Here is a 72,089-nt window from a genome sequence, read left to right on the forward strand (position 1 = left end):
ATTTTCTACAATGAGGTTTTCCAAAATATCATTTTGACTTGATACACAAACACTAATAGTGAGTAGGTCTTAGTTAGTTGTTCTAATGAAAAAAGTCATGATTTAATAACCTGTGCAACGCACGGGACACGTTCAAGCTTTCAAAGAGCAGATTCACTAGCAAAGCTCTACTTCTTTCTCGTGCCAAGGTTCGTGGTAGGCTTAGGAGCTGGGCGAAGTGGTAAATCCACCGTTAGTCTATGCCAGGTGGCTGCAAAGTATTATGTTTCATCAACAAATAGACTTTTCCACCTTGCTGGTGCAGGCTATCGGGTTCGGGCCCGTCTTCACTCTACAACATCTAAAAGGTGGTGCAGATTGAAGGCGGTTGCGGGTAAACCTTTCAGGTCAGGACAACTACCTTTAGAATTTTGGCTTGGTAGGGGAAACCCTCTCAATCCATATCTAAAGGCAAAGATGGTTGTCTATCTCCAGAAGGAGTTAAAGCCCAAGGAGATCAGGCTCTTCCCTCAAGAGCTTCTGTTTGATGGTGAGCGAGAAAGACTTTTTCGTACTGTTTTGTTCAATTGGATGAAGCAGTGGTTTAAGTGGGCCTCGTGGTACCATACTGTGGCATTGTCTCCAGAGGTGTCCATCGACTCTCTGTTTGATGCACCTATTTTTTATATGGGACTTATTTATAGACTTTATAATGATAGAATATATTAAATAAATATTGAATTGATATTGAGAACAATTAAATTTTAAAAATGATATTTCAAAATACAGAAACATACTAATAGAACAATATAACAATAACTATTAGTTTTATCTCCCGTCTTATTTATAAGCTTTAAATTTAAAAAAATATGTGGTTTATATTATAAGTTTCAATTTGAGTTTATCTTAATCTTTAAAATAGCGATGCTAACCATAAATATTTTTAATGATAGAGAGTAATATTACTATGATTTTAAATTTTTAGAAAAAATTTATGCCCAAAGAAACTTTTGAATGCATAAGGCTTCTGAATGAAAACTATATTAACATAGTAACTCTTTTCAAAACTGATTTTGATTAAACATGGGTTTGGTTGGCCGTAATTTTTGTCTAACATGTTTTTCTTAAAAAGTGATTGCAACTAAGGGTATAACTTTTAATAGTTTGTTAAAATCTACGTTTGGTCTTTTAAATTTATATTAAGTTTTAGTTTAGTCTCTTTTGTGTAAAGAGTATATTTTTAATCTCTTAAACTTAAAATCATTAATCTCACTAATGAAAAATGCTAATTTAACGATTTTAAAAATGAAGACCCGTTGTTTAAATGCTAGCATATTATTTTTAAGGGTTAACATAATTATAATTTTTTGTTCATCATGTATGCTCTCATTTTCATTTTCGTCCCTCAATTTTTTTATTTAAAATATTAACCCCTATGATTCTTTTTTTTTTTTTGGTAAGAACGAGGGCTGAGCCCAAAATTAAATTAAAGAGTCAAAAGGGGGATTAAATCCCATACAATCATTGGACAGCAAAGTTCCCAAATAAGAAGGACAAGAGTCTAAGATAGAATTAGAGGAAAGTCCTTGCTTAGCTAGAGCATCAGCTAGCTGATTTTGTTCCCTGAAAACGTGAGTCACCTGCACCTCCCACATGAGATTGAGCAATTTCCAAATCTGAAAGAGAGGAAGGCTGCTACTATTGATTGTATCTTTGGTTTGCACCTTTTCCACCAAGATTTTTGAATCTGATTCTAAAATGATTCTTCTGAACCCGAAATCCCAAGCCAATTCCAAACCTCTTAACATAGCCCATTCTTCCGCAGCAAGGATGTCACAATTGCCCAAAGTGCGTGTGAAACCCACAATCCAAGAACCATTATGATCTCTAATTATTCGACCACAACCAGCTTTAGATCTAGTTGATGAGACAGCACCATCTACGTTCAATTTCAACCAACCAGGTTGGGGGGTAGCCACCTTGTGCAAGCCCGTTGAGAAAGGGGTTGTTGTGTACAAGGTATGTCATTACTCTGCACAAAACTCTTCCAACAGTTTGTAACAACAGCAGCTGGGTTCTCTGGTTTTGCAAAATTAGCTTAAAAAATAAAGCTGTTTCTCCATCTCCATAAGTGCCAAGTAGCAACTCCCCACATCAAATTCCAGGGAGGTGTGGAATTTAGGCCAAGTTCTTTTTGAAGATTCATGGCAAACCAATCTTTACTAGAGGCAGCAAAAAATTGTGAATGAAAGTTTGGGTTTAATAAATTCATCCATAATTTTCTAGCATAATTACAATCTCTAAGGATATGCATCATATCTTCTACTTCAACTTGGCAAAAAGAGCACATTGGTGATGATTGAGACCATCTACTTCTCCACTGGTTTGTAGGAAGTCTATTTTGAAAAGAAATCCATAAGAAAACTCTGATTCTTTCAGCTCCTTTCCATTTCCAAATAGCCTTATAGATAGGGCTATGGAGATTGGTTGGAAGCTGCTATAGCATATGGTAAGTACTTTTCACAGTGAAGTTACCATGGGAGTGAGCATTCCATAACATGACATCATTTCCTGCTTCTGTGATAGGTGGAAGAGTTGCAATTAACTGCTGCATTACTTCTCTATTGACAATAGTGGCTAGCCGGGTAAAATCCCAAGCACCATGAGAAACCCAATCAGCGACCGTACTGATTTCCTCTTCCGGTGATAGCTCTCGAAGACAAAGATCTTTAATTTTTCTTTCCTTAAAGAGCCAGTAGTGGTTAAAGAAGTTTACGAACTGACCATTTCGAATTTGCCATTTGGTGCCTTGATCAATGATGTCTTTTTGTTGACAGATAAACTTCCAAAGCTTAGAGTCTCCTTGCTGTACATTTAAAAGAGTATCCTCACTCCTCATCATGTATTTATGCTGCAGAATTTGAGCCCACAAGCTGTTTGATCTAGCCACCAAGTTCCAAGCTAACTTTGCTCCGAAGGCTTTATTCATAAGGGACAGCCTTTTAAAACCAAGTCCTCCATAGTTCCTTGGCAAAACAATTTGCTCCCACCCTATTGGATGAAATTTTCTGTGCTCCTGAGTACTTCCCCAAATGAAATTGCGTTGTATAGCTTCTATGTCATTACAAATGCTTGCAGGAATCTTGGCAACTTGCATTGGATAGAAGGGAATAGTATTCAAAACTGATTTAGCTAAAGTGATCCTCCCTGCTGTAGAAAGACAATCAGCTTTCCAAGAAGACAGTTTAGATTTGACTCTATCCACAATGTACTGAAAATTTTCTTTATTCCTCCTATTTTCAGTAAGAGGAAATCCGAGATATCTCCCAATTTCAGAGGAAATTTTCATTCCTGTAATTTCCTTCACTCTTCCCCTCATCGAAGCAGTCACTTTGGGAGAGAAGAAAACCGAAGACTTCACCTTGCTAACTTTCTCACCTGACACAGCACAAAAACGGTCTAAGCAGTCCATCATACAGATTGCTTGGTGTTCCGTAGCTTCTCCAAAGAGTAGCAAGTCATCAGCGAACATCAAGTGCGAGATGTTAGGCCCATTCTTAGTAACTCTGATGGGTCGCCATCTACTTTGATTGACAGCATCATTGATTAGATGTGATAACCTGTCCATACACAGCACAAACAAAAATGGTGAAATGGGGTCTCCTTGGCGGAGACCTCTTTGAGGTACAAAAAAGTCTGTTTTAGCTCCATTCCACAAAACATTATAAGAAGTGCTAGAAACACAGTGCATAATAAGATTAACAAATTTATCATCCATTCCTGTATCTTGAAGAACTTGCTGTAGGAACTTCCAGCTGAGTCTATCATAGGCTTTTTCTAGATCGATTTTTAGAGCCATGAGTCCTCTTCTTCCTCTTGCTTTTCGCATTGTATGAAGGATCTCCTGCCCCACTATAATGTTGTCTTGTATATGTCGACCCGGAATAAACCCAGCTTGAAAAGGAGAAATGAGATCATCCAGAAGACTCTTTAATCTAAGAGTAATCACCTTAGAGATACACTTGTAATGAACAGAGCATAAAGATATAGGTCTGAAGTGCTCTACTATTTGTGGTTGATCCCTCTTAGGAATGAGAGATATCAAGGTCTTGTTAGCTTCCTCCACTGTCTGTTTCCCAGCAAAAACCCCTTGGACAAATTGACATAAGGATGGTCCCACAACTGACCAGTTAGCTTGAAAGAAAATAGGGGAGAAACCATCAACCCTTGGTGCCTTATACGGGCCCATAGAAAAGAGAGCATCATGAATTTCTTGACCTGTTGGAACAGCACATAAATTTCTCATTCTAGCAGAATCAATCCTGGTAAAAGTTGTCTCAGTCTGTAAATTTATCTGACTCTGCCCCTCCGACTGAAAGAGTTTCTTGAAATAATCGGTCACAAGATTCTTCAAAAGTAGTTCATCTTCAACCCAACTACCAGAATTATCCTTCAAGGTCAGAACCTTATTTCGCCTTCTTCTCATAGTTGTCTTAAGATGATAGTATCTAGTGTTTCTATCACCTTTAGCAACCCAATCCGTTCTAGATTTTTGGAACCATTTTAATTCCTCTAATTTCATAACTTCATCTAATTCTTGTTGAAGATTAACCTCCAATTGGCACAAAAAACTAGAGAAAGGATAAGACGAAGAGTTTTGAATTCCATTAAGTCTAGCCATGATATTCCTCTTCCTCTTTTCTACCATACTGAACACTTCCTTATTCCAACTCTGCACCTCCTTACTAAAATGTTCCAGATTATCACTAATATCGCCTAAGGGGGTCCAATTACCTTTCAAGAGATCAGAGAAAGAATTATGCGATAACCACATCGCTTCAAACCGAAATGGGCGATTCACCGTAACAGTAGAAGAAAGAAAACCCAAGGATAAAACAAGAGGATTATGATCAGAGAATTGGGTTCTTGGCAATACCTTGACAGAGCAGCTCGTGAAGGAGGATATGAAGTCCGTATTAGCAAGCGCCCTATCCAATCGTTCATAGAGACGCAAACACCCATTAAATTTCGGCCCTTTCCATGTAAACTTTGGACTATTAGCGCCAAGATCAGACAATCCACAGCCATGAATCTGTTCCTGGAACCAACGAATTCTAGATAAATTAATTTGGACTCCTCCAATTCGTTCAGTTGGGTGCAGGATGTCGTTGAAATCCCCATAAACAACCCAAGGCTTTGGATTCTGAATAGAGAAGAGACGCAGTTTGCCCCACAGAAGCTGTCGAAAATTCGAATGGGGAAGAGCATATATGGCGGTAAGAAGAAAAGTCGGAGATCCTTCAAGAGAACATTCAATATGCAGGAATTGACGATCTTCCTCTAAAATGGTAATTTTCGCAGAGCTACTTCTCCAAGTTGCAACGATGCCCCCAGAACGACCCTCACTAGGAATTATTTTGAGGCAATCATAACCCATACCATGGAAATGATGGAAACGAAACTGGTCTGTGCAGTGCGTTTCAGCAAGAATTACCATAGCAGGCTTTGGTCCATTCAACAAGGTTTTAAGATTTCTAAAGAGGCCCGGTCCACTGGATCCTCTTGTGTTCCAATAAAAAATTTTATCTATAAAAGGATTGGGCAAAAAAGAAAAGGAGCTCATTCATGGCCCAAAGACCATTTGGGTCTCAGGCACAATGATATCACCGCTTTGCTCACTAGATTGGGACGAAATTGTATATGGGCTGTTATCCACCGGCCCAATTCTAATATCCCCTTCTTCTGCTATTTCCATTTCACCCGGGTCAATTGGAATGTTGGAGTGGGAATTTTTTGTCTTTTCCCCACTCCTTGTCTCCATTTCACCAGCCGAATCAACATCGTTTCTCTCAAATTCCATATCTTCATTTTGTCCGTCCGTATTATTCTCACCCATGGTAATCATCAACACTTCATCGTTCTGCCTCGGAAGAGCCTCATCAGCATCTCTTGTTCTTTTCTCCACTCTTTTTGCTCTGCTACTCTGAGGCACGTCTGTTAGTAGTGGCCTCGCTACTCCTTCGCTCTCCTTCTTTTTGTCATATTTTGTAACAGTGGTCCCTTTTTTCTCTTTTCCTGCTCTCGTTTTTAGTGGACGTTGCTGCCTCGTACTCATCAGCTTTGTTACAGTCATATCATCTTCCGTACTCATCTGGTGCGTCTCGCCATTATCCTTTTTCTCCTCTTGATTATCTTCCTCATTAATCAAGATATTAAATCTTGACCCAGAATTAGCGTGATTAGATGCTTCTCCTTGTTTCTCCTTTGGTTTCCTCTGTCTGCGTGTTTTCTGGACAACCTTCCATTGATCTTGCATACATGAAGTCTCTTTAGCTCCTTGATCATTCGAACTGGGATTTTGAACCGCCTGGTTATTCATCACAGCATCAGTGTTGATTCTCTTTAGAGGACAAGAGTCATGTCGATGCCCATAGTTTCCACAATTTGTACAGAGCAAGTGTAATCCCTCATATTCAAGAAAGTACTCTTCACCGTCCAGACAAAAACCTTGCATGAATTGTTTACCCAGTTCAACTAGCACACAAATTCTGGCAAAGTGCCCTCTAAGTTGACATGAAGTATTCATATCCACTTTTAGAGTCGTCCCAATCCTGTTACCAATGAAAGTCAGTGCTTCCTCATCATAATATTCCAGAAAAACCTTCGGTAGTCTCACCCACACCGCCACCTTGTCAATGGTAGCTCTATCTGGTCTAAAATTTGGTTCCCAAGGTTTTACAGTCAAGTAATGATCATATATCATCCAGGGACCCCCTGTCAAGGCATTGAAATAGTCCTCTTTGTTAGAGAGTTTTACCACAAAATACCCGTAACCAATGTTGATCAGTTTGGTGATTCCCCATTTTGCCCACATTGTTTGTATCCTTGATTCCAAAGCTTTAAAACCAATGTGTCTATCTAGCAGCTTGACAATCACCGCTTTACTCCACACCCTATAGAGCCTTTTCTTCATTTTGTTGGAGAAGGTGAAGGTGGGGAAATTTCTCTTCAGATCTTCCGTTGTTCTGCATATAGGCTCCTCCCTACCATTCGGTTGTGAGTCATCTGAAATATCATCATCTGATAAACTGTCATTTCCTCTATCACCTTCTTCAGTAAAATGGTTCAGAGGCTTATCTATTCCTTTTAGCTTGTCTGCAAAGGAAGGACCTCCTGTTTCATAGGTAGAAGGTTTCGTTCCCAGTTTAGGCCAATGCTGCATATCTCCTTCTACCTCTCCTTTCCCGTTCTTAATTTTCTTTGAGCTCCTGGCTAGCAGATCTTCTTCTTCTTCATTAGGCAAGGAAAAACGTTGAGCGCTCTTTCCCTAAGTAGAGAGCACGAGAGCCATTTTTCCCCCTCAAGAGTTACTTCTTCCTGTTGGGAAATACCCCTATGATTCAATAAAAAGAGAATTTCAATAAAAGACCATTGTAGCATCTTATTTTAAGGACCAATAAATTTTAAAACCTCAGTTCAACTTAAGTATTGAAATGAAAATAAGTTTGAGTATGGAATGACAAAAATAGCCTCAGCGTGAAATAAAGAGAAAATAAAATAAACACGAGGCGAGGAGAGTGAATGCTACGAAGAGAAGGAGGTTTTTTTCAATAAGCAAAGAAGGAGTATCTCATGGACAAAAAACTCCGTATATATTGTATTGGTTCTTAATATAAAACTCAATTAATTTATTTAGTGAGATTCAGAAAGTTAATAAATTATTTTAAAGTATTTATATTTATTATTTTTTCAAATTAATTTATTACCTATATAAGTTGACATATAATCTAATAATACACGTAATTATTTTAAAAAGATCACGTAATACATACATTAATGAGATATTATTAATTGGGTGACTAATATCCGAATATTTTTTTATGGTGTATATTAATAAGGTTAGATTGTCAAATATTATTATTTAGGGGAAAAAAAGAGCTCATCATCTGGAATTCATTATTTTTCAATTATGAATTTTTTAGAATTAACTGGGGTGTTAATATTAACGCCACGCTGATATCTTAAATAGTAATCGTGTCAAAAAGAAAATAAAAAAAAGCATAAAAAAGAAAAAACGGAAAGAAATGTGCTGTAGGCAATGCAAAGTAAGTCTTAATGGGGGGAAAAAAATGTGTAACCGATTGTCACATTTGATAAATCTTTCAAAGAAATTTTTAAAAAAAATCATATTAGCATAAATCACTAAACTTATAAAATGTTTTCAGAAATATTAAAAAAGGAAGTTGTTGGTATATTATGAATTGGGATATAATATCCTTCAGGCAAAAAAAAAAAAAGGAATATAATATCCTAATAATTTGGTGTGTGTTTTGTTGACCTTAATAATTTGGTGTTTATAAATATATATAAACTACTTGTGTGTGTCTCTATATATATATATATATATATATATATATATATATATATATGAGAGAATAGATGATATCTTTAACCACACAACCGTTGCATCCAAGGTATTTTCTTCACATGCTTATTTTTTGTTTTGTTCAATAGCAATCGTATTTGAAATCTTGCATTAGCCCATAGATAAATGGATCGGGTTGCTGGATCTTTCGAATCTCATTTCACTTTATTTTTGTATTTTTTGAAGCCGACGTTACGTTCTCAATTTCTCACGTTCATTTCTCAATTTTTTAGCCGACTTTTATGGGAAAGATCTTTCTCTCCTCACGAGGGGAAAGTACTCCACCGTTATGGGGGCACATTTGATTTTGTGGGCTTCCATTCTTGTCTGATTTCTCCCTTTTTTTTTTTTAAAGCGTCTCAATGAGATGACTCTATATTTGAGTATTTTGTCGTAGTTTTTTTTTTCTACAAAAAAGTTCAGGTAAATTGGGGGCATGTCTTTAGCTTAGATATCACTTACTGAGGTATCTACAAATCACTCACCAACAAGATTTTTATATGGATTCAAACTCACAACTTTATGGATTATGAGTCGAATCTTTATCAATTAGATCAATTCTTATTGGTTATCTTGTGGTAGCATTTGGTTTCTTTCTTAAAATGCATTTTAAACTTAATTCTGATTTTTGCTATTTTGATTTTTACGATGGTGTTTCCGATGGCTTAGAGTGGAGCTCCTTCAATTGGAAAAGAAAGAAAGAAGCAAAAGCAAACTTGGCAGCACCAATTGGGCATGATGCCAACAGTTTTGGATACAAGGATATCGATGGGAGGAAGATACAGAAGGCATTGGAATGATTTCTTTCTACTATCATGTTTCTTTTCTGCAATAAATTAATGCGCTAAGAAATTCTTTTGTTGATTTGTGATAGACTATTGATAGGCTATTGATGTCAAAATGAAGAACATCTGAATGAGAAGGTATGTGTTTCTGATATACTTGTTAAGGATAGACATTATAATAACTTGGATCTTTATGTATTGTACACCATCCAAATATAGCTATTAATAACAATAATGATCTACTAATTTATGTACTATCTCCAGTTCTAATTATAAGAGCCAGTTGACTAATTTGAGGAGATTAAGGAAATAAGTTGAGTTAGTTATTTATTCTAAATAGGTGTTGTCTTTCCTAAAATATCTTTACTAATCAAGTATATTGACTAGAACTATCATTGTTAGAAGGACTATTTAGAAAAAAATGTATAAATATGAGAGACAAAGTGGATTGGGGTTTTATATTTAGGACCAAAATAAAAGTTAAACAAGGTCTTATATTAAGGACCAGAGGTAGTATTAATTTACTGATTTGTAAACAAGAATATATGTATTGTAGTAATTTAATAATGTATGTTGTGCCATATGTTCTGTTATATTGAGCTAAAAAAAAAAAAAAAAAGAAGCTGATTTATCAATAGCATGAATTTTACTTGTTTGCCAACTCAAATCTCTGTACTTGATGTAAGCGTATTTGCACACCAACCAAATAGCTATTAGAGTCATTGTGGCCACAAGAAATTTTCTTGATAAATTATAAAACAACGAAATTTTGAATTTCTTTTTTGTTAGTAAATTTCAGTGTAGATTTTTCACTTGAAAGACATTTAAGTTATTCATAAATAGGGCATGAATCACTTAAAAGCACCTGTATGAAACTCCTGCAGGCCATCCAAACTCAGTAACCAAATTATTCTACAGATGAATGTGGGATAATAATCTCTTCTCCCACGAATTCTTTTTGCAGGAGTCCTCTCATTTTAATTATCAGATTTACTTATTACTCCTCTGGTCCTATTTATAGGATAGAAAGAAGATATTTTTTAATCTTATTTATAGGGCACTAAGAGAAATGTTTTGTATGAATATACAATTTACTCTTTTATTTATTATTGTGTATGAAATAATCTGTATGAAATAAAGTTGAAAAGTTATTAAATTTTAAATGAGAGTTAATAAAATTTAAGATTTTTCTTAGTCTGCATGAAACATGTTAAAAGTGACTTATAAATAAGATCAAAGAATTATATATCAAAATTGGTTTTGTAAAATTGATTGGATGATAAAATCATTATGGCATTCCACTGATCGATCATCTTGCACATGGAGTTGTTGCTTTTGCATGTATTTTTTATTTTAAATTACCAACAATTTAACATTTTTCCTTCATGTTATTGTACTTTATCCACAGTACCAAAATAGTTTTGGACGTCTTCCCTTCCTGTTAAACAAATGGATTAATAACTTTGGTTCATAGTTAAATCTCACAAATTTACGAGCCCCAAAATTACGTGTGTTCATTAGGCCACCCATTTATATCTTTCTCCGAATTTATTATAATAACATTAAAATATATCCTTTTTTTTAATGTGGTGCTAAATTTCCTTAGAATTATACAAATGAATGCATTATTGTCATATTAAAATAATTCTACCATATAACATTTTCATGTTGCACAGGAGAAGTTTCTAGTTATTAACAAAAGTTGTAATATAACATATCTAGTAATATTACATATAATTAAAACTAAAATTACAATAAAAACGGAGCAAAATCATCTGAGGGGAAAATAGGCATGAAATTGTTAGCTAACTTTCAATAGAAATTTTTTTCTTTATCTTTCGTGCAAAATATGGTTTTTTTAATACTTGTATGAAATATTACCTTTGCTCATTAATATAAGAGCTATATAATTAATTTGAGAAGATTTAAAAAAACTAGTTAAATTGATTATTTGTATGAAATGTGTGTTGATTTTCCTAAATTACCCTTATTTTTTTGCCAAAATAAATTACTCTTATTTAATTATGCATATTAAAACTACTTTTTCATGAATGAAAACACTTAACTATCAAGAGGGATCTTTTGGATAAAGCATTATAAATTTGGTAGACAAAGTTGATTGAGATCTTATATTTAGTATCAAATCCAACATCATAGTTAGCTCTTATATTTAGAACTGGAAGTAATATTTTTGTTTAATAGTTAATTATAGGGTTAATATAATTTTTGATCCTTCAAATTTGTTCTTATTTTGATTTTGATCCCTCAAATTTAAAATCATAGGTTTTAACCTCTCAAATTTCTTTTCATTTAAAACTTTGGTCTTCATAATTTAATAAAAACTTAGATCATTTTGTCTTGACAAGCTAAAAATTATATTAACCCTTAATTATATACTATCTCCGGTCCTAATTATAAGAGCCAGTTGACTAATTTGAGGAGATTAAGGAAGTAAGTTGAGTTAGTTATTTCTCCTAAATAGGTGTTGTCTTTCCTAAAATATCCTTGCTAATCAAATGTATTGATTAGAACTACAATTATTAAAAGGACTATCTTGAAAAAATTGAGTAAAGATGAGAGACAAAGTGGATTGGGATCTTATATTTAGGACCAAAATAAAAATCAAATATAGTCTTATATTAAGGACCGGAGGTAGTATATTACCATTAATGAATACGATGTGATATAATAAAAAATGCTCATTACTATGTATCTCTTTTAGCTCCAACTATATTTGGCAAGATATAAATGTTGATTTATTCAATTAAATACCTTTTTCGTTTATCAAGTGAAATCTAAGAAGTAAATCATACTTTTTTATGAATAATACAAATTGTTATAAGTTTTATATTTTATACTGAGGGAAAGGACACTGGCCACTCTGACAAGATAAAAACAAAGAAAGAAGGAACATGAATGAATATGATGATGTTACGACATATTTTGATTATATGGGAATATATGATTTTGGGAGAATTACTGTGAGATCCCAAGAAAAGAAAATAATTACCAACAAATTTTGATGACGAGCGAGCAATTATTATTTACTATCCCAAAAACTTGTCATTGTAGGCAGTTTTGCTATCACAAAGATTTTTTAGTAATTATTTTTTTTAATTAGGACTTCATAGTAATTTTCCTATGGTTTTTTAAAAGTTGAGAGTTGAGAGCTTGACTTGGGAAAAAGGAGGCCAATCGCTACTTTGGTAAGCCTAAGGACTTCTAGTTCGAATTTGGAACCAAGGTTTTGTACCCTCCAAGGATATCCCAAGCTTTTTCTAATAAAACTTAACTGCCTCATTTGAATGAGTATATGTAACAAGATACTACCTAGATTTACTTGATGATTGAATTTGATTTTAAATATAAGATCTCAATTTGTTTTGTCCCTCATGTTTATCATTATTTTCCTAAACTATCCTTATTGTTTACACTTGCTAAGGAGCTTGCATCAAGAGATAGTTTCAATACAAATAATTTGAGAGGATATTATGAAGAAACCCATACACATTTTTAACAAGTAACTAATTCAACTAATTTTTTTAAACTACCCTTTGACCCCAAAAAAAATTCTTAATATATCCAAATTAATTAAGTAGATCTTATATTAAGGATACGAGGTAATATGATTTTTCTAAATTAAAGGTGATGCAAGCTCTGAAAATGGGTCTGGAAAGTCTCTTAGGATTAGCAAGTTTTAAGTGAAGTTATGGAATGTTCTGTTCTACAAAGCGTCTAGCCCATCCTTTTCCTTCAGAGCTAACTCAGCTTTGTTTGGACACCATAACCAAGTTTGAATGATTTTTATGCATTCAGCTATGATTTTTTTTTCCCTTTTAATTTCAGTGCTTGGAATATGGATTTTTCATGACCACAAACTTTAGCGATTAAACTACATAAATTAGGGTATTCGATTGTTCGGAAAGCATTTTCCCGTAAAGAAGATTTTTTAAAGATAAATTTATAAATCTGAACCAGACTTATCTGGTTCAGTAATCAACATATTAATATAAAAATTATAATAAATTATTTTTACAAGTTGTAACTTGTAAATAGTACAATCCATTATGTTCAATATATAGGGAAACATGTCGAGTTCATATAAAATCATGCAAAAGGATATTTCTCTTTTTTGGTTAAAAAAAGTTCAAAGGATTGGACCATACGAAACTGGTAATCTAGATCTGAATGCAATACCTAAAACATCACAAATAAATCGTTTCTAATAAACTATTTTGCCTTCTTGATACCAAAAGTTGGCCAGCCCAAAATTCACTAAGAACAGAAAACATCACAGAACAATCAGGAAAGTGAACTGTTATGCACAATCTAATGTAATTCCCGAACAGACATTTGAAACAATGAGCACATGTATTATTTACATGTTTAACACCAGAGGTATAATGGAAACATACGGACAGTTAACAATGTCATGTCCAAAGCAATAATTTTCCCGACCCTTTTTCACCAGAAATGTTGAGTAGCTTAGATGTACAAGGCAGGACTTAGAGTCAGACTTACAGTCATTATACTAGCTCAAGAATGTAGAATCATGAGATGTAAGCTTTCACCACATCTGTATAATTGCATTCGTCACCAGTCCTCGGGCAGATGATTTTACCATTATTCTTTTTGGCCATCTCTTCAAGAGCCTGCAAATCAGCAAATACAATTAGCCTAATAGACAAAAATAATGCATAACAAACATCTAGAATAACTGGGACCTTGGTGCTATAGACATATCCATTGGGCAAGACTTGTGGCGGGTTCTCAGTGTCCATTAGCTCCTTAGTTATGTAGCAAACAAGCTTTGAGTGATGTTGCTTAGAGTAAGGTAAAGGCTTGGCCAGTGTCCGGAAACCCTCCTGTGATAGAGGGTCCTCTTTTGTACAATCATCCTCGTAACAGTATCTTCATCAAGTCAAAGATCACAAGGAACAGAGAGTTACCTATGACTTGCACATGCATAGCTACAGGCTTTCAACAACAGGTCTTATCGCCCACTAGATGGAACTGTTACATGGATTACACCACACGAATGTGCTCTATTCATAGTCACAGGCTTTATTGCACATAAAATTTTATGGTTCTCGTAGCTTGCCCTTCAACGACCAAATTCAGGCCAAATTCGGACCATCATCAGTTGCAAGCATAAGTTAAATTGAGAAGCAAAGAAGGTTGACTGGTTACAGATTTGAAAATTTCCATAGCATAGGTTATGAATGAGAAGCAGTTAAGATTCCTACGGACCACTCTTTTTACAAACCACGGCAAACTCAACACCAAAAAAAAAAAAAAGAAAGAAATTTCGATAGCAGTAACAAGACTAAATACGCAAAATCTTGAGTGATTCTCGCGTGAGAAAATCAAAGTGAATATCTAATTGGTCAAATATGATCTCTTCAATTATTTCTCAGGCCAGAATAAAAGAAAATTTCTGTATAAAAGACAAACATCAGATTATGAATGCTCTTGACTTATGGATCATAAAGGATTTTGTGATTTGACATGCCTAATAAGATAAATAATGACTCGATCCAATCAAAGGTATCCAATTTGATTGACAATCCTTGTCATTTCTAGTAAACACCACAAACAGATCAGGAAGCTTTCAGAGGGATTGGACTGTCCATCAAAATGAAAATATAAAAGCATCCCCCCCCCCAAAAAAAAAAAAAAAAAAAAACTCTGCTCCCCACTAAACAATCAAGAGCAAACAGAAAAATGTCACAGACGAAGACAAAGTAATTAATGGATGCTGGATACGGAGTTTTCAGGGCAGAAAGACCAGCTTGCAGATAGATATTAAGCAACGGCTCTACAGTCATGCCGTATAGCTTGTAGAATTCCTGTTTAAATTGGTCCACCAGATAATCCCATTGCTTAGGTTCAAATAAGACCTGTAAAAGGATTGGGAGAAGAGTCAACTTTAACTTTTATGTGTTGCTAAAATTTCAGCTCAAAAAATATAGAGGTGCAACATATGACAGCTCAAGTACAAGAAGGTTTTTTTTTTTTTTGGGCCAAAAACTAAAAGTAAATGAAGCTTCGTTTCCGTGCACTGTAATTATTACCAACTTGGAATAGTAAAAACATAGTCACAGCTTGTATCAGATAGAAAGAGCCATAATGCATATTTCAAGCTTGATATTCCTCCATTCTTAAAACAAAAATAAATTATAGGTATATTTATTTTTGACCTGGAAATTATAGGTACTTGAAACACACAATTATTCAAAGTGAAGCTCACAATGTAACTGAAAAACACATTCCCAACTTGGAATCTAGGGGGGAAACTCACGGATTTTTCCACCTTCAACAAAGCAAAGAAAAAGAGGAGTGGTATCTTCAACTTTCAAATCAATACTAATATTAATATATTGCATTTATCTAATCCAATTCTAACAAAACAAATCAAAATTCAAAAGATGCACCAGTTAATCAAATATGGTAAGTTCATCTAACATGGCAGCATGAATAATACTATTAATGTAAAAACATGCACAGATGCTAGACAGCCAAGGCTTACCTTATAAGTAGCACATTCAGTGTCTCTTTTAAAGGCTAAGGTTGCCATGACTCGCTGCAATTCTTTCATGTCGGTGGCTCCCCATGGTGCAAGATATTTCCTAGCATATGTGATGGCTCGCAAATTATTTTCAGCCCTTACCAACTCTATGAACTCTTGAAGTCTTAATTGAAACTCCAATTTGCTCTGTTGTCAACAAAACCAACCTAACTCAATAATTGTGGTTTGGTGTGAAGCCTAATGTCTATATTTGGTTATCAAGTACCATGGCACATGACCTGCCTTCAACAGAAGATAGTGGAAGATATGACAGATATGAGACAACAATTAATTTTTTTAGAAACCCCCAAGAAAAAGCAAAATGATATTTTATTTTTAACAATGGTCTCAGTAATTGTGGTTTGGTGTGAAGCCTAATGTCTATATTTGGTCATCAAGTACCATGGCACATGACCTGCCTTCAACAGAAGATAGTGGAAGATATGATAGATGAGACAACAATTAATTTTTTTTCGACACCCCCCAGAAAAAGCAAAATGATATTTTATTTTTAACAATGATCGTGCCACTTTGTTTGTAAAAGTTTCTCCCGACTTGTCTTACAGCATTCCATGTATAATTAAGCACCTTTATAATATTTGTTTTCGTGTGCGTGTGAGAGAGGGTGAGTGAGTGAGAGAGAGAGAGAGAGAGAGAGCAATAAAGTAGGGCCAAGCTAGTGAGAAAATTATGTAGTTCATGGTCAAATATAACGACTTATAATAAGTTACTTTCTCCTTCAATCTAACCAAGCAGAAGTACCATGCCAGCAAGCATGTCAAGTTGTTCCATGACTTTTTATCATCAAGTGCTTGAACCACATAATTCTAATAAGACCATTGCTGTTTACCATCTAAGAAGAAAGTCAGAGCGATTTGAAACAGTAAAGGAAATGGGGGATAAAGGTGAAAGAGGGAGATCATGAGGGGGAAAGAGGGGGAAAATTAGGTGAACAAAACGATAAACTGATATTCTTCAACAAGTATGTAAATACAAATAAAAAATTAGTAAATATGTAAAATGAAACGAGAAAAAAGAAGAAGAAGAAGCGGTATAATGCTAAGTTCTTCTAAGTAAAACACATTCCGTTGGCCACCCATACCATTGGCTAAACGTCCCAAAATTGGTCTTGATTCAGGAGAAACATGCTTGAAGTGGATCAAATAAAGGTCCAGTGCCATGCAACAATGAATGCTGCATGAATGACTGTAAAGGAAGCAAATGAAACAAGCACATCCTTTAGTCACTTTGCAAGGATCTAAGGAGATTTGATGAGTTCAAACCGCCTAAATTAGCACTGTAGCGGAGCTTTTCAGATCAGATCCACCGAGAGGGATTTCAATAATAGCGTGATGGCAGCTTTAGACCCACTAATAACCCGTTACCTTAAAACAAGATGACATCTAACATAGTCAAATTTTCTACAGTGATGTCTTTTCTAAGGATCTCAGCTTGTAAGCGAAATCTCTTCGGGCTTTACTTAAATTCATAAATGCAGTTAGGCAATGGATAAACCACTTACTCAGCACTTCAAAAAAAAGCATGAGTAAAGATACAATATCTCCCATTGGAGTAAAGCATAATTATGTAAATAAACTCATCAATCCGCCAGATATTAATAATTTCAAACAGTAGTATGAACCTTGGACTTCTTCAACCTTGATTTGTTATCGGCACACCAGGTTAGAGCAGGCCCAACATCCTTATTTTGTAAAGCATCAATAACCTTTCTTGCTTCCTGGAACACGTCAATGTCAACAAGATCCTGATGCATAAAGAATGACATTGCTATCAGATCCAAAGTAGAGTAAATTGGCTTGATCATTGAAAATTAGAGTTTAGATACTTCACAAAAGCTCCAAGGAATATTCAAAGAATCCTCAAGATGTCAATAGCCATTTGACTCCTTTTAAAAAGCAGAAAGTACAGATTGTACAAAAGGGGGGCCAAAAAAACACAACAAAACAAAATTCACAAGATTTACCTGTAAATTGTTGCATTCAGCAAGTTTCGCTGCTGTATCATAATATGACATTCTCAACATGTAATCCACCAAAATCCTCTTCAGACGTGTGTCATTCCATTCTGATATTTTTTCTGCATCAGCAGATTCCAAGTGACCAATACGCACCCGGTACCTTTGAGCTTGTAATTGCTCTGCTCGACTTCCTTCCTCCAACTGAAGACATTGTTAAATGATGATCACGGTGAATAAACTTATCAAATAAACATGAGACAATCACTAACAAGAGTAAATAAATCATTTGGCATGAAAACTGCAAATGCAAAAGATGTGCCATGACACTTGCAGAAAAGGAAGATCAATTTTTGCACAACAAACCAATTACATCACACCTAGAAAAAGCCACTGTCATACTTAATGCATCAAAGATTTTGGACATCTTTAAACTTATATCAAATAATGCATTGAAACTAACCCACTCGCTGAAATACCATAAAATTTGCAATATCTGTCTTCAGTTCGGTAAACTATCCCTCCCAGTTATATGACTGAATAATGAAATTTAAAAAAAAAAAAAAAAATCTGATGGGTAAAATGTGAGTGCAAAACTTGCCACAACGCATCCTGAAAGAAAAATCAATTATATCACACCCTGCAAAAAAGGTCAGCGTCCTTCATGATCCATCAGAATCATGGGTTGTCTTAATGTCTTCAGACATGTCTATCCAAATAATCCATTAAATATTAAACAAGAACTGCATTTTTAGCTCCAAAGTTGATCACACACATTACTTCGTTTGTCACCCAAAGACAATAGGAAATGTAATCAAATGTAATGAATAAAATTCATAACCATCCCTTTCCCTGACCACAAAATATCAATAAATATCTTTAAGGTTTGCAACCAAAAACTTGTGTGAAAATAAAACAATTAACTTTAAACCAAAAACAGCAAAGGTCAATTTCCCGAACGAGCATAAGCGTAGTGTCATAATTCAAATCAATAATTTCGATTTGCACTTGCCTTCCTCTTAAGCCCTTGTAGCCTAGAGACAAGGGAGTTCAGGTGGTTGACGGCGTCATCACGGGACATATCACTATCGGCGGCACCGGAAACGCCGGATACGACGGAGGAGATCTCCTTCTCGACGATGCGGTGATTAGCACGGATCGTCTTCTTGTAGTGCTCAAAAGGGGCCCTCAAGAACTGATGCTCAAGCTTCAAAGACTCTGTGAGTTGGCTGAGCTGTGAGGACGGAGGAGGTGCAGCGGCGTTGGTGACAGTGGTAGAAGTCACGGTGGTCCCGGTGGCGGCAGTTGCCGCGGCGCCAAGGCCGTTGGGAAGGGAATCTATTTCCATCGGAACGGGAGAAGAAAGGAAACGGAATCTTGAATGGCGAAGTGATCTGCATTCATCAGCTTGCAAGAATTTAATCCAACAAGACGACACCGTAAAGGGTTTTTTTTTTTTTTTTGTTAAAAAAATTCCGATTAATGTGTTACCTTGGTTCGGTCATTAATAGGTCTCAATTACAAAAAAAATTAAAAAGTTACTCCTCCCGTCCTTAATATAAAATCTATTTAACTAATTTGATTAGATTAAGGAAGTTAGGTAAGTTAGTTAATTATAAGAAATATGACATGTTTTTCCTAAAATACTATAATCATCTTTCTTAATACCTTCTCTCCCTCTTCTATTTGACTGTGGTTGAGGGAGTATCTATAGGGGTAATTTAGAGAAAATTGATAAATATGAGAAATGGTTCTTATATTTAGGACCAAAACCAACTCAACAATGGGGTTCTATATTAAGGACCGGAGGAGTATTTGCATCAAAATAAAAGAAAAAAAATGCTGGGAAAAAATAAAATAAATAATAGCCTAATATCTAATAGGAAAAATGGCAAATAAAGACACCCAAATATGTAAAATTGCTAAATGAGTTCCTCAATATGAAAAATGGTTTCAAGAAACCCGGTCTTATATTACAAATATGAAATGATAGTGAAATGTTCAAAATACCTTTCTTTTTTCTCTTTCTTCCTCTCTAGATTTCCTTCCCTTTCCTTCTTCTTTTCTTCTCTCTCTCTCTCTCTCTCTCTCTCTGTTCTTCTCTTTCCTTTGGATCTTCTATCATCAACTTCACCTTTCACTCCTTTCCAAAGTATGACACCCAGTGACTGATAATGAAACTCACAATGTCCTTCGGCTTCTTTTCTTTTACAAACCAGATTTGAAAAACTCTCTCTTCATTGTCATCCCCTGTCAATTTCTTCTTATCTTGCCTAGTCGTTCTTTCATCAGCAATGAAACCTCTTCCATCATTCTCTCCGTTGCTGTGGAAGGAGAGGAGAGTCGGGAGTTTGAGGGAGAGTTGCATTCATTTGTGATGCTTGTGATGTTTGCTTGCAATGTGTGTGATGATTGCTTGGTCCTGAGACAATGCCTAACAAATCTGGATTTTTATTCTTCAGCTTGTGTTTATAATTGAAAATAACAAGTTTGGTAAGTTGTTGAAAATAACAAGTTGACAAGTTCTAATACGCAATTTATGACAAGTTTAGTAAGGCAATGACAAGTTTAGCAAGACGAATGACAACTTCTGATAAGCAGTTTATAGAAATTTGAGTTTTTGTGTTAAAACGACAGAATTTTCAGATTTCTTTAGCAGATGACAATTTTTGATAAGCAACTCATGACAAGTTCAGTAAGGCGAATGACAAGTTAAGTAAGACAAGTGACAACTGCTGATAAGAAATTCATAAGAATTTAAGATTATGTGTTAAAACAACAATTTGCACAATTCCTTAGCGAATGACAAGTTTAATAAGCAGAATGACAACTTCTAATAAGCAATTTATAGGAATTTAAATTTCTATGTTAAAATGATAGAATTTTCATTTTTTTTTAGCGGATAACAAGTTCTGATAAGCAATTCATGACAAGTTCAGTAAAACGAATGACAAGTTTACTAAGGCGAATGACAAATTCTGATAAGCAATTCATAGAAATTTAAGTTTTTGTGTTAAAATGACAGAATTTTCACAATTTCTTGGCGAATGACAACTTTTGATAAGCAATTCATAGGAATTTAAGTTTTTGTGTTAAAATGACAGAATTTTCAGATTCTTTAGCAGATGACAAGTTCTAAAAAGCAATTTATGACAAGTTTAGTAAGGCGAATGACAAATTCTGATAAGTAATCATAGAAATTTAAGATTCTTCGTTAAAATGACAGCAACCAGTTTTTGCAATTAGCCATTTGAAATCAAAAGAGTGGTAGAAAAGCATGTTTGAAAAATATTGTGAAGCTACCAGCGAAAGATAGGAAAATCACGTTTGCATTCAGTATAATTTTATTCCATCAGTTCAATCATTTATATGTGAGAATTAAAACTAACGTCTTCGATTACCAAGTTGACGTTAGAATTTTATAACTTCAGCAATGTTATCATTCAAAATGTAAGGAGGTAATAGTTGTTAATTTGAGTATGAAGTTTCAAGGGCTGTAGTGGAGGTAGTGAATCATAATGTTATCATTTTGAATGCTAAAGTTATAAAATTCTAACGTCAACTTGGTAATAAAAAATGTTGTTAGTTTTAATTCTCATATGTAAATGATTGAGTTGATGAAATAAAATTATATTGAATGCAAACATGATTTTCTTATCTTTTGCTGGTAGCTTCATAATATTTTTCAAACATGATTTTCTACCACTCTTTTGAATTCAAATGGCTATTTGCAGAAATTGGTGGCTGCCATTTTAACACAGAATATTAAATTTCTATGAATTGCTTATTAGAAGTTGTCATTTGCCTTATTGAACTTGTCATAAATTGCTTATTAGAACTTGTATCTGCTAAAGAAATTTGAAAATTCTATCATTGTAACATAAAAACTTAAATTCCTATGAATTGCTTATCAAAAGTTTTCATTCGCCTTGCTAAACTTGTCATTCACCAAGAAATTATGAAAATTCTGTCATTTTAACATAAAAACTTAAATTTCTACGAATTGCTTATCAGAAGTTATCATTTGCCTTAGTAAACTTGTCATTTGCTTTACTGAACTTGTCATGAATTGCTTATCAGAACTTGTTATTTGCTAAAGAAATATGAAAATTCTATCATTTTAATACAGAAATTTAAATTCCTATAAATTTCTTATTAGAAGTTGTCATTCACCTTATTAAACTTGTCATTCGCTGAGGAATTGTGCAAATTGTCACTTTAACACATAATCTTAAATTTTTATGAATTGCTTATTAGAAGTTGTCATTCGCTTTACTAAACTTGTCATTTGCTTTATTGAACTTGTCATGAGTTGCCTATCAGAATTTGTCATCTACTAAAGAAATCTGAAAATTTTGTCATTTTAACACAGAAACTTAAATTTTTATGAATTGCTTATTAGAAGTTGTCATTCACCTTAGTAAACTTGTCATTCGCTTTACTAAACTTGTCATGAATTGCTTATGAGAACTTGTTATCTGCTAAAAAAATATGAAAATTTTGTCATTTTACCACATAAATTTAAATTTCTATGAATTGCTTATTAGAAGTTGTCATTCGCCTTATTAAACTTGTCATTTGCCAAGGAATTGTGCAAATTATCGTTTTAACACATAATCTTAAATTCCTATGAATTGCTTATCAAAAGTTGTCATTCACCTTACTAAACTCGTCATTCCCTTACGGAATTTGTCATGAATTGCTTATCAGAACTTGTCATCTGTTAAAGAAATCTAAAAATTCTGTCATTTTAACATAGAAACTTAAATTTCTATGAATTGCTTATCAGAAGTCGTCATTCGCCTTGCTAAACTTGTCATTTGCCTTACTGAAACTTGTTATTTTCAACAACTTACCAAACTTGTTATTTTCAATTATGAACACAAGCTGAAAATCAAAATAGAAATGATGAATAAAAATCTAGGTTTGTTGGGCATTATCTCAGCACTAAGCAATCATCGCACACATTGTAAGTAAACATCACAAGCATTGCAAATGATTGCAACTGTCCCCCAAACTTCTCGACTCTCTTCTCCTTCCACAGCAACAGAGAGAATGATGGAAGAGGTTTTATTGTAGACGAAAGAACGGCTAGGCAACAAGAAGAAAGTGACAGGGGATGACAACAGAGAGAGGAGTTTTTCAAATCTAGTTTGTAAAAGAAAAGAAGCCAAAGGACATTGTGAGTTCCATTGTCAGTCACTAGGTGTTATACTTTAGGAAGGAGTAAGAGGTGACGTTGATGATGGAAGATCCAAAAGAAAGAGAAGGACGAAGAGACAGAGGAAAAGAAGAAGGAAAGGGAAGGAGATTTGGAGAGGAAGAGAAAAAAAGAAGGGCATTTTGAACATTTTACCATCATTTCATAGTTGCAATATAGAATCGGGTCTCTTGAGGCCATTTTTCATATTAAGGAACCCATTTAGTAATTTTACATATCCAGGGGTCTTTATTTGCTATTTTTCCTATCTAATAAAACTACTCTACTAGAAGTTGAAATGGGCCATGGTCCCCCAAAACCATCCTCACACTAAAGGCATATTTGGATTAGCAGTCATGAGCGCTTATAAATATATTTTATATAAGTCAAAACAAAAGTTTTTTCACATATTTAATTTATATTATGTAAATCACTAATGAAAAGCTGCTTATAAGATATTTCAAACGAGTTACTATGATTATATGTGTGATAGCACCTACTATACAAGGAATATCAATGAACTAAATTAGTGAAATTGCTTAGGATACTCTTTTTAGCTTTTAGAATTTATTTCTTAGTTCAAGATCCCTCTTACTAATTGGAATCAAAGAATTAGTAGATCTGTCTCAGCCATAATAGAAATGGGTTAGAGTTATGAACTTATAATTTATAATCTGGTAATCGGGTTGATTGCATGATTATAAGTTAATTCCATACCGAACCAAACCGAAATAAGGTTATAGGCATTCTCATTATGAAAAGGGGTTATTTAAGTATATCTAAATAAATATTATGTTTACAAATAGATTCCTGCGTCGTTCCATTCCATTCCATTCAGGACTAGGAATAGGCATAATAGAACATGCTTTATACATCTCTCTCATTATTTGGGACCCTATGAAACTCATTGTCATTCTACATGGGAGCCAGGTTCCAATCCTGGGACCACATAACACGAACCCTATTTTCCCAAGTCTTCAATTCAATGGGATAACTGGAGTAACATCTAACTAACACTACATTACTTCTTGAACCCACATCGAGTCCTTCAGCTTCAAATCCTAAACAATTGCCAAAGTTAGGGGGACATATGACCCGTGATGATTAATATAAGGTCTATTCACAGCAAAACAAACAGATAACTGAGTCAATCATACCCGAGGCAGTCCAAGAACCTAAACCAGTGATAGGTTATATAGTGCCCAAAGAAGCCTCACTCTTTCACCAAAATATAATTGAGGAACTAAATTATAAATGAGTTAAAAGTTGAAGAATAAAAATATTTTTTTTAACTAATTTATTTATTTACTTGTATTCTTGAGCATATAAGAAGAGGGAGGAATGGTCAAAATTCAACCCCGGAAAATCAAGAGCATTCATTTGTTGACATCACTTTGTTAAATCTGCGGAAGAGGTCTCAAAATCACAAAGAAATATGAATGTAAGTTGATGATGCTGATGACTATGATGAAATCCTGAAGGTTGGCAAGAAGAAAGGACTTGGATTTTGTGGGTCACAAAAAACAGGTTCATGTATTGTACTAGATATGCTTAATTATTTATTTAAACCATTTATTCTGTTGCCTTTAATTTCTAGGCATTTTGCTCATCTGATGAAGGATTTTGTAGGTCACAAAACTCAAAACAGGCTCATGTATTGGACTAGATATGCTTAATTATTTATTTAAACCATTTATTCTGTTGACTTTAATTTCTAGACATTTTGCTCATGTGTTAAGATGCGCTTCACTGTACTTTATTTTGTTATATAGACTATCAAAATAATATACTTTTAAGTTGTGACTCTTTTTTTAGATAAATGACAAAAAGTTCAGGTCAAGAAAAGATGAATGACAAAAAGTTTAAAAATATTATGAAATAATACGGCCCCTTATAAACACATCTATATTTTAAAATTTGCCGGGGATCCAAGATAAAAAGAGTGCCCATATCTTGTGGTACCCGCAGTCGCATATTCCTCAAAACCAAGTGAAAAGTTATACTTCTGATCCTGATTTTAAAGATACTATATTGAAATAAATTAAATCTTTTTTGAAAAATTACAACTTCAATTCTATATATTAAAGGCCAAAATATAAATAACTCCCCTCAACTTCGCCCCTCTTGTATATAACCTTTCTCATCTTTAAAAGTTTAAAAATAACACCCTCAACTTTCATAACTTGACACTTAACCCCCTACCATTAAAGTAGCCATTAAATCTAACGGCATAGATGCCATGTCAGATTGTTTAAAATTATTTATCAAACGACATGTAATCTTTATTACTTTGTTAATTTATCCTAAGTCAAAAATCATAATTATATTAAATGGTACTTTTGTGATTCTACAATAATAATTCCTTATTCCTAGTTTCATTCACCTAATAAGCCTCCCCCAATTCTCAGGTCCTTCATGTTTGCAATATCTTCTAATTAATCATCTCCTCCATTCTAAAAAATCACCGTCATCACATCCTTCTTTTAAATCTAGAATATTTTTTGTGAAATTGTTTTTTTTTTTAAATGGAGACGAAGCCACCCACCAAAGATTCAAAGATGGATCGCGCTCAGTTGTTGTTCAATAGTCATTGCTCACTATCTTCCTTCTCTACCTATTTTTTGATTGTAGCCAGTGAATTTTGGTGGGTTGAAAATTTTGCTGGGGGCAGTGAGACAAAGATAATAGAGAAAATTATTTACACTTCGTCATTTTTTCACAACAATCAATTGATGGAATTGTTACATTGCTAATGAGAACCAAGAGAGAAGAGTTATATTCTGAAAAAGATTTTAAGAATGGAGAAGAATAAAACACTGCAAGTTGACAGGATTAGGGGAGACTGAGAATTGGGGATTACTACGAGTAGAATTACAAAAATACGTTTAAGTGTAATTGTGAATTTTAAATTGGAATAAATTAACAAAATAATAAAAATTACATATCATCTATCAAGTAATTTTAAATAATCTGAGATGGCATCCATTCCATTAAATTTAACACGCACTTAAACGGTAAGGGGTTAAAATATGAGTTTTGAAAGTTGAGGATGTTATTTTTAAACTTTTAAAGATGAAAGAGGCTACGTGCAAGATGGTTAAAGTTAAAGGGAGTGATTTGTATTTTAACCCATATTAAAAGAGGTCATTAGAATTCGACCCAAGTGTTGACATGACTTCGCCATCCAACTTTCCTCAACGTGACTACGAGAGGAGGAAATTTGTTTCCTATTAGCTAATAAGCTGTCAATTACTTCTTTCACAAACCCAACAGGAAACTCCGAAAAGTTCATACAGCACAAGATTACCCAAAATATATTACTGCAAAAATTGATGGCATTAATCCAAAAGAAATAGATCACATCCGAAACAATTCATGCAAGAGAATTTCAATTCATAGATAGTTATCATGTCCTCAACAATATTCTAAGAAAAATGAAGCCACAAACTAACTCAGGTAAAATCAGCAGTACCTATATCTGATATGCAAAGGGGAAAAAATATATCAAGAGATCAGGAAAAAACTGGCATCTTGATCATTTTCAACTCAAGTATATTACCGAAACAATCCAATTCAACCAAAGAAAATTTGCAGAACATAACAATTCAAAATATCCAGAAAAATGACGAGCAAAATAGTTTCTCTAAGTTCAACGGTAGCGACGAAGGGAAAGAGTGTTGTTTCTCTTCCAGGTGGCCCTGCGGGATGGGCGAGCTTTGTGGTAGAGGTGTCCTCTGCCCCGGAGACCCCTGTACTTCTTACCAGCAGAAGTGAGGCCACGCAGCTCCCTGTGTTTGTGGACAGGATTGCAGAGCCAGTTGATCCTCGGGTCATTTCTGATGGCATTGTGAGCCACATCTACCAGGATTATCTCGTAATATTTATAAGTCGAGTCCTGTATTAGCATTGTAGAATTAGAACTATTGGCAAGTCATTCAGACAAGTTTCACTTTTAGAGCCAATATTAACAAACCTCATTCACCCAGTATGAGTTGAGGACCCTAAGGCCACCCAGCTTCCGTCCAGCTCGCTCCTCGGCAACTGATCTCTTGCTCCTCTGAAATTTCAGTTGGGTAACACCTTGATTCGTGGGCTTCCCATACACAATACCTTTGGGAACTGGTCTCTTCCGACCACCCCTCCGAACACGAACACGGTAAACCACATAACCCTGCAAATATTGCAATCTTAAGCATTACTAGATCATACAGTTGAAGCAAAAAAGTACAGGGGCAAATGATTTCCTTTTTCTCAAAATAAAAATTACATTAAAAAAAACAGAATTAAATTAAATTAAATAATTAAATAATCCTTTAAAAATACAATGTACGCTTGATTAAAATGACAGAATAAGATTTGTCAGATCGAGACAAAAGCCAAATTGATACGAGAACAATTCACTCGGTCAGATGATCTGACTGTTAGCTTGAATATAGCTGGTCTCAGGAAGCATCCAATCATCATACATATGCAGTGATGCATATGCATCAAGATGCCGCTGAACCAGTATCTTATAAGTTATAAGCTCATTCAGCTAAGCAATATTTACATGGTTTTATGAGAATCCCGAGGGTTCACTTCACAGAGAAAACACTTTCTCAGATAAAGGATTGGAAACATCTGAATTATTACCAATAACTGGCAAATCAAAAGATTGGCACAAGAAAATTAAAATCCCATTTAACTGCCACACACATCCTAAAAGCCAAATCCACTAGTCGCCTAACACTTCCTAGAAACTGATTTCGATCATTTTGTTGGTATCTTGCTTCTATAAATCAATTTTAGTGTGCTTCGAGTGGTTAAATTGGTTGAGATTAGTTTTGAACACACCTAAATTTGGGGTTTCGACAATGACAAGGGAATAATCATAGGAAATTCCACAAAGTAGACTGTTCATCACCTGCTTAGCTTTGTAGCCCAAGCGACGCGCCTTATCAGGACGAGTAGGCCTTGTGACACGGACTATGGAAGGTTGCTGCCGATACTCCCAGCACCTCACCCTCTGCAAGAACTTCATGACATCCGACTGTTTCTTGCGCCAAAGCTCTGACACATACTTGTAGGCACCTATATCCAGCAACAGAACAATGAAGAAGATCAACATTTCTTCGCATTCTTTGATCCGACGAGAAAATAGAACAAAAGAACACAAGCCTTACCCATCGGAGTAAGATGAACCGCAGCGATGACGACGCACACTTGCTCAATGAAAGAAGAGTTAGGGTTTTTTGAGGTCTTATGACTTTAAATAGAGATCCGGTTCATAGATTGGGCCGGGTATGAATGCCGCTCATTGTCTCGGGTCGGTCTGAGGGTTACTTTGCTACGCTTAATATAAAATCCTGTTTGACTTTTATTTTAATTCTAAATATAAGACCTCAATCTACTTTATCTCTTATATTTATATATATATATATTTTTCAAAGTATCCCTTCTAACAATGATAATTCTAGTCAATACATTTGATTAGTAAGGATATTTTAGAAAAGACAACACCTATTTAGGATAAATAACTAACTCAACTTATTATCTTAATCTTCTTAAATTAGTCAACTAGCTCTTATAATTAGAACCGGAGGTAGTATTTTGTTTTTTTTTTTACCAGCACTTTGCCTGATAAATTTTGGGCAAATTTTACATTTTTATACTATTAATCTTAATCAACACCTCCTCTTGTTCTTTTTAACCGAATTATATTGTTTAAAAAAACAGTTAAAATTACTTAAAATTAATAAATATGTAAAACAATTAAAAAAATTTCAGAAGAGGACGCGAGACTGGTCCCGAAATATTTTCTTTTTTAATAAAATTACTTAGTGATCATTATTATTTGCTTATTCGATTCACTTATTAATAATTATTTTATTTTTATAGTGATTTTTAAGTTTTAAGTTGTAATGTCATCTCAACAAAATCTTCTTTTTTAATAAAATAATTTATGAAGTCATTATATAGTGTTTCTTTTACAATTTTTTTATTACTATTTTTTTATTATATAATTAAGTGTTTTACATAATAATTTTTTTAGTGTTTTTATTTTTAAAAGTCTAGTGAAAAATAAACATTATAATGTAAAAAAAAAAAAGACTAAGGTCCAAATTTGTAATGATTTTAAAAATAAATGGAACAGGATGTTCCCTCCGGTCCTGGCATTACAATTTTGAAAGTCCTAAATCTAAAAGAGTAGCAAAGGGCATAATTTTAAAAATCAAATGAATCAAAATTCTTAAGCAAAGATTGAACATTTTGAAGCATTTTTTCACTTATAGAAAACCTATGTTATTATTAATAGGATTTTTACTTGAAAGTGGGATTGTGGGACAAGCTATATTATTATTAATTAGACGATGTACCCCATGTATTGCATCGGTTATTAGAACCAGTCTTTTTTAAATGGATAAACTAACTATGGAGATGTTGTATATTAGAAGTACTAACCATTGGTGCTCATGCATCATGTTGAAATTACATTTTGGAAAACCTCATTGTACACAACATTTTATTGTTCAATTGGTGGGCTTCTTTTTTATGTCTAGCACTAGTACTTTCAAGCCCTCAATACTTTCCACCCTTGATAGTGCTACATATAATTGTCCATGTGAGAATACCGGTGTTGGTAGATAAAGTCCCACCCTTTCCATTGACTATCTCTGGCTCTTATTAATTGTCATTGCAAATAATACAATTACTGGGAATTATATCCTAATCATTGAGAACAAAAGCCTGGCGTGTGATGGGTTAAGGTCCATTCTATGAGCACTTCTTCATTCTTAATTGTCCTATTTAATGCCACTGCTTTTATAAAGTGCCTTCTAAGTAAAGTAATTCATAGTCTTGTTCTATTACACAATCCTGCAAATTGGTCAATATTTCTTAGAAGCATTATTGGTACACCAACCTTTAACCTTAACATATGTGGAGGAATGTCTGAACAATTCACTGTGTTTAGAAATTCTGTTGTGTGTATCTCATGTTGTGTAGCATTCTCTTTCTATGTTTTGTTTATGGAATTCAAGCTATCATACTCGATCACTTCTCCCTCTACCTAGGACAAAACATAGTCATTTAGACTTTTAATAATTTCCTTTGTAGGCACTAGAATTGCTCTACTTAAAAGATACTCTAAGTCAAAAATATTTTCCATTAAATTTGGATATGTAGAATCCACAATTGCTTTAATCAGATCTGTGAACTGTTGAATGATCAAGTTTTCTGGCATCTCAATCTAAGTCATTCCATTGATGTGATCATCTATTCTTGTCTCTCTAATTTTCAATAGTCTGTCAGAGAAATTCTTGATTTCTAAAACCCCTCTCGGGTTAGAGTATGATAAAAGACACATTTTTTATGAGGTGTAACAATTCACATTAGGCCCATAGGCTTGAGGATTTTATTGCGGAGTTGACAACATTAGCTCCCCCCTTTTTTGGTATTACTAGTAATATTTGTCTAAAATCACCTCTCATGACAACAGTCTTGCCACCAAAAGCCATATTACATCTCATTATGTCCTTTAGGCTACAAGCCAGAGTTTTAATACAAAATCTCCTCACCATTGAAGTTTCGTCCCATATTATTAGCCTTGCTACTTTTGTTAAATTTGCTAATAGTGAATGGGTAGTGATACTATGTAATATCCTAAATTTTATTTTAGGATTTATACAAAAATAAATAAATAAATAAAATAGTAATAAAAATAAAAAAATAAACAATATTATATTATTATAAAATAATAATATTTTTTATTATTAAAAAAAAAAGTAATTTTCCACCAAAAGTTTAGTGGAAAGATAGGAAGGAATTTATTAGGGGGAGCTCCCCCTAATAAATGTGTGAGGGGTATTAAACATTACCCCACACTTTGTTTTCCCTTCCATAGACGCAAGAGAGAAAGAGAGCGAGACAGAGCAAGGAACAGATTGGCAGTCATTGTAAAGGAGAAGGTAAACTTTGAAGATAATATAGGTACATAAAATTACTTCTTTTTATCAAAATTTCTTTATGAATATTTTCTATATATTTTAAGCTTTCTAATGACAGTATTATTATAATGATTAGAGAAAATTTTGAGATTTAAACATGAGCTAAGTGTTGAATTTTGATAATAGATTACCATAGGAATTTAGAGATAAACGAGTTATTAATTTTAATTGGTTTAGATTTGTCCATTTATTGGTTTTTAATATTGAAATTAATTTGTTTAGTTAAAAAATCTGTTATATGTGATATATATCATATTTTTATCCATTAAAATTAAGTTAAATAATTTATTTGGGTTGTTTGACATATTATTGAGATTTTAATAGGTTTAGAATGTTAAAAATTCTTAGACCATATTATTATAGTTTATTTTGAAGCTTGAAGCTTAGCTTATAAATTAAGAATTTTATATAATTAAATTAAATTAAATTAAAAATTTAACTAAAATATATAAGCTTAATTAATTAATTAATTAGCTTATATTAATATGTGGTTCTATTAATTGTGTAGATTAATTATTGGTTGAGTATGGGATTGACCTTGTGGTAATCCTTTTATTGGTTTGATGAGAGGTGATTACTTTCCACTTGTTATATATGCTAATATGTTGTTTGTGAGTATTTTTCTATTTTAGAATAATAATGTGCTATTTGGAACTTGAATGGAGATGTTATACTTTTTGGGCTATGAAAATGTGTCTTATGGAACTTTTAGAATTGTGACTGAGTCGTTTGGAAAAATATATGATTTATATCTTATGGATTATATTAAGAAAAGATTGAGATATTTCTCGTCATATTGTGAATGATTGGTTGTTATTTGGGTTTTTAAGTTGAGTCCGGTTCTATCACATGATAAGACTACCATTGGTACACATTGGTTGGCTTCCTTCATCCTCCATAGGAAGGGATATGCCTTTGTGGCTTCTTATTCATCCCCAAAATGAGGGATAAGTCTGATTAATCCCCCATAATGAGGGATAGACTTATGTGATTTGTGTGTTAGCCCCCATAGTGAGGGTTTGGATGATTGAAATTATCTTAGTATATGTGGTTTATATTTCTATTGATACATCTATATTTCTCGAGAATTAATAATTTTCCTACTTGACACCTCACGAGCACATGTTAATATATATGATGAGTTGGAAAGTTGGTTATGGAGACTTTTATCTCATCTCGTTGTTTCTACTATCTTTAGGTGATAGTTCAAATGGTGGTCCATTAGGAAGGCTTAATGTGCTATTATAGCTTGTATAGTCTCCCTTCTTTTGTTTTATGTGTTGACTTATTATACATTGCCACATAGGGCTCATATACTCTGATGTTATAAACTAATACTTTTGAGTATTGCTATTTGATGAGGGGTCGTTAGAAGGCTAGAGGCCTTTAAAACTTTGCAGGTTACACTCTTTTAAAAGTGTTGACTTTTGATTAATAGATTCTATCGCTTATTTTGAAATGATTTATTAGTTCACATGTTTGAAAGTATGATTTTTGTTTGGGCTAATGGTTGAATGTTATTTTTAGACTTTGAAAGTTCAAGGCTCATGTTAATGATTGATATTGCTTGTGACATAAGTTTATTATTATTAATCATGATAGTGGTTTTATAATTTTAAGGTTTCTTCTTTTCTATTATGGTTAATCTTTCAAATAAATTATTTGATTTAATCTAAATGGATTTTTAGAAGAACGGTCGTCACATACTACATATGGAGTCTTCATTTATCTCAATTGGAATGCAAAATCTTAAATGTGTAGTACGCTCAGATGGCAAAACGATTGCTACAATTCCATTGAAGGCCATATTGAGCATTATATTTCCACTTCGTCGCATTGCAACTGTTATAGCATTCCATAAAAATGTTTTTCTTGTACCTCCAAATCCATGAATAAAAAAGAATTATCCCTTCTCTTGTGTCATTGATGTGACAATTTGATCAAAAAATTCTTTTTGTTTGTCTGTGAAAGATCTCTGAAAGTATATAGTTTTTAGTTTATAGTGTTTTTTTGTCATGGTTTAGCTTCATCGCAATTAAATGATTTAGTGGATCTAGCAGGCTTGATTTAGAAGGTGTTGGCATTGACGAGAATCTTCAAGACTCTTTCCACTGGCCACCAGCATTTGTTCTATTTGGTGAAGACAAGTTTCTTACCTCCGTTCATTGGTAGCTGATGATTTGAGAGCAAAAAAGGTAAATAGTTAAGAATAATAGTAACTTTGCATATACTTACGAAAAATAAATAAGAGGGTTATTTAGTCTATAATCTACAATCTTTAAATAAATAAAAAAGTCCAAATAGATACAAGAAGTCATATTCATGTGTGATTCTACCCTTGATTCTATTTTTCAAGGGTTAAAATATAGTGGTAAGGATAAGTATAAAAACCTGACTTGTATAATTATGGGATACCACTAATATCATGTGAATATTTTTTTTGGCCACAATATCGCTACTTTACTCTATTACTTTTCAGATATAAGGAAAAGGTGAGTTGTCTTTTACCTAGGGGTGTAATTGTCTTGCTCCTTTTGCATAGAATAAGTCCTTTGAGAGATGAGTTCTTGTTGCCTTCCAAACATTCTATAGCTACGAGAGATAATGCGATAGTAGCATGCTGGCAAAAAATTTTATAAGATAGTTTCCACTTGCCTAAGTAGATGCCTCTTTTATGGCCTCATCATATTCTTTATCGTCATCAAGCGATCCTAGCGTGAAACACGCTTCTCTAAAAGTATTGTACAACACGCCACCTACTATCCTAATGTCCTCATAACTTGAAGGTTCCCTTGCTTTGGTGAGCAATAAGCAAAGGTAGTATTATAAAGGTGATAAGCTATCCAATATACCCATAAAAAAACCCCTTTTTTCTTGACTTATAAATTCTGTTCTCTCAATCAAAGGTGTAATATTGTGAAAATTGGGAGTATGTCAAAGTCCTAGCAAATGAATTGTCCTTGTTTATTTCCATCTATGATGGGAACATGGACTCCTTTACCCTTTGTTGTTGTATATCAGATGTTATTTCTTTTCTTGTTAAATGAATCACTTGTTGTTGACCTGGCAAGTGGAAGCTTAGTCTTTCAAATAGTGGAGACCTGTGATGAATGTTGAATGTAAATATTCTCCAAGCTTCGTCATATGGTGATATATATCTACAATTCAAATAGTGAGAAATTTTATCACGCATTTGTTGTTGCTATAAATCTAAAGTGTTAGTATACATTGATGCAACAACTCAGTAGCTTATTTTGCTAATATACTTGAATAAATACTTAGTTACTTTGGATTGATTTGTTTTTTTTAACATTTGTATGAGCCTGAAACATTCTCAACAAAGATGGGTTATATGGTACTATGTATCTGTTTTTTAATGGAATCCCTTTCTCATTGATTGTTCTTCCATCATTTCTTCTTTGATAGGTTGTATATCCATCACCATCCATTATTGCACTTTCTTTGAGTTTTTTTAGGGAAATGCCAAATTACCACAAGGATCATGTGTTGTAAAACTAGCAACCAAGTCATATAAGATTGGGTCCTTGTCTTTATTTATGATTTCTGCTGAAATTATCCTATCAATGTCTTATGGAGTTTTTAGCTTGGCTGAAGGGTGTAGAAACAGGATTATGCGAGTGTGTGATAATCTTCTTTTCTAAAATTCAATGGTATATATCTCTACATAACATGAAAAGGGTACGACGTTATGTCTGAAAGTATATATTTCTGAATTCAAAATTTGGAGAAATTTTAATCGTAGTTGTCTATTTAGATAAGGTGCTAAAATACCTTGAAAGTAAACACCTGGAACACCCAGCACCTGAAAGTTTTTTTGATCTAAAACATCCTGAAAATATAAAATCATAGATAAAATGTCTTCAGCATATGTTAAGTGAATACGTTGGCACTAATATTGGACAACACACTGTAGGACAAGTTGCTAGCTGGCAAAACAGGTCAGAGAAACATTATATATAGGTGAGATTCCAAGTGTTATTGAATGGTGTTTAACTAGATTGGGTCAAAATAAATGCCTTGAACGTAATGAAAGTTTTCTTCATTTATACCAATGTGGTTGAGCATAGCAAAGAAGGAAGGAAATGGCGGACTTGACTACATCATAATCGTGAATAAGAAATAGGAGGAGGCTGAATTTTCTAAGGCATAGAGTTAGGGAGGGTGAGAAAATTGGGAGTCTGGTGAGGCTCTGTCACTATGGTGAGGTGGCTCCTTTGTGCATCTCGTGGACAGAGCTAAACCAAGGAGGATGTTTTATGGGTGCAGAAATTATCAAGAGGTATGTTGTTCTTATGTATTGTCTCTAGTGATTCCATCAACTTCGATAGGGTTTATTAGTTTAATGAAGCAAATTTACAGGGAACAGGCAGTGGTTATTTCTACTAGTATGATGGTGAAATGGGTAAGAAGTGGAAAGAGGTCATCAACAAGCTATTAGGCATTGTGAGACTGAGGCCGAGGAGAGTAAATGGTGAGGAAACATCAAGTGGCAATATTGACGCTGACATTGGAAGCATTTACGTCAAAATGGAGAAGGTTGAAAGAAGATTGATGATGGCAGTTTCTGCATTAATCATGACTTTGGTGTTTTTTTTTGTTTTTATCATTTCGTAAGTGATGATGGAAGTCTAGGACTATTAGAGAAGAAGCTAAGTCGGGAGGCTTTTTGTTAATTTTCTTTTTGTTTTGTTCATCAGATTTGGTAAGTAGTGATGTAAGTTTGAACCACTAGAGTGCATAACGTAAGGAAAAGGAGATAATCATGAATTTTTGTTAGCAAGTTTTCTGTAATGCATGTTATGGAATGATGATGACAATTATGTTGATTAATACCAATTATGCAATTGTAATGGGATTTAAATTGTATAATTTTTGTTGAGAGCAATATAAGCTTGTCATATAAGGTTATAATAGTGACTACTTTGTCTACGATTAGCATATACACATCCATGTTTATGTAATTATAGCAACATAAGCTTGCTACTTTATAAGCTTCCAATATAAGCAGCCCCTATTTAGGTAATTATAGAAATATGAAGACAAGAATTTCAAGTATAAACTATCCAAATTTGAACACAAGATTTGCGATTGAACTATGGAGACATCCATATATGGCAAATGAAATAGTTACGACTAAATTGTCTTCGCATACGAAATACACGTAATAAATATGGCCAGATAAGAACAAAAGATGGCCATTAAAAACAAAATAAGAACAAAAGATGGCAAGTACAATATCAAATGTCAATAATTCCTAAGTAATTACAGCCAAGTCTAACAAAATAGGTAAAGAAAAGGGTAGAAATTAATTAAATTTACCTACCCCCTTCCCCTTTCCCAAGCCACTTTCCTTTCCCTTTCCTCTCATTGAGGTGAACTTCTTCCAACTATTAGAGGTAAGTAGAGTTTGATCCTTGTGAGCTAGAAGTCGTGAGACGGTCATGGCTAGTTATTCTCTTTATGTTAGTCATGGTAGAGCGAATGGCAAATTAGAAGGAGTGAAAAGAGCTGTCCCATCACCTTGATATTGCACTCTCTAAGACCTATGGGTTTAGGAAGCATGCATGCTTCATGTGATCCTTATTGACCTCTTGTTTGGGACAAAAAATCTTGTTTCTATATGTTGCTCCATGTATTGTTGTCCCATCCCCTCATAAAGGAAAACTTTAGAAAATAAGCTAGGCTATGTAATGAGAAAAAGAAAACAAGTTAGAACAAGTTAGAAATGTTTTGTATAACAAAAAGCGAATAAAATAGAAAGGATCAATAGAAAACAGCGTAGATAGTACGCCCTGTTTGGTCATCAATGCAAACTCCCATGCCACTCTCAACATGAGTTCGATAGAAAGCCCATCCACCATGTGGTCTAGAGTTTGTTTGAGGTTGTTGAGTACTAGCATCAGATTGAGTTTGACTAGCCTTTTTCTTCTTTACTCTAGGTTCACTTAAAATTGGTCACTGCAAAGGGGTTAAACAATTATGAAGCATTTATAATTGACAAAATAATAAAGTTTTTGATAATTAAAAAAATAATGAAGTTTTAACTTTCAAAAACATTTAGTCCAATAAAAAGCTCACATATTTACATGTCGCCTTATTATGCCCCTCTTGTAGACAAATTGTGTACTTGCCTTGAGACCCTTTCTTATTGAATTTCTCTGGTGGCGGTGGTAGGAGGTCAGATGTCATCTTACTATTCTCAGCTTGAGATTGTTATGTACTTTTCATTGTTTTTCTCCTATCAACTTCTCCAGTCAGTGACCTTTTGTGTTTAGGTTTATCAGGCATATTGATCTCGGGTAGTGGTTCTATTGGCTGAAACTTGTCAAGAGGCTAGAAACTTTTGCCTCTAACAGGCTGGAACTTGGTCCTATATGTAGCTATATAAGTGTCTTTATGATAGTATCTTGATATTTGGGACACTAGATCAATTTAAGCCTCAGTCAAATCCTACCACCTACATATGCATTACTTCCTAGCAATGAGAATCGTGTGTCTATCATCTCCCTTGGTGACCTCATAGCCATGATTGCCATTAAAATAAACTCTACAATGCCTTGAGAGATCCTTATTTAACTCATATATAGCTATGCTCCTAGGACTAAAGTCTTCCCTCCATCTTTCAATATCTCTCTCACTCTCTGCTCACTTAGTCATAAGTTTTATCTTGATGCCATCAATCATGCGAATAATAGTAAATACCTATAGTCATCTGTCTAAGCATTAAAACCCTCACTTATATTGTTATCCACCACCTGAGACAAATACTTGGTGCTAAAAAATGCCCTTACCCAATACTGAAGGATATGAGGTCGCTACTTGTGTTGCTTCTTCATTAAGTCCACCAAGAGTTAACAAATTGTCATTGAATTGTTCTAGAAAAGTACTCTATGCACATGCAAAGAACTTCTTTACCTCACCTCCCCTTTACCTCTTGCTCCAATTACATTAATATGCCTCGCAAATAACCTATGCTCAATATTGGGCAACACTTTTGTGATAGTATTGATCGACCCCTTCACACCCATAAGAAGCAGCATAAGCAATTTACCAAATTAAATGAAAATGCTAGTGTCAATTGAAATCAATTTAGTAAATTAAATGAAATTACCATACCCTAACCTTTTACATGTTAGACATAATGGTTACCCTCTCTCCATTATCAAGATGTAATGATTTTTTCAACCATTAGAAGAACCACCTCCAATTGTGGGTGTTCTCCTTTTGTGTTATCCCCAAATGCAATGGGATATAGAGACTCATTTGCATTTATTCTCATTGCTGTAAGCATGATGCCTCGCTACTTTCTCTTCAAGAATATGCCATCAACCCCTGCAATGGGCATACAACTAGCCTTCTAACTAGTCTACACATAATACCACGTATTTAATTAATACAAAACAAAATAACTAATGAATAGAAATTTAACGAAGTCAATAAAGTAAGTAAATAGTTCTTAGATAAAAAACATTGAACACAAAAAATACCTTTGTAGCATTGAAGCACACATACATCCTACTGAATACTCTTTTATTAGCTTCTAGAGCTTCTCTGCTAACTTCTATAGAAATATCAAATCCTGGATTAGATGTCCTTAGCTCATGACAAAAAGCCTCTAATTTCTTAAACTCATCCACATAGCTACCTCTATCTCCTTCACGATCTTCCTCTTTGCTCTTTTACATTTGTAAACACTCATATGAAGCTTTAACTCTTGCTCCACATCCTTTTTCATATCTACTACCTTGTCCCATGGCCTCTCTTGCACCTTCCTCTTGAAATATGAAGTAAGCCACTTTACCGATACCCTAGGATTCTTGTATACTCTATAATATCCTAAATTTTATTTTGGGATTTAGTAAAAAAATAGAAAAAATGCAAAATAATAATATTTTATTATTATAATAAAATAATAATATTTTAATATTAAAAAAGGGATCATCTTTCCACCAGATTTAGTGGAAAGATGAGGCATTGACTTAGGAAGAAAGAATTTTGGGAGGAGGAGTAAATGAATAATGAAGAAAAATGGAAGAGGGTGGTTAGGAGATGGAGAATAAAAAGATAATGAGAGGAAAACAAAGAAAGAAAAGGAGAGCAAGAGACAGAGAGAAAGAGTGCGACAGAGAGAGCAATGAGCATACGACGGTCTTGTGAAGGAGAGAGTAAGCTTTAAAGATAATTTAGATACATAAAATTACTTCTTTTTATCAAACTTTCTTCATAAATATTTTCTATATATTTTATGCTTCCTAATAGTAGTATTACTATAGTAATTAGAGAAAATTTTGAGACTTATATATGGGATAAGTTTTGAGTTTTGATGAGTATTAACCACAGTATTGTAGATCTATTATAGCAGATCATTTCTATCAGTTTAAATTTATCCATTTGTCAGTTTTTAGAATTTAAATTGATTTATTTAGTTGAAAAATTTGTTATTTAGGAGATTTATCATATTTTTACTGATCAAAATTATGTTAAATAATTTATTTAGTTTGTTTGACATATTATTAAAATTTTAATTAATTTAGTTTTATTTATTGAGTGATTGAAGGTTTTAAAATAATTATTTTAGCTAAAATTCTATTATTTGTGAAGGAAAAGAAATCTGATAGTTATACCACTGAAAGTTTAATTAGATTATTTATTTATAAATATTTGCAGTACTATTAAATTTTTGATGGTTTGGTTTTAAGGTTTAAACTTCAAATGAGATTTTTAGAATTTGGAACATAACAATTCCATATTTGGGAATTTTGGAAAATTGTTTTTATCAAAGTACATAATTCGGAGAATGTAAATAAATAATTTGGCTTGTTAGAGAATTATAAGTTATTTCTAAAATACTTAATTTTGGGTTAGGAGAGTTGTGGTAATTTAGAATAAAAATTAAATTAGAAATTTAGCTAATATATATAAGCTTAATTAATTAGCTTATATTAATTTATGCTTACATTAATTGTGTAGATTAATTATTGGATTATTAGTATGAGTACGGGGTTGACTTTGTAGTAATTCTTTTTATAGCTTTGATGAAAGGTAATCACTTTCCACTTGTTATATATGCTTGTATGATGTTTGTGAGTGATTTCGAGTTACATGAGATTCTTGAAATGCCATTGGGCTATGATTTAAGCAATTAAATTGATTATTATTGACATTGCCTTGAGATACTTCATGTTATTGAAAAATAGTTATGAAATTATGAATTTATAAAGTTGTCATGTAGAACATAAATTTATAGAGAAATGGTTTTGAGGATTGATATTGATTATTGAAATTTAGAAATCTTGATTTCGGCAAATGTGAAAGTTATTATGTTATATGTGGATGATTATTTCATAAATCTCATGAGTATAAATATGAGAGAGGATGGTGAATGTTGATTGGTGGGAGACATATTACAAGGAGAATAAGAGGTGAATTTTGTACAAATTATAGAGGTAATAAGGTGGGAGGACGCCAGATGTACACTGGTTGATTTTTTAGCCCTTTCGTGTATTGTAGGGCATATGATACCCCTTAGTGAACTAGAGGGAGAACCCATGGTCCGGTCTTGTGTTCTGTGAATTTTGGCCTATTCACGTCACTTGATTGGTGAGCTTATTATGTTGAGCTACTAGTCACATAGGTCAGTACTAGCTCATAGGTTCAATCAGAGGAAATAAAGTGTGAGGAAATAAGGTGGAATTGAGAGTGAGATATTGTATTTTGATATATATATATATATATATAACCATGTGACAATTGTGAATGTTATGATTTTTGTAACTGTTCCACTTGACACCTCTCAAGCACTTACTTGTATACCTGATGAGTAGGATTGTTGGTTACTGAGGCTTTTGTCTAACTCCATGGTTTAATATTTTCAAGTAATAGCTCTAGGGCTAGTCTATGAGGGAAGGTGGCAAAGGCTTAGGTATCAAGTTTATCTTGTATATCTTCCTTTTTGTCATGTGATGAGTATTTGTATATTGCCACATATAACTCTTTTTGCATACTCTGATTTATCTAAGACTGATGTCTTAACTACTTTTGTTGGTTTGAAAGAATTTTATTTAGAAAATATCATATTATGGGCTTAGAGTTAAATGTGACATCCTGGGCTTTGCAAAGCCTAAGGCCTAGTTATTGTGAAATATTATTAATTATGGTTTTCATACAATTTGTTTAGTGAAACTCTTATAATCATGATAGACATTTTCAATAATTAGTTCAAGTCTTTTCTATCATGGTTAACATTTTTTACGAATCAAATTTCTTTTTATAACCATGGTAGCCTTTGCAAAGATTATACTAAGATTCTTTCCTACCATGGTTAGTATTATATTTATTTGAGTTTAAAAAGATTAGTAATAGGTTGGAAATAACCGTTATTACATACTCGACTGCAACTGTGCTTCAAGTTTAAGGTCTTTAATAGCAATCCCAAGTTAGATACATCTTTTGAAGCATAAAGCATAAATGGCAACCAATTTGACAGACAACCCTCACTCTTATAGGCTTACCTTTGTCCATTCTCAACTTTACTCCTAGATTTATTTTATACTTCTTTAGTGCTACCATTAACTTGTCTTTGTTGCATACGTGGTGCCTATCATGAAAAAGGGCCTCACATCTGACTCATATGCTTCTTCTCTCATTCTCTCCTCTTCTAAAGGCCATTACCCCTACCTAAGCCCAATTTATCCTCCAAGTCCTCATCTTTATAGTCACTCTCACTATCACTATCATCAACCAACACCTTATCTCTCTTGGCCTAAAATCCTCATCTTCACTCTGACTTCCATCACTACTTGATTCATTGTCACCTTGCTCCTCATCACCATCATTTTCACTTAAGTTGTCATTCTCTCTATTGTCCTGTAATGTTTGAGTAGCCAATCTCATATCAATTACTTCCTCGTCATTTACACTAGCCTAGTCATTCACATTGACATTGACTCCCTTCTCATTTTCCCAACTACCCTTATCCTCATTGACTCCTTTCTCATTTTTCCAGATCACCTCATCCTCGTTTACGTCCTTATTATTGTCATTACCATCCTCTTCCTCCTCCTCATCACTGTCACTCTCCCAATTGAAGTCCTTTGGTTCTTCCCCATACTCTTCAATATACACTTGACAATATGTTTAACAACCCTTCTTTCTATCAATGTCTATTTGCTCCATTACTTCCTCTATATATTTCACTCTTTCCCCCCCGTAATCACCATCACTTACTTCTTTACTCTTCTTCTAACTAAACATTTTCACCACCCCTGCTACTCTCTTCTTTATTGCCTCCATCTCTTCAACAAACAGGCAACTTAAAAGGAAACTTCAAACTTACTCTACTCTCTTCAGTTGTCTTCTTCATATTCTCAAACTCACTAATCAGACTATCAAAATCAAATGAGTCTTCGCTGCTTCGTGATGGTAAACCATCGTCACCATTACATTGACTATTATCAGGACCACCTTTGGGACCACCACTATCCCTCATTGTCATCTCATAGAAACCCTTAACTAATTTTTTTAAAAAATCAACCTTTATAACACATAATCAAACAAACCAACTTGATTGCATAGTTAGATTTCAAATGTATAGTGACAAATGCATCCATAGATTCCAAGTTTTAACCCATTTACCTGATTAATTCGAATAAATCTTTGCTCTGGCATCTTCTCTATGCTCAGACTTCACATGTAACCCATTTGACTTTGCTTTAACTCGCTTCTCTCTCTCTTAATCGAATCTTTACTTTTTATGCCACTCTTTTCTCTCTATCTCAATTCTTTCCCTTTTATTTTTCTTATTCAATTATGACCCTCTATCTATGCCAGCAAACGATAACACTACTATATCATCTCTTATATAGCCATGTGTTGTCTAACATTATTGCCAACATATTCACTTAACGTTTGCCATTTTTCCTCTGTTAATGTAAGACATTTTAGTTACAATTTTTACTTCCAAGATGTCTTAGACCCAAAAAAAACTTTTGGGTGTTGGATGCTCCCAGATATACACTTTCGAGGTATTTTAGCACCTTATCCTTTGTTTATTTGGCAAATATTTATATATGTGCTTTGATCTTACCAAATATTTTTCTGCCTTGTAGAACTTTCATTAGCAGCCTCAAGTTTTAGGTGAACAATACTGGTTAATATTTTTGGTCATTCGGATGGGTCTAGTTTTTCCTTCTCACAACATCGTCTAATTTGTAGCCATGCTGGATTACATATGAAAGTGAGGAATAGATCCAGATAGCCAGCCCATGCACATAATGCCATAGTGTCTCAATAGTTTTGGTATATGTATCTTGTTCCTCCAGTAGATGATGATGGGAGTATACTTCTTCTTCCTACTGATGACGAATCTATTTCACCCCTTGATATTGTATTAGCAAAGGTCTATTCTCAACTCATTTTGATTATCTCTTATGAATCTTAGCCTATCATTCGCTACCATAGAATATCCATCCACAATAAACTGCGGCAGTAATCTTTTAGAGTGTAGCAAGGGTGAGATTTCATTCCTTTTACTCATGAGTCTAAATGCAAGGTACTCTCTAATGCTTAGTTATTTTTTTCCTTGTATTTACTAAGAAGTGTTCAGTATGTTCTATTGCAGGGTCGTACCTATTATTTTCATAGTAGAATATAATTGGGTATTGAAGTGGTAGATAGGCTCTGTGAAGTTCATCAATTCTCTTTAATTGGCATTCTCGCTTTTCAAACAATTATTTCTCTTTTGTAATAAGACCTATCAAAATCCCCTACTATTAATGCATCAATCTCACAGGATGAGGGCAAATTATAGGTTGGATTGCTTATATTATTTCTAATGAGAGGTATATATATCCTTACATCTACTTGAGAACTTCTGCTGCCATTCTACTTTGCTTAACTCATGTGTTACGATTATTTAGACAATCTTTTATTTGCTTTGCTATATCAATATCTATATTGAACCTCTTGTATGTTGTTGTCCCAACAAAGATGGTATTTTCATTATTCATGCAGAAAGATTATATTATCATTTTTTATGTGGTTGTTTAATGTCTGGTGAATTGTTAATGCAAAAAATACTTATGATACAGCTGCAATTCTATTTGCTATCTTGTTGGAGGTGTTATATTTGTATAGTTAAGAATAGATGGGTAGGCTCCCTTTTGCTAGACGTAAACTTCCTAGGTGATGATAGTTTTGACCAGAAATTATAAATGTGTAAGGCCCCTTATCATGCATATTGATAAGATTTATCTTCCCGCTTATTGACGTAAAACAAAACAAGTTGTTATATGTTCTAATATGTGACAGAAATTTTCTAGATGTTGGGTTTTCTTTCTCAAAAAATAATTTCTTGAACTGCTCCAATTGTGATTAAAGGTAAGGAACTATAATTTTTCCTTATTCCATGAGTCAAAGACCTTTTGATTCTCTCATTATACCACATTAATGTCGTACAATATTGTCATTCATATATTGGATCTCCTTCATCAATATAAAGCAAATTTGTCATGTATGGCTATTGTATCATTTCTTCTTGTCGGACTTTGGCTTCTAAGAAAAGGTATTTTTCTTCATCACAGTCTAAATGGTTAGCTGAAGAATGGTTAATTCAGTACAGTCAAAGGAATGCAAATATCTATTGAACTAGTAGTTAAAGTTTTGGTCAAACATGGGGCTGATGAAATTTGATCATCTCCAAGAACTACTTCTTATAGTATGGATTGTGTCTAATCATCTATTGCATTGATATTGTGGAAGTAAGAACATTGATTACTTCTCACATGCCTGATTCTCCCTGTCTAATTCCTTTTCAATGGTGTTAGTGAAATTGTGTATTGATAATGATTATTTGAGTTTATTGTTACTAGTTGACTGCTTGTTCTGTAACACGAACGTTTTTTTATCGTTGGAATCATAGCTAGACTTGATGGTCATAACCACCTCACATATGGAGAATACATTAATTAATAAAGTTGGGTGGATGCCATGCCTTGAATTTAAAGGCTAAGTATGTGGGGAGTTGATTATATGAATGCTAGGATTTCATTACATTATGAATAACATTAGGAAATTATTGCACCCATATGTCACTAATGCAAAAATATTGCAGATAGTCAATCATAAAACACTCGTATCGAAACACAGGACTAAAATATAATAATAAAGAATTTCATACATACTAAAGAGTCTTGGTTCTTCATAACTCATAACTAATAAAACAAAGAAGTTAGAATTTCAACCTAGGACTAGAAATAAAGTCAGGAAAGAACGGCAAGAATAATTAGCATAACAAAGGTCTAAAGCAATAAGAGATTCTTATTATTACTTCAAATGAAAGTATGGGGAAGATTTAACAACTTCTATGAGCAACTAAGCATACCTTCTTATATGTGGGAAAGAAAAGAGGAAACCCAAGTGCACTTATTTGCCTCCGTCTATCTTGTAAATTTCATAGGAATCAAATAAATGTCACTATCTATTCAACAAATAGACATGTTCAACATTTTTTTAAAAGCACAATGAACAGTGTGGACTATAAATTTATATTTTAACAAATGAACTTTTAGTATTCTCGAGGCAAACTCTAATCATGGATAAAGCAAGAATAGGCCCACTATGAAGAAGAAAAATCTAGACTATTCCTTTGATCTTATTAATAAGTCACTTCCAATATATATCATACATATAAAGTAAAAACCTTAAATTTCATTAGCTCTTATTTAAAATTCAACAAATTTTCAACTTTATCACTTTTTAATATATATTATAACTCATATAAACAAAGTCAACACAATGATAAATGAAGGGTAAAATTGTACATCCATACAAAAAATTTCTCAGTGCTCCATAAATAGAACCAAAAAGTGTCTTCTTTCTCTGCCTTATAAATAGGATTAGAGGATTATGTGCATCTAATTCAATCAACTCTTTGATTCGCAAACCTGGCACTTCGCCATTCAACTCAAATTTAAAAAAAAAAAAGTCCATTATGTCCTGTTTAATTTAACCTCAAGTTATTAATATTAATTTAATATTTATGTAATGAGTGGATTTGATTTGAATCCAACATTAAAAATAGGGATTTTGAAAAGAATAGTAGATGTATGAATGTAAAGGAGTAGGACTCATTGAATAGCACAACATATACATTTAAAATTTGTAATTACGGTCATCCCAAAAAAGCACGCACTTTTAAAAGATATCATTAATTAGTAGTCTCGATAAAAACAAACAAACAGTCAAATGAAGAAAATTAAAATAGATATTATCTAGTTTCATTGTGTGGGGACTTAAATAAAATGGGAATTAAACATCAGGCCATTGTCTTTTGGATATCATTATCTGATCTAGTGATGTAATGATTGAGAAAATAGGTGGCAAAAAATTATTTAATAATAAATGAAGTAGAAAAGTCATTTTTGAAGTACATAGCTTCCTTATTTCATGCCATGATAATTCACAAAAATATCAGGAATCGTGAACTTTTCTATTTTGTGTCCTATTATGTAATAGAATCCAAAAAGATATCTACCTCAATTTGTTTTTTTTTTACTTATTTACTGATTAAATTTTTTAATAATCAATAAGATAAAGAAATATATAAAGTTAAGTAATAAACAAATGTTAAATAGATAAGTGGACCAAATTTATTTTTAATATTCAATTACAACTAAAAACTAGTAAAAAAATTGAAAAAAAGGAAGTGAACAAATATAATATGCTAACCTGTACTCCCACCAGTCTTATACATAAATTTTAAATTTGAAAAAAAGTGTGGTCTATTTTATAAATTTCAATTGGGTTTATCTTACTATTTAATATATTGTTTTTACTTGTGCACTTAATTATTAATTCTCTTTTATTTGTCATACTTTCTCATATCACATTAGACACCATATCTCGTGCATTGCACGAATTATTTGATCTTGTCTTTTTCAATTGGATGAACTAACTATAAAGATGCTCTACATTAGAAGTACTAATAGTTAGTGGTCATCAAGTTGAAACTATATTTTGGAACACCTAGTTGTACACAACATGTTAGTGGCAGTTTCACCTAGGGGGATGAATTGAGTGAGTTGTAAAAATTTTAACATATTAAAACAATGCTGTCAATAAAACAGAAAAGGTTGAGTTAGAAGGATTTCATCACAAAGCGAAGACACAAAATTTATACTGGTTCGGTCTGAACTACTTGACCTATGTCCAGGCCTCAGAACACCTCTGAGATTTCTACTATGATCTAAGATTAAACGGGCTCTTGGTGCCTCAGTACAGTAATTGATTTTTCAATCTCTCCCCCTTACTACCCATAAGGTTACAATCCCCCTCAAAAGTCCACACTCTTGAGTTACTTTCAGAAAATGAGTAAAAGGTAAATCAAACTCTCTTACAAAGTAAATAAGTAATGAACACTGAAGCTTTGTGAAAATAGAGTATTGAATGCAACAGTAAATATTTTTACAGAAGGTAGCTCGTGTATTTAATACTTCATTCAATGCCCTTCGCTCTGTTTATAGTTGTACAGGTTTGATTAATTGTCAGACTAAAGAATTTTAGCTGTTGTGAGTTTGTTGCATGTGTTTGGCAGTTGCAACGGTAGTTCGCCATTAATGTTTCTGACATGGTAGGTTATAGGCTACTAAATAACCGTTGAGCTTGCTTTGTAATCTGTAACAATACTTGAAACAAGTTAGTTCTCTTTCAGAATGAAACTTGTAAAGATAACTGAACAAATGATGATCATTGATATTTATATAACATTAGAAGTACAATGAATCAAACATCAGATACTTTAAATATAACCTGTACATACTTAATTGAAGTCCTGATCGATAAGTAGTTGGTTGATTAGGTTTTCTATTAAATACAGAGAGAACTTTAGTCACACATACGCACTTTTATCGATAAGCTTATGGATCAACAGATGATCGATAAACAATGAGAAATGAATACAGTGACTTCAAACGAGATATTTCAAGATTAAAGCTTTTAAGTTCACCTATGCCTTTGAATCCTTTCAAAGAGAATTTGTGTAAAAGGAAGGTTCAGAAAAGCTTAAAGATAAAAATGAGAGGTTTTGAAATCATCGTGAAAAGCTTGTTAAGAAATGAGCTTCTATAATGATAGAACAAGTGATCAAAAACTGTTTGATCGATTATGTTATTGATAAAGCTAAGTACGAGGAAAATAGATTTTGAACAACATTGATTGAACACTTTATTGATAAATGAATAATAGGAAAATTGATCGATGAAAGGTCAAGAAAAGTTTTTCACATCAAAATCACAGAGTGTATAATGTTTGAGTAGTTGACTGATTAAAGATTGATCGATAAAATAGTGTTGGAAAAACTTGGTTTAAAAGTCCAGAAAGGAGTTTGATCGATCACTTTATGTGAAAATAAAAGTTTCAGAGGTTTGGATAATTGATCATTTGATCGATAAATCAATGATTGATCAGGTGATTGAAAAGAGACTTAAAACAGTTTAGAGCAGTGAGGTAGTAATGATCGATCATTTGATCGATAAACCACTGATCGATCAAGTGATTGATAAAAGAACCTGACAACACACTTGGAAGACTATCAATAATCCATTAAGTTAATATGCAATGATTGAACAGGTTATCGATAAATGTCTGATCGAAAAGGTGATCGATAAATGGTGAATGAAACAGAATGCAACTTAAGTAGAAGAGTTTTACCAGTTATCTGTTTTCTCATTGATAACTCATTATTGATAGCGTTGGTAGATAAAGGCCCACCCTTTCCATTGATTGTCCTTGGTTCTTATGAATTGTCATTGCAAATGATACCATTACTAAAAATTGTCTCCTAGTCATTGAGAACGAAAGCCTGGATTGTGATTGGTTAAGGTCCATTTTGTTAATGAGCACTTCTCGATCCTTAATTATCCCATTTAATACCATTGCTTTTATGAAGTGCCTTCCAAGTAAAGTAATTCACAGTCTCATTCCATTACACAATCCTATAGACTGGTTAATATTTCTTAGAAATATTATTGGTACACCAACCTTTAATCTTAACACATGTGGTGGAATGCCTGAGCAATTCACTGTGTTTAAAAAATTCTATTGTGTATATGTTATGGTGCGTAGCATCCTCTTTTTGTGTTTTATTTATGAACTATGAGCTGTAATACTTGACCACTTCTCCCTGTACCTGGGACAAAACATAGTCATTTAGACTTTCGACAATTTCCACCGTACGCTCTAGAATTGCTTTGCTTGAAAGATACTCTTAGTCAAAAATATTTCCCACTAAATTTGGATATGTAGCATTCATAATTGCTTTGATTGATTTTGTGACTTGTTGAATGATTAAGTTTTCTGGCCGCTCAATCCAAGTTATTCCATTGATGTGATCACCTATTCTTCCCTTTCCAATCTTCAATAGCCAGTTTGAGAAATTCTTGATTCTTAAAGCCTCTCCTGGGTTAAAGTGTGATAAAAGGTGCATATTTTTTGTGAGATGTAACAATGTATATTTGGTCTATAGGCTTGAGGAGTTTATTGCGGAGTTGACAACATCATCTCATCCTCTTTTTGGTATTACTGGTAATAGTTACCTAATATTTGGTCCATAAAGAGCACAATTTAATAGTCTATTTTTGATGTTGGATTCAAATGTTGGATTTAAGGGATACTTAAAAGGTGGCTTTTCAATATCTCTAACTAATAAATAGAGAATGATAATCTTGAAACTTAAGGTATAACAAAATCTATAAATTCCAACAATCTTTTAGACTGTAAATCTTAACTGTCACTTCGTTTTAAAAATGAGACATCGAATTGTCATCAATCTCTTTTAATTTTAATTTAAGAATGAATTCTATGTAAATGGTTTTGAAATAGCAAGAATCTTACTAATATTATCTATGTATTTATTTCATACTAAAAATATCTTTTCGATATTATGTATGCATTTATTTTACTTCTAAAATCTAAAGAATAGAATGTTAATATAGCGATAAAAAAGTTAGAATAAAAATCAAAATAAAGTTTTTAAATATAATTGAAACTCAATAACATTATTTTCTGAGCTCATTCTAATTACATTTTTATAATATGTAGGTGATAACTTCAAATTATATATCATTTGCAAAAGAAACAGGAAACCTATGTATTCAATTTGTGTTTTATTTTAATTTGCTAATTTTCCCTCTTTTTATAAGTTTCAATTTGACCATGTTACAAGTTGATTCAATCGTTACTTTTTTGTTTACTTATTTGATTGCAATTTTGTTTTGAAAAATTGAATTTTAGTGATTAATCAATATTATACAATGGGAACTTTAAATTTATAACTAAGGATGGCCCTAAACATGTGGATGATATTAATAGTCTTTTCATCTGTATACTTTTTTGTTGACTTGTTAGATTGCAATTTTATTTCCAAAAAAGTAAATTGTAGTAACTAATCAATATTACCCGGAAATTTTTAAATTTATAAGTGAGGATGGCCGTAAGATGTGGAAGATATGAATAGTTTCCTCTTTTATATTGTTTTTGTTGTCATTCTTTTAGCGAGTTTATCAAGGCAAAATTCAACTTTGAACATACGAAGATGAAACATAAAGCGTACTGATATTAATATTTTTATCGCTAAAACAACTTGTTTGGGTGACTACTTTGCTGAGAGAATAGAAATTCCAAAACCTCTACCTTAGAAAGACAAAGTATGTAGCAATTCTGCTTGTACATTATTCTAAATCATAAATTCTAGAGTTCTACAAAGATGGCAGTTATGGTGAGAGTGATCTGCAAAAGTCAGACTAGTCTAGTTTACTCATCTTTTTTTGTTTTTTTTTTTTGCTTCCTCTTCTGGCCATTGCTATCAGTGCAGAAAGATCATATGTTTCCACTTCTTCCATTTGATCTTGATCCACATCTACTGTCATCCATCTTTTCATGGAGGCCTAAGTGTTGTCGTCATTCAATCTGTTTTCCTTGATTGATCTTTCTTTTGAACCTTTGACTTTCTTTAGTTCTTCACTTGAAACTTGCTATGAATATACTTGATATAATAGGGACACCCATTGCCAACAAAATATAGAATTCAAAGGTGCATAAATAAACTTATATGGGATGGTGTGTAGGTGAACTGTGCCAATATGGAGTCCTTAGAACTGAATTAGACCATTATTATACTGTTAGTGGGATATTTGATATTTGATTCCTTTACCTTCAGCTTGACCACTAACTATTTCCCAACACAATTTTCTAAGTCCTTTAGAAATGAAAAACGTGGTCTCTCTCTATAACACCATGCATATTTTATAAGCTAGTTTAATGGTTGGATGAGGTATGAGTAAATAATGTCAATGTATTTACCTCTAATTTTTTGGCCTGAATTTCAGCAATGGTTCTAAGAAGTTCTTTAGCAAAACGATTGAAAAAAATAACCGAACACTTTCTAGTCAAATCATACACCTTATAATGAACTTTAGATTTGGAGAAAGTAAACAGCATGAGAGTTAATTCCAGGACATTTAAAATTCAAGGCGGGAAAAAAAGCCCATGATTTGTACTTGGGATGCATTTCTTTTATGTCTTGAGAACACTTCTTACCAAAAAGCTTCTTGTCATCTTGTTAGGGCTTAGCATCACACTTGCAGCCATCATATTTCCAGTTATATGTTGTTTTTATCTTTTGTATATTGACCTTTGTGACAACATCAGTTTCCTGGTAATTAGGAAGTCTTGCTAAATCAATTGCATAATTTGGATCAAAATTTAAGTGGACAACTAGAAAACCAATAAAAGCATCTCACTTTTTGACATATTGATTGCTTACCTGCATGAGTGCTAAAATTTCAGCTATAGGTAGGTGAAGTTGAAATCTCGACAGCGAATCACTTGGGAATTGCATAGTATTAGTATTTGCAATTCGAAAAAACATCCCAATCTTGGTAAGCTCACCATAGAGGCGAGAGAAAAATCACCGAAAGACAAACTCATCATAAGGGCAAGTTTGTTTAGCAAGTAGTAGTTAATGTCATTCTAGAAAATCACTTAACATGCCTGTTGATAAGAATTTTGGCTTCAGGAATATCCAAGTTAAAAATCACCTTAGTTGCATCAAAGACAGTGCTTATGTGGCTATACCTTGAAAAAAGACAAAGTTAACAATAATTGATGAAATAGTAAATTAATAATTACCTAGTAAGCAAATTAGTTGTTTGAGAACCATAGAGACCTATAGTGAAATTTATCTTTGCAAAATAGACTAGAACAACAATGGGAGGTTTCAAATCTTGTGTTTTGATATTGAACACCTTACTTGCACAGCTGCTAAAGAGGACATACTACATCATTTTCCCTTAATAAGTGATACGTAGTGTCCATTAAAACGAAAACGATACCTCAAATTCTACTATCATGAGGTAATAATGACTTACTCTTTGTTGGAAATTATGAAATTCAACCACTTTACCGCGTAATATTCACATTTTCGATCATAAAGATTTTGGAATAAATTTAGAAATCCTATAACATCTGAAGTAGCCAAATGGTTTTGTTAACACGAGATATTATAGTGATTAAAACAACCACTGGCATGACACAGAAATCCAACCTATTAACTTTGGATTTGAAGCCGTGTAGTTAGCAATATCCTTCAAAGGCATAAAGTTAAAGGCATTCGATAGAATCCGGGCATCACATTCCTTGCAATATGTGCTGAGAAATTAGACTGAATTGGGAGGCTACTAGACCCCTTATGGCAAGAGTCCCAGAGATTCCCTAGAATGATAGAGGGATTCCTAGGGACTAAATCGCAAAGAGAAAGCTTTTTAGGACTGAGAAAAAAGAAAGCTAGAGACTCAGAAGAAGTCTCAAGGCCTAAGAATAAGAAATAGAGATGAATGTAGGCCAATAGTTATGTTGGAGGCTTCAATGAGGTGAATTTTGAGGTTAAGCCAACCAGGAGCAAAATTGTAATTTCGTAAAGTTTTGGGCTAATAAGGGCAAAAATGGAAATTATGCCCGAAAATCTCAAAAAAATCCCAGAAAATGGAAAATGATAAGTTAAGGCTTGAACACTTTAGAAAAATTCTAGAAAAATGGGAATAAGGTTTAGAGGCCTGTATGAGGCTAAAAATGATGAAAATGCCCTTAGAAGGAATTTGTGAAATTCCCAGGGTTTTGACTGATTTTGAATATTATTGAAAATAAATTATTTAAAGTATAGGGAGGCCTCAGATAATTAGAAGAAAATGGGGGGAATACTTGAGGAATTATCACAGGTTTTAAAAATAATTTCGTCCCCAGAAAGCGAAGAGATTGGCTTTAATGGAATTTAAAGCTTATTTACATATTATCTAGGGAAAGTCAAGATCAAATGTCTAGAGGTTGACTTTTGACTTAAGAAAAATTAGAGGAATTCCTTGTAATGAATAGATAGTATTGGTACCCGGAGATAGATTCTCAGGTTTGTGGACCGGTAAAAAGAATTCAGTCAAGATCACTCCGAAATAAACATTATTAATTATTTTAATTATTTTAATGGAAGAACAAGGGAAGAGCATCACTCTCTCTCTGGACATGTTATATAATGCCATGTGAATTTATTTGAGGTGAGAAAATAGTGTCAGAACATATCCTAGTGGTTTCGGGTAAGTCAGGGCCTGAAAAAGTACCCTATATGATGCAGAATGGCAAGATAGGTGGAGGAATGCCTAAGGGTGGTATTTTGCACGAATTTTATATCAATTTCCTCCCTATTTTAATGCCTTAATGATGAAGGAAAATGGAATAGACAAGTGTACGGTTTGATGGGAAAAGAAGATATTACGTGTACGGCTGGATGCAAGACACGTGTACGGTCGAATGCAAGACACGTGTACGGTTCGATTAAAAGCATGTGGATTGATGATGTAAGCATGATGTCATCAATATGAGGTAAGCATGATGTCATAGGACACTTGTCACCATAAGATTAAAAGAGAAAATGGACAGTCCAGATCAAGCCACACATTTTTAAGATCAATGGCCAAGATTCAGTCTTATTTTTTATAAATACCCCCTCCCCTCCCTCTCATTTTGTCCAAGCTCATGGAAACCTTGGGGAAGCCCTGGAAAAATAGTTTCTAGAGAGAGAAAGAAAGGTCAAGTGGTCTCATGCAAGATCAAGCTCTAAAGCAAGGTATATTCATGGTTTTTGATGTAGTTTTCACTACTCTTGTTGTTGTTGAGCTTGGTTATGAATTTTAATGATTTTTGGGAGCTTGAAACCCTTAGAGGACGTGCTGCACGAAATTTTTAAGTGTGAGGGATGATGAAATTGATGTTAGAATAATGTTTAAAGGCTTGAAAGAAACACGAATCAAGTGGGTTTATGCTGAAATTAATTGAATTTCATGATTATGTAACTTGAGGAAATATTTCAGCTAGACCTGGTTCTTGTGCCTAGGATGTGATTTGATGATTTTGATGCTTCCAATGTGTTTAAAATAAAAAATTGTGTAAGGATAAGATGAAAGAATGAAGTTGGAAGCATTGGAATCAAAACTGAAAATTAAGTGGCAGATTTCAGTTTTGGCCTAGAACCAGGGGAAGGAGTTGGATTTTGATGAATCTAAGCTCATATTTGGATTCCTTGGACAAAATTGTGTAGCAATGACCTAAGGGAATAATTTTTACAAAGCTAGAACACTACATTATAAATTAAGGAAAAAGGGATTAAATTTAAAGACACAAGTCTTTCATATTGTGTAATTCTTGGTCCTAATGAGTAATGTGACCCTTGTGGCTGTGATTAGGACCATGAGGCATCCAAGGGAAGGTTTAGATGTGGTTGAGCAAGCAACTTTAATGGTTGGAAATAAAAAGGAAGTAAGAAGAAAGCTAAAGGGCGCAAGGTAGCAAACTTGACCTTACTCTTTTGTGCTTAGTATTTGCTTGCATGTATGACATGTTTCTATGTTATATGATTTTATGAACTCATGTGTTGTGATTGTGAATGTGTTTAAAATATGCCATAGGCCTATGTGTTTTATGATAAATACATGATGATTTCTAAACATGTTATTATGTTATAAAGATGTTAAGTTGCAAGTATGTTATAAATGTCAAGCTTGCTATGTATGTTTGGGGGTTATTGTTTGCTACTGAGATTCTCCCGAATCTCATCCCCCCCTAACGCACCATTTAGGTAAAGTATGATGGACAATGATTGCATGAAGGAGAGTGATTTGAACCTTTTTAGTCGCCTTGGGTTAAATAAAAAATAAAACCAAATTATGCAGTAAAGCACAACTCGGGTCGAGTCTCTTGAGGAGCCTTTTATTAATTCCTAAGTTAACTAAGTGACAAAGAATAAAAAGGGGGGTTAAAAAAAGATTTTTCAATTAATAAAACTAATTATGAAAATAAGAAATAAATCTAAACTATTTTTTTTGGGTATTTTTAATAAAGAAAGAATGAAAAATGCAAATTTGAATTTTAGAAAATTAGTAATGAGAATGCTTCTTGAAAACGGAATGTAGCTATCCTTGCTTAATAAGATATGGGAGTAAAATAATACACCAAGTTAAGAAAAACAACCCCAAACACGGTTTGTGTCAAGTAAACTCAACACTTAACTACCCTAAACGTTAGATAGTAATCAAGTTATTAAGCCACTTTTAAAAATCACTTGATGTGCAATTTAGATTGAGTTAATAAAACTTGTTTTCTTCTCAAAGAATGCTCACGAAGACACTCAATTGCAATACATCTCAATCATAAAATCTAACAACGCGTCAGATAAAATAATTTTAATGAATGCAAAGGAAATATATATAAATTCAAATCCTAAGTAATACAACTCAAATTAAATTGCAAAAATCCAATTAACAGAAATTATAACACATAATCTCAGTCTCCAAATCAAATGAAAACATTCCTAACACAGGAAAAATCTAATGAAGTTCAAGAGAAAATTAATTGGAAAACTAAGTACTCCCATAGTTGAAGCTCCAAGCTCAAGCTACTCCTCCATCTTCAAGAAGCACAAGAAAATTAGCTTCTCATGACTCTAGCAGCATCTACAATATATTTGAAGAAGTAAGAATCCATGAGGTTGTGGAGGTTGTGTGAGTGCATCTGTGGATATATGAATAGGGTTGCAGGGGGTGGATATGGGTGGAATGAAGAAGGATTGGCGGTGTATGCGTGAATGGATATATAAATTGGTGCCACGTGTGTGAGTGCAATTGATGTTGCGGCTTGGGTCTTGAATGGAGAGAAGGAGGATGCGTGCTGATGTTGGTGGCGTGGCTGTGTATGAGTGCGGGGTATGGCTATGAGAAGGGTGTCAAGGAGTGTGAGTGAGGTTGATGGTGAGGATATGAGGTGTGTACGGTGGTATATATAGGAAAGGAATGGGGGGAGACGGCGGCAATACTGCGTGAAGGAGGGGGTATAATATATATCCAAATCAAATCTGAAGGATTGGCGTGTGGAAAATTTCCGTGGCCTCTTTTTGAATCCATAAAAATATAGATAATATCATAATCTGATGCCATCCAAGCTATGTCTCCAATTTCGCTTTTTTGTATTTTTTTTATTTCCTTCCTTTCAGTTTTCCCATTATCTTTATTTCCTTATTTTTAAAGCCTGCAAAAGATAAATTGAGATACTATCACCAAATCCAAAATCAATTATTTAAAAAGAGATAAAAATATGATAAGATCTTTTATTAAATCTCTAATTTCATGCAATCAGTATTTGATTCAAAATACCCACAATCAATGCAATTTATCCCACTTTAATTGATAAATATCTCCAAAAAGATATCAAATAATATCTTAAAATCAGGATTTATCAACTCCCCCACACTTGAACTTTTGCACTCCTGGGCAAAACAATCAATCACATGAAAAATCAAGACTAACACCAAGAACAATTAAAGAGTTATACAAGTTCAGGGAAAGAATATAATAATCCAATCAGTGACATCTAACAAATTAGCAAAATTCATAGTTAAAACCAATGCAAAGGATTAGTCAAGTCTGTAATCAACCTTGAAAGTGATTAAACGAAAGAAAGCTCTCAAGGATAATAGTGTTTCACTCATGTCACCTCATTAGGGTAATTTTCACTCAAATCCACTTAATTCACATTCTATCATAGGCTTGTAACAACTCTACTGTCTCAATTACTATCACAATCGTACAATAAATCATCAGGACTTTAAAGGGTTGTGATGATGGAATTAGGCCACATGGAATGAATGAGAAGAATGACAAGAACTATGCATGCACATATGAATGATGAGCATCTTAAATACCACTCGATATTCCATAAAATCATGCCTCAGAGATACTTTTGCTACTTCACAAAACCCAAAGGAATGCCTTATTTCCCATACTTCTTTCTTTTGCTTTTTTTTTTTTTACTTTTCTATTCTTTTTCTTCTATATTATTTTTTTGTTTTTCTCATAGTCAACTTTTTTTTCTTTTTTTTCACTCTTTTGTTTTTTTTTTTTTTGGAAATTGGCATTCAAACACATTATGAAAGGCAGTAGCAACAATCTATGATATGACAAGTCATAAGTATGTTAAGATGCTTTGAGAATGCAATTGAGATGTACATGCATTCTCGCTTGTCCAAAACGAGAATAAAAGAAAGTGAAGGCTCAAAAGGGATATGCAATGGATAAAGATGATAGAGGTTCGTGTTTGGGATAATAGGGTTATAAATATGAATGCCTCAATCATTTTTATCATATAATCACAATGTAATTAGACTAAGAGTTGAAACAAGTTTTGCATAATGAAAAATTAAGTGGATAATCACACAAACAAAGGAAATTAGGCCCAAAAATCTTCCAACAAGGTTTATTCTCTCATGTTCACTCACATTGGCTAATTAGACACTAAACTAATCACAAAGCATTAATCAAACTATTCAAATTACTAGCTGTAGGAGTATCATAAATCAAAGCATTATATTCAATCGTGAACAAGCATAACTCCGAATTGAAATAGTGAAAGCCATTTTCTCTTTTTTCAAAACATGGAGTAGCAAAAATCTAAATACGAGGTATAATGAGTAACAGAATCACCAAAACCAGCAGCAAAAACAGCAAGACTCAACCAGTTATAGGATCACAGCAAGCAACAAAAGGATTAAGAAATACGAAACCTTCCCCCACACTTAAATCATGCATTGTCCCTAATGCATAGCCCAAATGTAGAGTAGCAACAAGAGTAAGAGAACTACAAAGGAGAGATTTTATTGAATTTAAAAAAAAATACATCTACTTTTTCTTACTGGATTACCCCTTCCCCCACACTTAAATCAAACAAACATGTTAAACAGATATCACGAGCAATCATAAAACATGGAAAAATGAATCAAGGGAAGGAAGGGGACAACCTGACGAGTTGTGGGGGTTTATAACTCGAATGGTAAAGCTGGAGCCGATCCAACTTCACTCGCATCTGCTGCCCTTTAGCAATCTTCACCATTGCTTTCTTTTCATGTGGGCAAACAGAAGTGATCACCACAGGTCCGATCCATCTTGCTTTTGTCTCATGGTCTGGGGTCTCAAATTTAGAGAACTGGACCCAAACTGACTCACCAACGGCCAATGATGCTGTTCTTTCATCTTTTTTGAACTTCGGATCATCAATAAGAATGTCAAGTACTTGGAGATGGCCAATGAGGTGGCTGCTGTCATAAGATGAGTCTATACTTTCCTTCTTCTGTCTTTGTTTCTTGAGACTCTACACTTTATACTTCAATACTATCAAAATCACCATATGAGCCAGGGTTAGCTTGCAAGATGGATTCAACAAGTCTGGCTTGTTTCCACTTCTTTTTCTTTTTCTTGTTGGCTTTGGAATGGGCAAGAGCTGCTATAGTAGCTTGTAGGGACTTGACCTCTGTGATCAATTGTGTTGTAAGCTCAACTGAGTTATCAATCCTTCTAGTGGTACCTGCAGCATTAACATCCACAATACCTTTCTCAAGCCAATTTGAATTAGAAACAAGAGTAACATCTGATGTGTTAACTTCATAAGTACATGGTGTGGAAAGAGTACAATCCACATGAGCAACTGTAGAGTACTCCATGTCATCACCATGCATGGGGGAAGGAGAAGAATGTGATGGAGAAGTGGGGGGTAGTATATAACCATTAGTGTGAGCGTGTGTAAGAGATAACCCATGTTCACTAGAAGCATTATTAATCAAAGCATCAATAACACTAACACCAAACAATGAATTATCTTCATACAATCTTTTCATGGAATCTTTAATGTTGAAATGAACATAATGATCTCCCACAGACATAGTAATAGTCCCTCTTGGCAAGTTGATATTAGTATTTGTAGTCATCAAGAAGCACAACTCGTTGAATCTATTAATATCAACTTGCCATGAGAGGGAAGGAGAAGAAAGTGAAGAATTATTCTTGTTAATGATTGAAGCTATTGGTTAATGTATAATTCTCTTATTGTGTAAATTATGTATATGAATGCCAATGATGTAATGTATTTGTTTAGAATGTTTATGGCATGAATTGAAAGGTATATGAATGAATGGGAATCCATAAGGCTAGTTGTTGCATGTTCGAATGATGGGAGAATTAAAGTAAGAATTGTTTAATGAATAAAACGTAGGTGCTGGAACAGTCAATGTCCAGCTCTAGTTTGACCTATCAAATGAAAGAGTTAAGCCATGAAGTTTGGCAAACATGTTGTACACATCCCAAGCTTTAAAATGATAGGTAGAACACCTCAATTGGATGTGTACCCAAAGAGATACGAATTTCTAAAATTGAGGCACGGAATATGAAAGTTTCCGATTTTACCAAATGAATAGTAACCTAAGTAATTATGTTAAAATTTTAAATCCACAGGCTTGTGTCGAGATCCGCTTGAACCATAATGCTTACGAGTGCATACTCTGAGGGGTTAAAGGAAGGATGTTTCATGTGCTATTCTAGAAGCTCAAATTGTATATCTGCACAATCAATTTGTGGTAATTAGTGTTTTCAAGCACCTCAAAATTTTTAAAGTCATAGACAACTCGTTCTATTGGAAACGTTTCATAACACTAGATTAAATTTCTTTGAGTGACATGCCCTTCGATTCTCAAACTCTGCAAAAGAAATGTTTGATTTAGTGCCTCAATAATAATAGGAAAAAATCCTAAACTTCATCTAGTCACCTAACGTTTCCATCCATAAGAATCGTGCCAACCTTCCATATTGCCTGTGGAGGAGCCTTCCTACACACAAACCATTTTCTTAGTACACGAGCCTCGATTGCCCATGTATCGTTGCTATCATTGATATCTCTAATTGAATCATAGCTTGTAGTTTTCATCTCTAAACCTCTCGATTGTCATAAGATATATGGGTTCAATTGAAGTAGTGCAATCGGTGGGTATATTTTGATGTGCTATATATGCATGTAGCTGGCAAAAATTACCGTTGATGGGCTTATTTTATCCAATAGCATTAACAACATTAATAGTTTACACCGATAACGAAGCATCCATGCTACTTTGAAGAAAGGCTCGTTTTATGAAAAATCAAAATATCTAGGTGTAGTAAGTATTTTGATATTTTTGTGCACTCTTAACTATTAATTAATAATTAATTATCAAAACGATATGCAATAAAAATATATATTTTGATTCTTTTTGTTTTTAATCTTTTGACTGGATATGGATATGATTGCTCGGTTTTCTAGAAGAGAATTATAAGAGGCAGCATTCCCCGTACATATTATATATTAGTCTTTGATCTTGTTGGAAAACTAAAAGACAAAATAACCGGATAATATAGTTTGTTAATGCCTCCTCATTTTTGAAGATATTGGGGAAAAAAAATTCAAGTTGCATTTTTCAAGATGTAAAAAATGAGGCGAGTTTCTTTTCATCTTTATTATGGTGGGAAGTAATCACTGTCTCTTCATTTTTCCATATACTAAAAAGAGGAAAAATAATTACATACACTTTCTTCGAATTATTCTACGAATGATTTAAGGCATCCTCACTTTTCTATTGAAGGACATATATGTATGTTTGTGATTTAAAGAGTTCAATTATCGTACTATTATTTATGCCTAGTCATGGGAGATATTTATATTTTATGTTTATAATCTATAGTTAGTTGTATGATATATCTATCCAATCTTAAAATAAGGGATCATAAAGTGATAATTTATGCCACATTATACTGAGATGCGAATTATAGCCTCATACTTGCATGCACAAATATTTCCTCCTTGACAATCACTTCTTATTTTCCTGTCAAAGGTAAATTCTCCCTTCTGTGATTTGCTGTAAAATGAAATTGGGAAAATATCTATTTCTGTTTTTTATTTGCCAAGTATTAATTTTTAACTGAATTATTAGATTGTTACCTATAGATGAGAAGAAGCCCTGTTCTTATTTTCTCTGTGCCAACTTTGAATATTGTATTGATGATTATTGAATATTGATTAAGTTGCTAGACTATTTTAAGTACGAGATTGAGATTCGTGGGGAGATAGAGATTCCTGATGTTGTAACAAAATAAAAAAATATTTATTTTGGATTAATATATAATATATAATGAGAAAGGAAAATCTCTATTTTGATATTTTTTGGATGAAATAAAATAATTAAAAAATAAAAAAGATTTTGAACTTGTTAAAAATGTTGCCGCGATTCGCCCTCCTAAAAAATTAATAATAATGAGAAATAACTGCCACTAACAAAACATAAATTCTTGACCCCTCAACTTCTGATGAAAATCCAGTAAAACCAACAATTAAAAGTCATAGCGAGAGCCACATGGACAAATCACAGAATAGCCACATAAAACAATTAAAAGACATGAGCCAATAGATAAGAAACATGTGGACAAATCACAGAACAGCCACCAGGTTTATAGGTTATATAGATTTGTCTAAATATTTTCTTTCATTGTTTTTCTTATTTATTATAAGGGCATATTTAAAAACAAAAATATATTTTTAACTTACTTATTGTTTTTAACTAATTTTAATTTTTTTTGTTACCTGTAAACTAGTTATTCAAAGCTTATAATAAGGACTAAGGGAAGTAATTAGCATTCGCCTGCTGTCTGTATGTTAAATTTCCAGATGCATACAGGGCAATTCCCTTTTTTTTAATTATCCTTATATGTAACTTTAATTTTAATTTTGAAATAAGGAAGGGAAAAAAAGCCCATTCAAATTCCAACAACAAAACATGAATTCGGACCCCAAAAGTCCATAAAAGTTCTGGTTAAAATTAAAAAAAATTAAAAAAAAAAAATACAATATGTTAAAATTGCAATTAACATGCACCTAGCACATAATTTATTTTCCTATTATGTATTTATTATCTCTTTCATTGATAACTCAATTATTAAAAAATTTGGTTTCCCAAAGCATTTATTTTGTTTTCCTTCAAACCCTTCATTACCTTTGTGTACCAAGTCTGTTATTATCTTTCAATCATATAGAATTCAACTCAATGAACACAAAATTAGCAAAATAAATAAACAAATAAATGAAATAGAACCTTCTTAATGTAGTATCGAGATAGTAGACTGTGAGGGGTTTATATATTATTTAGTGTGAATGAAAACCTTCGAATTTAATGGCTGTAAATCAGAAGTGCAATCTTTATTATCACAAGGACTTGTTCAATATACGTCCCTTCTTTCAAAGATACGATAGAAGTAAGCATCTTAAGCTGAAATATTCGTGAAAGCAATCCACTGAACATATACAAGTACACATGATTTTCTAAGAAGATTGGCGTTGATAAATCCTTATTTTAATATATTGATAACTCAATGAATCAATGACTATCATAGTTTGTTTAATGATATGAGAGTAACTCAAGTGATTAGGATTGGTTTAGAGAAGTTATTCCTTTTAAATTAATACTCAATTAGAACATTAATTATTTATTAAATTCGATTCAAGCATAATCTCTATACAACTTGCATAAAAATCACATTAACAATGAATTAACAAAGACATAAACATAAATATATGTATAAACCAAGTACTCAAACTTATAAATACCAATCCAAATCTCAACAATTCCAATCCAAACCAAGAATTACAACTAGCAATTCCTAGTTTTAAATGAAATATAACAAACTTCAAACCAGAAATCATCAATAAAATAGTCTAAACTAAGGACTAGAATTAAACTTCCCTTTGTAGCTCTCAATCTCAAGCCATTGAATTAAACTAACGACTAAAAAATAATAATAAATTAAATTAAAATTAAAATAAAAAATTAAAATAAAATTAGGATACTTTTTTTGTTTAATATTTTTTAAAAGAAATTCCAATGATATGCAATTGCAACCTAAACTAGGAAAGAAAAAAAAATTCAAAGAAAATGCAAAGAAAAAAAAGGACGGAAGAAAAAAACCAACACTTAGTTTACTATGAACCAATTACTTGGCTCATTGGCAATGGTGCCACTTGATTTGAACCTTTTTAGTCGCCTTGGATTAAATAAAAAATAAAACCAAATTATGCAGTAAAGTACAACTCGAGTCGTGTCTCTTGAGGAGCCTTTTATTAATTCCTAAATTAACTAAGTGACAAAAGAATTAAAAAGGAGAGGTTTGAAGAGAGATTTGACTTTTTATAAAATTGATTATGAAAATAAATAAATAAATCTAAACTACTTTTTTTTATAATTTTAATAAAAAAAAGAGAAGCAAATTTGAATTGTAAGAAATCAATAATGAGAATGCCATACTCCTAGTGTAACTAACCAGAATCTAAACATGGCTGATCGTACTGGTAATGGGGGTAATGGTAAAAATGGTGAAAACATAAACAAGGGCAATAGAGATAATAATGGTCATGGGGAAAATCATGTGCCAAGGAATAATGGTAAAGATAAGAGGAGTCTTAGAGAAATAAATAACTCTATTATGAATTTTGATCCTTATGGTTTTTACAATTTTGATGCTAATTTGGAAAAGAAAGGTAACTTGATTAATGCTTTGCCTAAATTTTTTGGTCTTTCAGGAGATGATCCCTATGGGCACATTGAAACTATGATGATGATATGATCTACTATGAAGCCACAAGGTGCAAATGTAAAGGAACTCTTGAGGAGAACTTTTCACTTTATCATAAAAAGAAAAGCCAAGGAATGGTTAAGAACTTTGCCTAGTACTATGCTATACTTATCTAGGAGCAACTCAAGACAGCTTTCCTTGAGAAATTCTTTCCTGTGTCTCGATCTTCCAAGCTTAAAAAAGCTATCTTTAGAGCACAACAAGATGAAGGGGAATAATTCTATGAATATTGGACCAAGTTCTTAACCATGATGTCTCAGTGTCCTAATCATCAATTGTCTAAGTCACAATTGGTTTAGTACTTCTATGAAGGTCTCTTGCCATACTATCAAAGGACTGTTAATACTGTTGCTAATGGTTCAATTCTTGATCTTACTTTGTAAGGTGCCTAGGACCTCTTTCAGAAGACTGCCATAAATGACCAACAATATGGCACTAGAGACAGACAGCGTGTTGGAGAAGTAGCTTCATCCTCTTCTAATGATGCGCTTAAGCAGTTTATGGAGAAGATTGATAGGAGATTGGAGAAACTAGAGAATGAAAGGGGCCCTAGACAATGTAGTGTAATAGGAACCTCTCAAGCATTGACAGCTCCTAGTTGTGATTATTGTGGTTCTCCCATGCACATAAGCAATGTATGTCCTTCAAGATACAAAGAAGTTTCCACTATGTTTCAGGGACACCCTACGAACTAGAAGTGGAATCCCTATTCAAACAAATATAATGAAGGGTAGAGACAAAACCCTAACTTTAGTTGGAGGGATAATGATCACAGGGGGCCAAACCAATTCAAGAGGGAACTAGTGGGCTTGGTGCTTCTTTAAGTCACTTTAAAGAACCTTCAAGGATGGTCATTCCACTCCAGAACAATTCACTTTCTCAACCAAAGAGTGATGAGACCAACCAACTGTTGAAGATTTGGTTGACCAACTTAGTAATATGGATAACTAATTGAAAGAAGATAAACCTTGAATAATAGCCAATTTTCACCTATTACCACAATTCTATAAAAGATGCAAAGTGATAATGTAACCGTTTATAAGAAGTTAGAAAAGTTAGAGTTGAAAAACAATACTGTGACATCTCATCTAACTCAAGTGACCAATACTGTGAGTAATCTGCAAGCTAGAGGTGGAGGCATACCCTTTAATACAATTATCAATCCTAAGGCCCTTAATGCCATAACTCTGAGAAGTGGAAGGAAAGTATGTTTCACTGAAGATGATGAAGAGGATGTGGATAAAGAAATATAAGCTAAGCCTGCTCCACATTTTACTACACTAAGTAAGAAATCTAAGAGCTCTAAAGAAATAGCATTAGTAGCTAACAGGAAAGAGCCTATTGAAGGGCAAGAAGAAGAAAAGAACAATAGTAAAGTGGTTCCAGATGACAAGTGCACAACATTGGAGCACGGTGAATCAAGCCAACAAGGAACGATCATACATAAAGGTAAAGAGGTAAAAGTCAATGATATTCCTTTCCCTCAGTCTTTTCTCAGTTCATAAAAGAAAATGCATAATGAACAACATGATGATGAATTGATTGAGATGTTTAGTAAATTAGAGGTTAACGTTCCTTTGCTTTAATTGATTAAGAAAGTGCCTCAATATGCTAAATTTTTGAAAGATTTGTGCACTAATAAAAGAAAATTTAAGCTGCATGACAAGGTCCAGTTGGGGTTGAATGTATCTGTTATGTTTAAATCTCCTCCTCCAGTTAGTGTCAAGATCTAGGTTCCTTTACCATACCTGCACCATTGGCAAGAGCACTATTCCCCATGTATTATTAGACTTAGGAGCTGCTATCAGTGTGATGCCTAAGTCAATTTATGAGTCTTTAGGGGTTTTAATATTCTTAAACCAACAAATGTAGTACTCCAACTTACTGATCAGATCATTAGGTATCCACATAGAATCCTTGAGGACATCTTAGTAAAAGTGAAAGATTTAGTCTTTCTAGCTAATTTTTATGTGTTGGATATAGCTAATGAGTTTAGGGGTAATGATTCTTTGATACTAGGTAGACCCTTCTTGATGAACGCAAATACTAATATTAACTTGTCAAGAGGGACTATTACTATGTTTGTGGGAGATCATTATGTGCATTTCAACCTTAAAGATTCCATGAAAAGATTGTATGAAGATAATTCATTGTTTGGTGTTAGTGTTATTGATGCTTTGATTGATGATGCTTCTAGTGAACATGGGTTATGCTACTCCCACTTCTCCATACCATTCTTCTCTATCCCCTATGCATGGTGATGACGTGAAGTACTCTACAATTGCTCATGTGGATTGTAGTCTTTCTACATCATGTACTTATGAAGTTAACACATCAGATGGTGCTCTTGTTTCTGACTCAAATTGGCTTGAGAAAGGTATTGTGGGTGTTAATGTTGTAGATACCACTGAAAGGATTGAGAACTCACCTAAGCTTACAACACAATTGATCATAGAGGTCAAGTCCCTACAAGCTACTATAGTGGCTCTTACCCATTCCAAAACCAACAAGAAAAAGAAAAAGAAGTAGAAGCAAGCCAAACTTGTTGAATCCATCTTGCAAGCTAACCCTGGTTTATATGGTGATTCTGATAGTGTTGAAGTGCAGAATGTAAAGTCTCAAAAACCAAAGACAAAAGAAAGAACGTATAGACTCACATCTATTGACATCAACCACCTCAAAATACTTGACATTCCTATTGATGATCCGAAGTTCAAAAAAGATGAAGGAGCAAAATCATTGGCCATTAGTGAGTTTGTTTGGGTCCAGTTCTCTAAATTCGAGACTCCAGACCATAAGAGGAAAGCAAGATGGATCGGACTTGAGGTGATCACTTTTGTTTACCCACATGAAAAGAAAGCAGCAGTAAAGATTTCTAAAAAGCAGTGAATATGAATAAAGTTAGATCGGCTTTGACTTTACCATTCGAGTTATAAGCCTCCATTCCTTCCCTTGATTCATTTTTCCATGTTTTGTGATTGCTCATGGTATCCATTTAACATATTTACTTGATTTAAGTATGGGGAAAGGGGTAATCTAGAAGGAAAAGGTGGCTGTAGTTTTTTTTAACTCAATAAAATTTCTCCTTTGTAGTTTTCTTACTATTGTTGCTACTCTACATTTGGGCTATGCATTAGGAACAATGCATGATTCAAGTGTAAGGGAAGGTTTTGCTTGCTATAGTCCTATGTCTGGTCGAGTCCTATAGTTTTTGCTATTGATTTTGATGATTCCATGCTCATTGTACCCTGTATTTAGATTTTTGCCACTCCTTGTTTTGAAAAGAGAGAAAATGGCTTTCACTATTTCAATTTGGAGTAATGCTTGTTCATAATTTAATATAATGCTTTGATTTATGATACTCTTATAACTAGCAATTTGAATAGTTTGATTAATGCTTTTGATTAGTTTGGTGTCCAATTCACCAATATGAGTAAACATGAAAGAATAAACCTTGTTGGAAGATTTTTGGGCCTAATTTCCTTTCCTTGTATGATTATGCACTTAGTTTTTCATTATACAGAACTTGTTTCAATTCTTAATCTAATTGCATTGTAATTATATGATAAATATGATTGAGGCTTTCTTATTCACATCCCTATTTTTCCCAACACAAACCACTTTTATCTACACCCTTTGCACACCCTTTTTGAGACTTCACTTGTTTTTTTTTGTTATTATTTGGGCAAGTGACAATGCATGTGCATCTTAATTGCATTTTCATAGCATCTTAACACATTGCCCTATTATATTGGAATAATGCTACTGATTTTACAAATGTGTTAGAATGCCAACTAAGAAAAAGAAAAAAAATGAAAAAAAAAGAGAAAAAATGCAACAACAAAAAAAATAGAAGAGAAAAGAAAAGTAAAAAAAACAAAAAAAAAGGGAGGGAAAAAAAAAGGATGAGCATACAAGAAAGGCAAAAGAAGAAGGGAAATAAAGCATTCTTTTAGGTCTTGTGAAATAGCGAACATATTATTGAGAGGCATGATTTTATCATAGAATATTTATTTATGTTTAGGATGCTTATCATTTATTGTGCATGCATAGTTCTTGTCATTTTTCTCATTCATTCCATATAGCCTAATTCTATCATTATAACCCTTTAAAGTCCTCATGATTTATTGTACAATTGTGATAATAATTGAGACATTAGAGTTGTTACAAGCATATGATAGAATGTGAATTGAGTGGATTTGAGTGATAATTACCCCAATGAAGTGACATGAGTGAAACACTACTATCCTTTGAGTGCTTTCTCTCATTTGTTCACTTTCAAGGTTGATTGCATACTTAACTAATCCTTTGTATTGGTTTCAACTATAAATTTTGCCAGCTTGTTGGATGTCACCGATCAGATTATTATATTCTTTTCATGAATTTGTATAACTCTTTAATTGGTCTTAGTGTTAGTCTATATTTTTCACATGATTGATTTTTTTTTTGCCCAAGAGGGCAAAAGTTCAAGTGTGGGGGAGTTGATAAATCCTTATTTTAATATGTTATTTGATATCTTTTTGGGGATATTTATCAATTAAAGTAGGATAATTTGGATTGATTATGGATATTTTGAATTGAATACTGATTGTGTGAAATTAGAAATTTAAAAGGAAATCTTATCATATTTTTATCTCTTTTTAAATAATTGATTTTGGGCATTATGATAGGATTTCAAATTATCTTTTACAGGCCTTAAAAAAAGGGAAATAAAGATAATAGGGAAGCTGAAAGGAAGAAGGAAAAAATAAAAAAGGAAATTGGAGACACAAGCAACTTGAGCATCAAGGTATCAGATTATTATATTATTTATATTTTTTATTTATTCATGAAAAAAAGCAACCATGAATTCCACACACGCCCCCAATACTGTTAAATCCACTCCTTCAATTCCATTCATATATCACCCACCGCCAACGTGAATTGCCCCCCATATATATATATAAAGCCACAACGTCACAACTCTCATACCCTTTCCTTCATACATAGACAGTGCCGCACACTACAATCCATCATCTCCAGTTTTCATATTCTTCCATCAATCACATCCCACACATCATTACCACTAATATAACCATCCTCTATGGCTGCTGAATCTTTGGCACGAGTTGTAGCTTAGTTCAAGACTATGAGAGGTTGAGTTCATTGTGCTCTTCGGGATTGAATTCAATGGCTTGAGTTTGGAAGCTACATAGGGAAGTTTAATTCTAGTACTTAGTTTAGACTATTTTATTGATGATTTTTGGTTTGAAGTTTGTTATATTTGGTTTAAAACTAGAAATTGCTAGTTGTAATTCTTGGTTTGGATTGGAATTATTGAGATTTGGATTGGTATTTATAAGTTTGATCGAGTACTTAGTTTATACATATATTTATGTTTATGCCTTTGTTAATTCATTGTTAGTGTGATTTTTATGCGAGTTGTATAGACATTATACTTGAAGTGAATTTAACAAATAATTAATGTTCTAGTTGAATATTACTTTAAAAGGAATAACTTCTCTAAACCAATCCTAATCACTTGAGTTACTCCTATATCATTAAACAAACTAGAATAGTCATTGATTCATTCCCCAAAAGCATTCTCATTATTGATTTCTTACAATTCAAATTTTCATTTTTTTTTCATTCTCTCTTTATTAAAAATATAAAAAAAAAGGTAGTTTAGATTTATTTATTTATTTTCATAATCAATTTTATAAAAAGTCAAATCCCTTTTCAAACCCCTCCTTTTCAATTTTTTTGTCACTTAGTTAATTTAGGAATTAATAAAAGGCTCCTCAAGAACCAACAAGCTGTTGGTTGAGGTAGTAGCAGCCTCACCCTCGTAAGGAGGAGAACACAAGTTCAAAATCCCCAAAGTATACTTGTTGAGAGAGCTATTCCTTAACCGCTCCAATCCTGAAAGGGATTAGTCTCAAGTCCAATGTGACTTGGGGATACCGTTGTTTCATCAAAAAAAAAAAAGCTCTTCAAGAGACACGACTCAAGTTATGCTTTACTGCATAATTTGATCTTATTTTTTATTTAACTTAAGGCGATTAAAAAGGTTCAAATTAGGCGTCGTAAGTTTCATTTTAGTAAAGTAATGCTGTAGTCTTCATAATCAAAGTGCACCTTCATAAAATTATCATGACTTTTGAACCATATAAGACGTACATTTGAAAACACCAGTGTTCATTTATGAGCTCAGATTAAATAAGGTAAAGAATACTTAAATGTTACTAACAACTAATTACCAAAAAGTTTTTTAGCTGCCATCCACTCAAGAACAACGACATGATCTATAATTCCTGGGTGTGCAGTGTATTTAGCATAAGCCCAGAAGGCACATGGGTCACGTAACGTACAAAGATAGAGATTACCACTGTGTTCCAAGTATGTTGGTGTAAGTATAAAACAGTAAAAGTTAATTTTTTTTTCAAGCGTCTGGGCAAGATTTACTTAACAATCATCTATTATGCAGAAGTTAAATTCCTCAACCTATTCACCTTGATCAGTAATGTATTCCATTGAGGGCATATCCCTTGCAATTGACACTTCAAAAACATCTATAGAGAAAATTTATCATTGACAGACAAATTGTTGGAGAAGAGAAAATAGGCAAATAAAAATTCTCATTTATTAATCAGTATGATAGCCTGTATATAGGCATACAATGACTTGGAGACCAAGATGGAGTTGTAGTAAAATTTGATGATAAATAAATAAAAGTGGGAAAGTGGGGATTTGAGAAATCAGATTACATGCGGGAATATGGAAAAAAACTGACTTGACCTATTCAACCAATAATAAAATAATAATTAAATACTCTAACAAATAAAAGGAAATCAGCAGCTCATGAAGCATCATTCAACACAAATTTCTCTAAGTGAACATAGTGGAAAACTATTAATGGGACTGTGAAATGACTTACCTGTAAATCGTAGATCAGTTGGCCTGGTGTTGACTACTTTGAAAAGAGGGCTTAACAGAATTCTAGGAGCCTTGATTAGTTCTGGTGTAAGCTGAAAGGACGAATATTCCTCCAACACAATCGTAAAAGTGTTGTTTATTATGTTTAAGCCATTTTCCACTAAAAATCTCCGAAATTTGTGATATTATCTTCTTTTAGTATCTCACTGAACCGCCTAATAAGATCGCGGTGATGAACTTTAGTAAGGACCATATTACCTTTCAAACACGTGAGAGTTTATTTCTCATTTAATCATCTTTATATGATTTTTGGGTATATGCCAGAAAATGTTATATTAATTAAGGATATTTGAAATTGTAAAGTGAAGATACCCTTTTATTTGATAGAATACCCTTTTTGTGACGGTCAGTGATAGCGAGGGGAAGCTTCCAAGAGGTACACAACACTCTGGCACGTACTGTCCAATAGGTACGTTTATCTGTTATAATCAAAAAACTTGAAACCTATCCAAAAACCATTGTGAGTTGTTTTCTATTCATTTATTCTCCTCTTCTCAAAGAAGCTTGTAACATTTATAAGATTTCAAAGTTCAGATTATGATTGAAAGGGCTATCTAGAACAAAGTGGATGCATGCATTTGCCTTGACTTTGTTTCTTCCAGTTATTATCAGGTTTTCTCACAAGGCTCTTGGGCATCTTGTTATTCATATAGGTGATTTCACTTTCCATTCTAAGTCTATGAAATAGTCATGCCTTTCAAAGGAAGATTCTATTTGTCTGCCATTAATAAAATGGTAAAATTTAATGTAATAAAATCTTTTCATAATTTATCAAGTTGATTTAAAATGTCAGTTATTTTTTTCTAATTCTTAAGTCTTATTAGCCGTAAAAAGGCGACTAGAAAGTATTTTTTAAGAAGGTCAGTTGATGCATAAAATCTGAGCTGCAAGTGAATACCCGGACTATGCCCATAAATTAGAATAACAATCAACCACTAACTTCATCTCGGGACTGAACTTATAATTATCAGAAAACATTTCATGAGGTAATAATGCTATCTGCAAGCACAAAAATTATGAACCTCATTATTGACCACAATTGCATTGAGAGATTCGATGTGCCACTCAAAACTTTCATCCACAACCCAAAATTTATGCAAGACTTGAATTT

At 33.2% G+C, this 72,089-nt stretch overlaps 2 protein-coding genes and 1 long non-coding RNA gene across 3 annotated transcripts; 1 reads left to right on the forward strand and 2 right to left on the reverse strand.

The window, feature by feature from the left end:
• Window positions 1–13,445: 13,445 nt before the first annotated feature.
• On the reverse strand, window positions 13,446–19,116 carry LOC114754771 (protein MAEA homolog). Its single transcript, XM_028943595.1, has 7 exons — window positions 18,745–19,116; window positions 17,742–17,936; window positions 17,400–17,522; window positions 15,719–15,904; window positions 14,956–15,089; window positions 13,914–14,100; window positions 13,446–13,841 (listed from the first exon to the last, which is right to left on the reverse strand). The coding sequence occupies exons 1-7, from the start codon at window positions 19,078–19,080 to the stop codon at window positions 13,740–13,742; spliced, it is 1,263 nt and encodes a 420-aa protein (XP_028799428.1). The 5' UTR covers window positions 19,081–19,116; the 3' UTR covers window positions 13,446–13,739.
• Window positions 15,026–29,525, forward strand: LOC114754773 (uncharacterized). Its single transcript, XR_003741249.1, has 4 exons — window positions 15,026–15,111; window positions 17,053–17,056; window positions 24,272–24,276; window positions 29,514–29,525. It is a non-coding gene; the product is annotated as an uncharacterized LOC114754773 (long non-coding RNA).
• Window positions 26,305–28,156, reverse strand: LOC114754772 (60S ribosomal protein L15-1). The gene is made up of 4 exons (XM_028943596.1): window positions 28,095–28,156; window positions 27,836–28,002; window positions 26,906–27,103; window positions 26,305–26,827 (listed from the first exon to the last, which is right to left on the reverse strand). The coding sequence occupies exons 1-4, from the start codon at window positions 28,096–28,098 to the stop codon at window positions 26,582–26,584; spliced, it is 615 nt and encodes a 204-aa protein (XP_028799429.1). The 5' UTR covers window positions 28,099–28,156; the 3' UTR covers window positions 26,305–26,581.
• Window positions 29,526–72,089: the final 42,564 nt, after the last annotated feature.

The sequence above is a fragment of the Neltuma alba genome, unplaced genomic scaffold, assembly GCF_004799145.2.
Source record: "Neltuma alba isolate B1F8T4 unplaced genomic scaffold, ASM479914v2 tig00010189_pilon, whole genome shotgun sequence".
NCBI lineage: Eukaryota > Viridiplantae > Streptophyta > Magnoliopsida > Fabales > Fabaceae > Neltuma > Neltuma alba.

Bases quoted from the DNA above. Each gene is read 5' to 3' on its own strand.
- LOC114754771 (XM_028943595.1), bottom strand. From the start codon at position 19,080: ATGGAAATAGATTCCCTTCCCAACGGCCTTGGCGCCGCGGCAACTGCC. The intron at 14,101-14,955 runs GTATCCAGCATC...GACTTGATGAAG, and splicing joins CTTTCTGCCCTGAAAACTCC to ATACTGTTACGAGGATGATT. The intron at 13,842-13,913 runs GTCCCAGTTATT...GCTGATTTGCAG, and splicing joins GATATGTCTATAGCACCAAG to GCTCTTGAAGAGATGGCCAA.
- LOC114754772 (XM_028943596.1), bottom strand. The intron at 27,104-27,835 runs GTGATGAACAGT...CAATATTTGCAG, and splicing joins TGGGCTACAAAGCTAAGCAG to GGTTATGTGGTTTACCGTGT. The intron at 26,828-26,905 runs GTTTGTTAATAT...ATGCTAATACAG, and splicing joins ACTCATACTGGGTGAATGAG to GACTCGACTTATAAATATTA.